The 72,089-nt window shown below is 41.9% G+C and overlaps 1 protein-coding gene and 1 non-coding gene across 2 annotated transcripts; both read left to right on the forward strand.

Moving 5' to 3' along the window:
* Positions 1-29,237: 29,237 nt before the first annotated feature.
* LOC131232072 (small nucleolar RNA R71) lies at positions 29,238-29,344 on the forward strand. The gene has a single exon (XR_009164676.1). It is a non-coding gene; the product is annotated as a small nucleolar RNA R71 (small nucleolar RNA).
* Positions 29,345-41,523: 12,179 nt separating this feature from the next.
* Positions 41,524-47,507, forward strand: LOC131231113 (probable leucine-rich repeat receptor-like protein kinase At1g35710). Its single transcript, XM_058227205.1, has 2 exons — positions 41,524-45,436; positions 46,939-47,507. The coding sequence occupies exons 1-2, from the start codon at positions 41,623-41,625 to the stop codon at positions 47,295-47,297; spliced, it is 4,173 nt and encodes a 1,390-aa protein (XP_058083188.1). The 5' UTR covers positions 41,524-41,622; the 3' UTR covers positions 47,298-47,507.
* Positions 47,508-72,089: the final 24,582 nt, after the last annotated feature.

The following is a 72,089-nucleotide window of genomic DNA, read 5'->3' on the forward strand; positions in this document are numbered from 1 at the left end:
CGGCCCGCTCCACGCCTCCACAGCTACTCACGTCCTTGGATGATGCTCTCTCTCTCTCTCTCTCTCTCTCTCTCTCTCTCTCTCTCTCTCTTCTCTTCTCCTTTTATAGGAGTGGGAGTTGGTCAGTTGCTAGGCTAGAGTCAGTGGATGGAGTTTACGCAACCAGCAAGTTACGCAGCAGTGTGCGCAGGCGTGAAACGCAAAAAGCCTTGCGTTTGGAGTGAGTTTTGATGGCTAGCCGTCCTCACCTTCTATTTAGCCTTCATGGATGGGGTTGGTCCTACCTTTTTCAGCTTGTGGATGGTTCATATCGTAGGTCCAATCACCATCATGGACGCACAATGGCCCACAGCATGCAACAGCGTCCGAACGCATGTCCGTGTGTAAAGCCTGTGAAAATTTGATTTTGCGGCGTTAGTGGAGCCATAATCGATGTTATCAGAGAAATCCATCCCGTTCATTGGATTCGTAGCGAAATTTCAGTCAGGAATGAGCGATTTTTCTTGAGTTTGATACGGCCCACTATATCAAATCATGCTGCCATTCATCCTGTGTTTGACGATGATTTGCATGTATACACGTGCATGAGACCAAAATGACTCTATGGCTAGGGTCGTGGCCACCCCTTGGACAAAATGAATGGTCTGAATCGACCATCGGGACGATGGTGGTGGCCCACTACACATCATAGCGTCCGAACGTGCGAACGTTGAGCGATAGTCGGGCGTGGTGGGTTGGGTAAAAGGACCTTTGACTGGATCCACGGTCCAGTGTGGTGCCTGTGCAGGTGTGTTGTGCACACACACACCCTTAAGGTGAGGTCCTCAGTGATGTTTTGATTAATCCATTCCGTCCATCATCTTTCTAATCTAATTGAAGGGTTGAGACCAAAATTGAAGCATATCCAGGTATCAAGTGGGCCTCAAATCAGTGATTTATGGATGGTTTTGTCCATTGGGCCACTTTCACAATGATCTAAGGTCTGAATTTCGATATGTACGGTTAATTTATGGTACTTATACCAGATATAAAGTTTTGAATCAAATAGATGGTGGAAACCCTGTGATCTTACATTCAGGACAATTTTCAGGCCTCTTTAACTTCAATCACTGAGTTTTCTCGGATTCTTTCATTTTGGTTACCTAAGATTCGTCCCTTACCTTGTTGATTCTTAGGCGTTAAATCTATGCTTTTAATACATTTTTTCAACCCGAGCTCTTAAATTTGCCTTACAACACAAACATGATTAAAATAAGATGTTAAGCATTATAATGTGTATAAAACCATGTAATACTGGGTCTAATATACAATATTTGACTCTTAATATACAATATTTGACTCTCAACACATAATGAGGAAGAGTCGTAGTTATTAAGTGTCTTTTTGGAAAGGGGGCCAGTGGCTTAGGTGGGGTCTACCTTGGTTTTGATCTTATATCCACTTCGACCATAAGGTGTATCGCAGTATGCCAGGCCTGTGTCCCAAACATCAGCCCCAGCTTTGTTTAAGTTGGACCACATGTTTACAAACAGCGTACACAAGATTCTCATCCTCCAAATTATTTCCCTTCATCTGACCCACCCGATTAATCAACGAGCCTGATGTTGGGACCAAGGCAAAAGTTTGTGTATGGTATCTAATGGTTGGAATGGATTTTATATAGTCAACATGGTAGGCCCTGTAAATATCAAGTGCAAACATCTCTTTCCCACTTTTCCCTAGGTATGACTCACGTTTTTTTTTTTAGCATGGCACACTTGAATCACTGGCCAGTCTGATTTTTTGGCCATGGATTTAACCTATCATCAAATATCTAATAGTCAGAGTTGATCTCACATACACATCACGTTAGACTCTTAAAAAATAAAGCGTGCATTCTAAGGATACTTATTTTACGTACACAGTACGGTGCCTACGATCAAGTCTCCAATCTCTGGACGTCTTTCCCCCAAGTACAGATCATCTTTGGTGAATTGTATGTCGTTGCTGATCGCAGATGACACCAGCTCACAAACTCACTAACTTTCTCTCCTACTGCCCAACATAACTTTTAACACATGAACTTCTCTCACCCTACCATGATTTACTTGTTAAATCCACACTGTCCATCAAATTTTCCAAATCATTCTAATATCATGAGTCCAAAAAATGAAGCACATCCGAAGCTAAAGTGGACCACACTGCAGAAAGCAATGGGAATTGAATGACTACATTGAAACCTTCTTTATGTCCACCGATGAGTTTTTTTTTTTTTGGCCATATATAACCGGTTCATAAGGTCACAAAGACCTTAATGTAGTAAAAACACAAATATATGCTTAATTAGAGACTTCTATGACCCCATAAAGCTTTTACAAGTAGTTATCCAATTCCCTTTTTTTTTTTTTTTTTAGCCCAGCCTTAAATGTACTTATTTTTTGTCTTATGCTCTAAAATGATATGAAAAACTACTTATTTTTTGTCTTATGCTCTAAAATGATATGAAAAAAATAGATGAATCGGGTGAATCTGTCACATACATCATGATAGGGCCCACTGAAGTTCCACATGTCAACACTTCTATTTTCTTCTCATGCCCCAGAGTGTGTTGTAGCACATAGCCGGCAATGAAATTTCTTAACCTATGAAATTGACATGGCCCCTATAATGATGTATTTCTTTCAGATCATTCAAGGATACGAGTCCAGAAATAGGCCAAATTCAAAGCTCGTGTAGACCACCACAGGAAACAGTTGGAATTGACGCCTACTATTGAAAACTTCACAAATGGATACAAAGGATACTCGTGTGTTGGAGCCATACCCATAATCATCATCAGGGTACATTTGAATTGGGAGGTATTTGGATGGTTGTATATATATTGTTTTTAAATGTGTGGTTCTCGTAATGAATTATATAAGCCTAATTTTGTGGCATTCCATCATTATGGTGGGGCTCACTTAATACATGCTTCAGATGAAATATTAACGATGTTGTAGGCCACACCATAGAAAACAGTGGGCAACCATTCAAAATCCCTCCACACATTCATGTGGTGGGCCACGTGATAATGGTTGCTTCAATAGACGGGCATCAAGTTTTGAAGATGAGGTGACCTTTTGGACAAGTTGGGGCCTTGCACATTACTATATTTTTTTAACTTTGATATTCTGGTAGACTGGGATGGACGGTGAGAAAGCACTTAGAAATTGTTCACGTGGCATGAAGCAATTTCAAAATAAACTGTCCAAATTATGGGTCCAGCTTGGATGCATCATAAACCAAAAATTCCAGTTATTTAACTGGCTAACAAAAACCTACATCGGTTAACTGACTATAGAATTGGGGGACATCTGCTAGACAGTCAAAATAAAAATATCAATTTGCTTCTACTAGTTCAACAAATAAGTGTCCGCAAATCAGAGGTTAGGATTGCTAAACCAGTCTGATTTTATTTCTGAGTGCTTGCATATCCAGTGTTATGCCTAGCCAGAGCATTAAATAATTCAGAATCCCAGAACCAGATCTTTTAATAATTCTACCATCTCATTCAAGGAAGTGGATTAGGTATTGCCTGGGTAACACCTTAGCGGCAGTTACTCTTGTTGTGCGGAGCCCACCTTAATGAATTTGTTGTACATTCACGCCATCAATCTATTTTTTTCAGCTCATTTTGGTACATTACCAAAAATTAAGCAGATCCAAATTTCTGATGGACTAGACCATCAGAAGAGGTGGTGAATGACCATTAAAAAAAAAAAAAAATTGCAGGCGACGAAGGTTTTGGATCAAGCTGATCTTTGTATTTTCTTTTCATCCAGGTTTGTTTCATCCTCACATGTCTGTGCCCTAAAATGAGCTGCGAAAGCATGGACCAAGTGGATATAAAATAAAAACCAGGTTACGCCCTGCAACTTGGGTATTACAAGATAACTTGGGTTAAGTCAAGTCTGTTCCCAAAGCTCGCGGTGGCATTTCCTGCTCATCTTAATAGACAGGTGATAACAGCATTAGGAAGGCATGCAATCTCAGCATTAAATTGAAGATAAAAAAAAAATCAGAAAATAAGAACACTGTTAAATGTTGATCCTCCGTGCTAGTGCACACAATCATCATGTATGCGGGCCAATCTAGCCCATTAAAATAATGTTAGAAACTATGGATGGTCCAAAAACCTAAAATGGCACGGAAAAAATTACTCTAACTATCATATCAGCTTCTTGTTCATCTATATTGTCACCAATATTTATTAGAACCAATCAGAATGGGTTACGTGTAATCAAGAAGGATTTGTGTAGTATATTTTGAAGATCTTCAGGAATATACAGAGAAGATTTTGCAGTAATATAATTGGAGTGTATGAGCAAAGGTCCATTTTCAGAGGATGAATCCTACCCTCTAAATCATTTTAACACATTGCGTAAGTGGCTGAATATGCGATCAATCTTATTTGATCTTGATCACATACTATAGATATATCTATATTGGCACTTTGGGTAATAGTTTGGTTTAAATTGAGCTGCACATTCAATTCTAGCTTGCCTGCATTCATCATGTGATCGAATCTGAAGTCAAACCCACTAACAACAACCAACACTTCTAAATATGGATGGTAAAAATTCAAAAGAGCCGAGGACTTGCGTTTAACAAACAAGTGCCCTTCATTTGAGATAGTTCCAACAGGCCTAATTTCAGCTATTTTTCACTGAGATAAGGTCCACAAATTGGGGCAGTTCAGATCGTGCAAGTGCGTCTGTACAAGCTTTCCTACTTTTCAGAATATTTATCAACCAAATTTCTCTGTTTTTTCTTTTTGATTTCTTGTAAGAGTAAGATGAGGTGCACGCGATGAAACTTTTATGAGTTAGCCATAGCCTGCCTTACTTTTAAAAGAATTGTTTTTAGATTGAAGCCCAAACGCAACCAAGTACATGCACATGTGCTGTGTTAGAAGCGGAAGTGGACTAGCTGGTGACCACACACCACTGGTGTGTGTATGTGTCGCTCAAAGAGAAGTGCGTCAGTTCCTTGAGCCCCAAATATACAAATGGTTTAATCATTTTATTGGATGATACAAAAATAAGAAATAAAAAATGAGTCATATTCAAAGCTCAAGTAGACCACACCACAAATAGCAGTGAGAACAATGATTCCCAACGTTAAAACATATGTAGGGCCCATCATAATGTTTATTTTCTATTCAATCTGTTCATAAGGTCACAAAAACCTGAATGAGGAGGAAAAACAACTATGAGATTGATCTAAAATTTTGTGAGCCCAAGAAGTTTTCAATGGCAGAGGGTCAATCCCCCACTACTTTATAGAGTGTGGTCCACTTAATCTTTGGATTTGTCTTATTTTTGGACTAAGTCTTACAAACGGGCGTACCAGATAGACAAACAAATTTGGTAAAACACATACCTCATGTGGGCCCACAGAACTTGGAGATGTAATATACTTTCATTAGTGAAGTGGATTGGCTGGTGTACCACACACCATAGATATGTAGCTGATGTGCATGATGTCACCAAGTTATGTGGATCCCATCATGAGGTATGAGTTATATCCAAACTGTCTGTCCACTTGGTGAGCTCGTCGTAGGACTTGAGCTGAAAAATAAGACAGATCCAAAAACCAAGTGGACCACACCGTAAAAAGCAGTGGAGGATTGACTGCTATATATTGAAACTCTTTTTGGGCTCACAAAAATTTTGGATCAATATGATGTTTGTTTCTTCTCTTTATCTAGGTCTGTGTGACCTTATGAACAGATTAGATGGAAAATAAATATTACGGTGGGCCCTATGTGCCCTACGAATGTTTTAATGGTGAGAATCATTGTCCGCACTGCTATTTGGGTGTGGTCATCTTAAGCTTTGTAAATTAATCATTTTTTGGATCAAGATATAAAATAATCATGCCAAATGGATGAATGGTGTAGATATGATAAATACATCATTGTGGGGCCATGTAACTTTGTTCTACTTTGAGCCATTAGTCTGCGCTGGTCTTCACATGACACGTACCCACACCAGGTACGTTGCAGGTGTGTGGTACACATCGGCTTCCTAAGGGAGAGCAGATCAGCTATCACCTGGTAGCAGCTTAGTGGATGTTACCTCAACTATTTGAGGCTTACCTTAATGTATTTTTTGTATATCCACACCGTACATTCGTTTGTATATCCTATTTTAATAAGCATTATAAGAATATCCAAATCTAAGGTAGACCATACCAATAGAAAAAATGATGAATAATCATTAAAAACTTTTATGAGCCACAAAAGTTTTGGATGAATCAGATCTTTCTATTTTCCATTCATCCAAATTTTCTTAACATTATTAATAGGTTGGATTGCAAATAAACGTTATACAAACCTTCCATGAGCCCTTCGAATTTTTTAATGATATGACTAGGGGTGTACATCGAGTTGAATGGGACCTCAGCTCGACTCGGCTCGGCCACTAGCTCACCTCAGCTCGAACTCGACTCGGCTCGGTCCTTGAGCCTGACTGGTCAGCTCGGCTCGGTTTTGTCAGCAGCTTGGGCCAGTTCGAGCCAAGATCGAGCTGAGCTTGCCATTGTAGCATTTCCACAAACATCTGGATTGCACCTTCAAAATCCCTCTGTACATGAAACAGAAGCAATGGTTTTATAAGTATTTTATCAAACACCTTCTAAGCAACATAAAAACTAAGAAAAACCAAGAAAAAAAAAAAAGGATATTTGTTTCACCTACATACCTTCCTTGCCAACAGCCACACTTCGTTGAGTCAAACACTTGGTGAGCAACATCAATGGCAAAGTAACCGAGTCACCGAACTGGTTCGATTCGAGCTGGATTTGATCCGAGTCGAGTCGAGCCGGGGCCTACTCGAACTCATTTTCGAGCTCAAAAGATCAACTCGACTCGACTCGAACTCAGCTTCAAACCGGGTCGAATCGAGCTTTTTCGAGTTGAGTTAAGCGAGCTAACTGAGCTAGCTCGGTTCGTGTACACCTCTAGGTAAGACACTCAAACATCTATTTCTCACGGTGTAGTCCACCTGATATTTGAATCTGCATGATTTTTGGTAATCCATCCTACAATAGGCTAGAAAACAAAGGTTGGACAGCATTGATAACACATCATCAGGGTGGGCCCTCCAGTAGAGGTAACACCTGGTAAGTTGTCACCGGCGAAACACCTAATTTGCTATTGTTAAAAGGGAAATTGACCATACTCATCTCGAAGTTTGGGCAAATTACCTAGAATGCTACGACACTCCATGTATTCCCAGAAGGGCCTTCTGACAGCTTTTGGAGTTTGTTTTGGATGAAAATGCCCTTGACCTTGGTTCAGTAGTTGCACGGTTTTTTAGGGACTAAGAAGTTATGTAGTATTTAATGCTAGTAAAGTGATGTGTACGGAACCTTTTTTTGCGCGAGGGCAAGGACCAAACTCGCGGGGCCCACATTGATGTATGCCGCCCATCCTTTTTGCCATGTCATTTTAGGGCTAGGGCCCAAATATCAGCCTAATCCAGAGCTCATGTGGGTCACATAATAAAAAATAATGGTGACAATGGAACTCGCTGTTAAAACTTTCCAGTCTCACCGTGATGTTTGTTATAAGTGGACACTACCCAAGTTAGGACTTTTTGGGCCCACGCCAAGCTGACCGACAAGGTGGATGAAACGGATCTCCCCATTATGGGCCTTAGGCTATTGTACTAATGACTATCCTTTCATTTGGTAGTAAAGAAAGTAAACATGTAACAACCGCGACCCATATCACATGAGAACCATGACCCATATAACATGATAACTACGACCCACACAACCACGACCCATATAACATGACAACCACGACCCATAACAACTATGACTCTTACCACATTACAACCACGACCCATATAACATAACAACCACGACCCATATAATATGACAACCACGACCCATATAACATGATAACTACTATTCATGACAACTACGACCCATGACAACCATGATCCATGACGACTACGACCCATGACCAATTGATGCAAAGATGAACATGATGAGGTCGAGCACCATCTCCCTCAAGAGGATAACTGTTCTGAATCCACGAAACTTCTCTAGACTCCTCACAGAGGCTTCTCGAATCCACGAGAAAGAAAGCAAGAAAAATAGAAAATAAATTCTATAAAATTCAAAATTGATTAATGAATGAAATAAACAAGTTCACAACCCTTTAAATAGGGATACCAAGCAATGGGAGAGAAATCAAAAGCAAACTACAACTAAAACTCCTAGAATTCACAACTTACTATTTATAGACAGTCGTGATGTCTACTAGTGCATAAGGTTTTCGGCCAAAAATAGTAAGTGTCCTATTTGGCTTCACCAAACTATTCTCCTAATTATTCTAAGCTCTTTTCACGTTGGGCACAACTCTTAAAGCCCAATGGATGAATAGTTATAATGAAACTAAAACTTACTATTTATAGAAAAAAAAATAATTAAATAGGGAAACGACCGTCGATCCAAGGGTATTTCGCAAATCCAGCTTGTGGAACCCGACATAGTGGGGTTGGGTGGCTAAAGTAGCTCGTTCTACCCCAAAATCATATATTTTACGCCCAATAACTCATTCTGGATTGTGAGATACGCCCAATCTAAGGTCTGACGGTCCGGATCACTTCTGTCATTGACCGGGCCTTTTTGATCCATCTTGGCCATGAAACTGTCCACGACCTGCTCTACATCACTATCCATATAAGAAACTTCCAGAGTTCACGGCCCTACAGTATAGTCTTCTCATTCTTTCTTTCCAAATCTCTAAAGCACTGATTATCAACTGTTTTGGGAGTTTGGCGTTGTTTCCGTAGATGGGGACCTATACACGGTCAGGAAAGTGGCTAGTTTCCTAGCCCGAAACTTGCTCTTCTCCCGGCTCCCCATTGCTCTCTTCTCGGAATGTCCTCTATCTTTCCCTCTCTTGTCCCTGGTAGTCGAACTAGATTCATGGCCTGTTTCTGGAGAAGGCTTCTTAGCAGTCTCAAAGCCCAAATCCCCTTCTAGGGTTGGGTGTTCTGCAGCAAAATATGGAGACAGGTCTACATGAAGCTGGAAAGCTTCCTTATGAGCACCTCCCCCCTCTGATGTGAGAATCTTGGAGCTAGACTCAACCCCACCCTTGGATTCGGGAAGGGGGGTTCTTGAAGAGAAGCTGGGGTCCTGATTGGTGGACATTTAATGGACAGTTAAAATGAAAAATAGCTAGTGTCTCCAAATCAAAGGCTAGGATTGTTCAAACAATTTGATTCTTGGAGTCATGACCTATCTATAGCGGTCCCACAATTTGAAAGTTTTAATTTGAGTTGATGTATGACATGCACAACTTTTGAGTGCTCGAGTATCAACCATCACGCTTTACTCGAGTATTAATTGACTCCCATGCTTTGTTTTTGGATATATTTTTTTAATGCACGGAGCTTCCTAATTTTTTCTTTGAACTGCATAAGGTTAGGATTAGAATAAAATGAAAATGGACAATCTTATATATAAAAAAAATAACTTTCCTTCAAAAGAAAAAAATTCTCATTAAAAAAAACCTAAGCCCTTCGCAAAACGGTCCCTTCTTTATTGCCAGCTGGATGTACATCCCCAGGTCTGTGAGCATGTGCATGCATTCATGTATTTAAACAAGAATACCATTGTGAAAATTATTTAATGTTTACGAATCTGATGAACTTTGACTCATTATTGTGATCATTATTGCGAAATATTCATTATGGATTGTCCCCTGATAAACTATGCTTAATTATCTTGATGCTTCGATAAATCTTTGGGGTTATACCTAACTAGGATAGCCATTGACACTATCAAACCATATTCGGTATGCAGGAGACAGAGATGATGCGCATACTGGTATTCGTGTGGAATATGAGGATAATGAGTCAAATGACTTTACAACTCTAGATTGTATATTTCTTTTATGCTGAATTTTGTATTTCATTAATTGTAAAGACTTAAGATATTAGTTTGTATAAGTTTTCAGGCATCCACTCAAATATTTTGTTATGTATATTTGGACTCCCTCTTATACTTGATTTGTTTCTATTCCGCTAAATTGTTAACTTTGATAAAGAAAAGAAAAAAAGAAATTTTTTTTTTAAAAGGTAAAATTTGGACTATCTTTAAAAGTTAATACTCGAGTTTTTAAAAAACGAGTAGTATACTTGGGTTTCGAGAACCGGAGTGTTACAGACCCACCAACCATCAATTGCTTTATATAGGTTTTATTTGTACTGAAATGGCCCAATTGAAATAAATTTAATGGTCGGAATCATCATCTTGGACAATGGTCCCAATTCCAAAGTGGGCCCCTAAAGGTTCAAAAGAAGCAATGAGTCAGTATTATCTAAAATAGGCCCAAGAGGAAAATTCAATTAGGCCCTAGAAATTGGGTTGTTATTCAACATGTCATGGGCCCATGACTAATTTTTTAAAATCACCCTATGTTGGGCCTTATGCCAATATAAAAGTGGTATCTAAGGAGGGCTTTATCCAGGCCCAAGATAATCTACCATTTGAGCTTAAAATAGGTCCTGAGATCTGGCCAAACGAGCCCAAAAATGGACCCAAAGGCTGCGGGAGATGGGCCCGTATTAAAAAAAAAAAAATCATGTGTTGCCCCATGCCTGCCAAAACCGCATCCCCATGTTCAACACCCAAAACTTCAGCTGCCTCTCTTCTCTAGCAGGGTTTGAAAAAAACCCTAGTCGTCATCCTATCACCATCATCGCAAAACCCTCAACCCCTTGTATCTTGCGGCTGAACTCACAACCACCAACGATCGGTAACCGGAATCCATGGTTTCCTTCTCAATGCCGCTAATTACAGACTATAATGGTTGACGCGACAGGGATTTAAATGGAAGAGGATGATGGTGTTGGCGCTAGCACTGAAGAAGATGAAGGAAGAGAATGATGGGGGGTCTGCCACTGGGTTCCAATGGCCACACGGCCTTGTAGCAGCGGCGACAACGGTTGATGATTGCCAGTTTCAATGGCTGAAACACAGCTGCACCAATAGACGCCGGAGAAGATGACGACGCTGAAGCTGCTGTTGTTCCCTTTGAAACGCAACGGTCGAACCCTAATCGCAGCCGCTGCCTTAGCAGTGCCGACGATCAGTGATCCTGCCTCCACAGATGTCGGCACATGAAACAGGAATTTTTTTTTTTTTTTTTTTGAATCTGTAAGTCCAGAAGTTCGCCGTGGTTTTCACTCCGAGCTTATTGGGTACATTGCCAGTGATCATGGTTGCCAACGAAAGTGGTAGGTTGCCATTCATGGTGGCAGCTGCCATGATTGCTGGAGATGAATGCTCACAGTACTACTGAATCCAGGGAAAAGAATCCTGATGAGGCCCAATGTTCTACCTCCGATGGCTATGGATTTTTAATCTGTAATGCTTGGATAGCAAGGTATGGCAGCCGCTTATTATTCGGCAAAATCCCCTTTCTATAACTGGATGCTAGCAGCAATAGCTGCCATGGCCACCATCTCTCATGGATGGGCATGAATGTCAGGATACAGGCAGAATCCCTGTTGCAATGTTAGCAGCAATAGCTGCCATGGCCACCATCTCTCATGGATGGGCATGAATGCCAGGATACAGGAAGAATCCCTGTTGCAATGTTCGATTACATCTGATGGGCGAGCGGATCAGACGCAAAATCCCCAGATTATGAACGGTGAGGGATTGAAGGAAGGTGTCGGTTTCCGTGGCAGCAACTTGTGATCCGTGAAAGGTTTGCCAAAAGCCCAAGCCGATTACGAATCCCTAATGCGCAGAGACGAAGAAAAACTTAAAGCCCGAATCTACCACATTCATTCATTCATGTATAAATGTTCTGATACCAACTGTTAGATCTGTATTATGGAATTGACGTATACGTTAATAATGGAGATTCAGTATCATAACCTAAAAGCATACCCTACTGGGAAGATATTCGATTCCTTGATATCACACCTCACACCCTTTAGAAAAACCTCTCGATGAGACTAGGATTTTGTCACTTGTGTTGGTGAGGGGACTATAACATTTATGTATAGGAAAAAGGGCTAAAAGCGGACCAATGGCCACACGGCCTTATAGCAGCGGCGGCAACGGTTGATGACCGCCAGTTTCAATGGCTGAAACACAGCTGCACCAATAGACGCCGGAGAAGATGACGACGCTGATGCTGCTGTTGTTCCCTTTGAAACGCAGCGGTCGAACCCTAATCGCAGCCGCTGCCTTAGCAGTGCTGACGATCAGTGATCCTGCCTCCACAGATGTCGGCACATGAAACAGGAATTTTATTTTATTTTTTTGAATCTGTTAGTCCAGAAGTTCGCCGTGGTTTTCACTCCAAGCTTATTGGGTACATGCCAGTGATCATGGTTGCCAACGAAAGTGGTAGGTTGCCATTCATGGTGGCAGCTGCCATGATTGCTGGATATGAATGCTCACAGTACTACATGAATCCAGGGAAAAGAATCCTGATGAGGCCCAATGTTCTACCTCCGATAGCTATGGATTTTTAGTCTGTAATGCTTGGATAGCAAGGTATGGCAGCCGCTTATTATTCGGCAAAATCCCCTTTCTATAACTGGATGCTAGCAGCAATAGCTGCCATGGCCACCATCTCTCATGGATGGGCATGAATGCCAGGATACTGGAAGAATCCTTGTTGCAATGTTCGATTACATCTGATGGGTGAGCGGATCAGACGCAAAATCCCCAGATTATGAACGGTGAGGGATTGAAGGAAGGTGTCGGTTTCCGTGGAAGCAACTTGTGATCCGTGAAAGGTTTGCCATAAGCCAAGCCGATTACAAATCCCTAATGCGCAGAGATGAAGAAAAACTTAAAGCCCGAATCTACCACATTCATTCATTCATGTATAAATGCTCTGATACCAACTGTTAGATCTGTATTATGGAATTGACGTATACGTTAATAATGGAGATCCAGTATCATAACCTAAAAGCATACCCTACTGGGAAGATATTCGATTCCTTGATATCACCGACAGGAATCTTGATCTTCTGCACCTCACACCCTTTAGAAAACCTCTCTATGAGACTAGGGTTTTCTCACTTGTGTTGGTGAGGGGACCATAATATTTATGTATAGGAAAAAGGGCTAAAAGCTTACCCATCACACTTCTCACCTCTAGAGTCCCTACACCTTAGGTTTCTATATCCACTTAATAACCGTGTATAGGGATCATGGTTTAAGCATCTCACCCCAAAAATATTTATAATGATGACAACGGTAATGGGGCCCACTGAATTGCTCAATTTGAATAATCCAACGGTCAAATTTAAACTGATGATCATGTGTGGCCCACCTGATGAAGTCTTACAATGTGTGCATGCATATGAGAAGTAATTCTTGTCAGCATGTGTGTCGAATAACTCTAGGGTATGGGCGGTGCAAAATGAAAACTTGTAAGTAGACTTTGTCCGGACCAGACCTCTGGTCATTTGGATACCACCAAATAAGTTACTTTAATTTACTACTCAAAGTAGTAGATAATTAACTTATTTGAGATAAGTAAGTTTCAATTATAAATAACTTTTTTTACTTAAAGTTACTTAATCACTTCAGCTTAATAAGTAAAAAATCAAAATAAATTACTTAGGCATAACTTATCTTAAGTAACTTACAATCCACCCCCAAAAGTATGTGACATTATCAGTGGGTGTGAAAGTGTCCCTCTCATTTAGGCTGTCAATGGGCCCGTGGTGGGCTGTGCAGAGTCTGTCCGAGCCCGGCTCGTAAAGTAGAATCTAAGCCTGAGCCCTGCCTGCGATGATTATGCATGGCCCAAGCCTAGAATGGACCATGATGGAGCCAAAACAAGATTTGGGCTATGTTTTTAAGGATGCTCCATCATTGAATAATGTATGACAAAAATGCCCTTGAAATCCTAACCAGGCCTGACTCAGACCGGCTGATGACTCCTAAATGAAGCCCAAATCCAGCCCAATTATGAAAAGTGGTACAGTGTTTGGTCTGCCGAAGCCCTCCGCCCCTAGTGTCCCCACTCAAGCCCGCAGGAAGAGGGCAGGCTCAAAAGCCCTCAGGGCATTTTAGCCCATTGACAGCCCTGCATGTATTCTCTTCTCAGATTTTGACTAAATTGCTTCTACCTGAAAATTGATGAATTTCTTGCAAAAGAAGATTACTAAATTCTGGCTGCATGATTTCACTAGCTTCTATTTTCTTTCATCATTGATGACTTGTTCTTCTTCACACGTGGATGCAAAGGATACTCATGTGTTGGAGCCATACCCATAATCATCATCAGGCTGGGGCCATGTGAATTGGGAGGTAATTGGATGGTTGTATATGGTTTGTAAATGTGTGGCTCTCGTAATGAATTATATAAGCCTAACTTTGTGGCATTCCATCATCATAGTGGGACTCACTTAATACTTTAGATGAAATATAAGCGATGCGGTGTGCTACACTAGAAAACAGTGGGCAACCATTCAAAATCCCTCCATACATTCTTGTGGTGGGCCACGTGATAATGGCTGCTTCCATAGATGGGCATCAAGTTTTGAAGATGAGGTGACCTTTTGGACAAGTTGGGGCCTTGCACATTACTAGATTTTTTAACTTTGATATTCTGGTAGACTGGGATGGACGGTGAGAAAGCACTTAGAAATTGTTCACGTGGCATGAAGCAATTTCAAAATAAACTGTCCAAATTATGGGTCCAGCTTGTATCCATCATAAACCAAAAATTCCAGTTATTTAACTGGCTAACGAAAACCTACATCGGTTAACTGACTATAGGATTGGGGGACATCTGCTAGACAGTCAAAATGAAAAATATCAATTTGCTTCTACTGATTCAACAAACAAGTGTCCGCAAATCAGAGGTTAGGATTGCTAAACCAGTCTGATTTTATTTCTGAGTGCTTGCATATCCAGTGTTATGCCTAGCCAGAGCATTAAATAATTCAGAATCCCAGAACCAGATCTTTTAATAATTCTACCATCTCATTCAAGGAAGTGGATTAGGTATCACCTGGGTAACACCTTAGCGGCAGTTACTCTTGTTGTGCGGAGCCCACCTTGATGAATTTGTTGTACATTCACGCCATCAATCTATTTTTTCAGCTCATTTTGGTACATTATCAAAAATCTGATGGACTAGACCATCAGAAGAGGTGGTGAATGACCATTAAAAAAAAAAATTTGCAGGCGACGAAGGTTTTGGATCAAGCTGATCTTTGTATTTTCTTTTCATCCAGGTTTGTTTCATTCTCACATGTCTGTTCCCTAAAATGAGCTGCGAAAGCATGGACCAAGTGTATATAAAATAAAAACTAGGTTACGCCCCTGCAACTTGGGTATTACAAGATAACTTGGGTTAAGTCAAGTCCGTTCCCAAAGCTCGCGGTGGCATTTCCTGCTCATCTTTGTTGATAGACAGGTGATAACAGCATTAGGAAGGCATGCAATCTCAGCATTAAATTGAAGATAAAAAATATCAGAAAATAAGAACACTGTTATATGTTGATCCTCCGTGCTAGTGCACACAATCATCATGTATGCGGGCCAATCTAGCCCATTAAAATAATGTTAAAAACTATGGATGGTCCAAAAACCTAAAATGGCACTGAAAAAATTACTCTTAACCATCATATCAGCTTCTTGTTCATCCATATTGTCACCAATATTTATTAGAACCAATCGGAATGGGTTACGTGTAATCAAGAAGGATTTGTGTGGTATATTTTGAATATCTTCAGGAATATACGGAGAGGATTTTGCAGTTATATAACTGGAGTGTATAAGCAAAGGTCCATTTTCAGAGGACGAATCCTACTCGCTAAATATTATCAAATCATTTTAACACATTGTGTGAGTGGCCGAATATGCGACCAATGTTATTCGATCTTGGTCACATACTACAGATATACTTATCTTGGCACTTTGGGTCATAGTTGTTTGGTTTGAATTGAGCCACACATACAATTCTAGCTTGTCTGCATTCATCACGTGACCGAATCTAAAGTTAAACCCACTAACAACAAGCAACACTTCTAAATCTGGATGGTAAAAATTCTAAAGAGCTGATGACTTGCGTTTAACAAACAAGTGCCCATCATTTGAGATAGTTCCAACAGAACTAAATTCGTCTATTTTTCGTTGAGTTAAGGTCCATAAATTGGGGCGGTCCAGATCGTGTGAATGCGTTTGTACAAGCTGTCCTACTTTTTAGCATATTTATCAATCAAAATTTTCTCTTTTTCTTTTTAAATTTCTTGTAAGAGTAAGATGTGATGGGGTTTTCCTCCTCAGTTCAGAGGAGAGATAGTGCAACTGGTTGAAAATCGAAGTGTTTCACCACTTTATTTAACCAGTCGAGTGGACTACTCAACCGGTCGAGTGAACAGTGCTCGACCCGTCGAGGGTCACTCGACTCAAAGTCCAACGAATTCAATGAACAGTGCTCGACTAATCAAGGGCTTGACTCGACAAGTCGAGTGAACAGTCTCGACCAGTCGAGCTGCCTGCTTAATCAGTCGAGGCTACGCAGATTTGAGTCTAGATCTTGCACGAACTGCGAAAATCTGAGGCCCTTTCGCAAAGGGTGTGAAAGGGAGTTTCCTAAACTATAAATAGGGGTGCCTAGGGCCTTTCTAGACAATGTAAAAGGATTTCCTAAAGTTTTGCAAGGGTTTGGTAAAGGGTTTAAGGCTATCAAAGGTGCGAGAGAGAGAAAGAGATAGAGAGAGAGAGAGAAAGAGCGAGAGAGGAAGCTTGTGGAAGAGAAGTTATGCTCGTAGAGGTGTCTACTATATCTTAGCGCTTCCACGTCCTGGTAATCGGTGAGATCTCTCTATTTTTCTTTTATTCTCTTATTATTTATCCACTCCTGCGTGAGTGAAGAAGGTTGTAACGTTCTACTTCATAGTGAATTGTTGATCTGGACGAGGTCCCGTGGTTTTTACCTCTTTGAGGGTTTTCCATGTAAAAATCTCTTGTGTAGTATGATTTATGTTTTGATTTATTTCATTGCTTTATTATCTCATAATTCTGGTTTGTTTTGGGATGTTAAATCCTAAGGTTTTGTGCAAGGCCCCCAATAAGATGAGGTGCACACAGTCAAACTTTTATGAGTTAGCCCTAGCCTGCCTTATTTTTAAAAGAATTGTTTTAGACTGAAGCCCAAACACAACTAAGTACATGAACATGTGCTGTGTTAGAAGCTGAAGTGGACTAGCTGGTGTACCACACACCACTGGTGTGTATGTGTCGCTCAAAGAGGAGTGCGTCAGTTCCTTGAGCCCCAAATGTACAAATGGTTCAATCATTTTATTGGATGATTAAAAAAAATAAATAATAATAATAATCATATTCAAAGCTCAAGTGGACCACACCACAAATAGCAGTGAAGACAATGATTCCCAGCGTTAAAACATGTGTAGAGCCCACCATAATGTTTATTTTCTATCCAATCTGTTCATAAGGTCACACAAACCTAGATGAGGAGGAAAAACAAATATGAGATTAATCTAAAATTTTGTGACCCCAATAGGTTTTCAATGGTAGAGGTTCAATCCCCCATTACTTTATAGAGTGTGGTCCACTTAATCTTTGGATTTGTCTTATTTTTGGACTAAGTCTTACAAACGAGCGTGCCAAATGTACAAACAAATTTGATAAAACACATACCTCATGTGTGCCAATAGAACTTGGAGATGTAATATACTTTCGTTAGGGAAGTGGATTGGCTGGTGTACCACACACCATAGATACGTGGCTGGTATGCATGACGTCACCAAGTTAGGTGGACCCCATTATGAGGTCTGAGTTATATCCAAACTGTACGTCCACTTGCTGACCTCGTGGTAGGACTTGAGCTGAAAATTAGGACAAATCTAAAAATCAAGTGGACCACACTGTAAAAAGCAGGGGAGGATTGAATGCCTGCCATTGAAACTCTTTTTGGGCTCACAAAAATTTTGGATCAATACGGTATTTGTTTTTTCTCTTTATCCAGGTCTGTGTGACCTCATGAACAGATTGTATGGAAAATAAATGTTACAGTGGGCCCTATGAATGTTTTAATGGTAAGAATCATTGTCCCCACTACTATTTATGGTGTGGTCCTATCAAGCTTTGGAAATTAATCGTTTTTTAAATAAAGATATAAAATAATCATGCCAAATGGATGAATGGTGTAGATATGATAAATACATCATTGTGGGGCCATGTAACTTTGTTCTACTTTGAGCTGCTAGTCAGCGCTTGTCTTCACATGACACGTACCCACACCAGGTACGTTGCAGGTGTTTGGTACACATCGGCTTCCTACGGGAGAGTGGATCAGCTATTAACTGGTAGCAGCTTAGTGGATGTTACTTCAACTATTTGAGGCGTACCTTGATGTATTTTTTGTATATCCACACCGTACATCTGTTTGTATATCCTATTTTAAGAAGCATCATATGATTATCCAAATCTAAGGTGGACCATACTAATACAAAAAATGATGAATAATCATTAAAAACTTTTATGAGCCACAAAAGTTTTGGATGAATCAGATCTTTCTATTTTCCATTCATCCAGAATTTCTTGACATTATTAATAAGTTGGATTGCAAATATACGTTATACAAACCTTCCATGAGCCCTTTGAATTTTTTAATGGTATGACTAGGGTTGTACATCGAGTCGAACGGGGCCTCAACTCGACTCGGCTCGGCCACTAGCTGACCTCAGCTCGAACTCGGCTCTGCTCGGTCCTTGAGCCTGACTGGTCAGCTCGGGTCGATTCTGTCAGCAGCTCGAGCCGAGTTCGCTATTGCAACATTTCTACAAACACCTGGATTTAGGGCTGTACATCGAGCCGAGTCGAGTGGAGGTGGGCCAAGCTTGGCTTGGCTTGTCCATGCTCTTCTCGAGTTTGAGCTCGAGCTCGAGCTTTGCCTCGAGCTTACTATTGAAGCTTGGCTTGTTTGCCAAAACTTTCGAGTCAAGCTCAAGGCTAGCTAATGGATCGAGTCGAGTCGAGCTTGCTCCCAACCTAATCCAACCCGCAAGCCGCACCTAACTTAACCCAACTAACCCAACCCCCAAATCAAATATTTAATTAATAATACACACACACACACATAGGATTGTACACGAACTGGGCTAGTCCGGTTAACTCGCTCGACTCGGCCCGAAAAAGCTCGACTCGACCTGACCTGGAAATGAGTTCAGTCCAGGGCGGGCCATTTTCTTCAGCTCAAAACTAAGTTCGGGCCGAGTTCGAACAGGTCCCAGTTCGGCTCAACTCGGTCCGAAACCCGACTCGACCTAGCCCGACCCATGAACTTGTTGTAAGGTCTGAAATTGGCCTGAACTCGGCGCAAACTCGCCCGATTGCTGCCGGGCCGAGTTCGGGCTGGGTTTGGCTGGTGGCCAGGTCGGGCCGATTGAGCCCAATTCAACTCGGTTCGGCCTGATGTACACCTAGGGCTGTTCATGAGTCGAGCTAGCTCGAAAAGCTTGCTCGACTCGACTTGAGTCAGCTCAGATTGACTTGGCTTGAATGGCCGATTCGAGCCAAGCTGAGCTAATTATTTGAAGCTCAAGTTGAGTTCAAGCCAAGTTCGACTGGGGGTCATTTCAACTCGACTCGACCCGAACTCGACTCGACTCAAAGCTCCAACTCGAGCTCAACTCGACTCGATTAATTAATATTATATATATATATATATATATATATATATTAATATAAGTTTTAAGTTTAAACTTAAAAATAAAAAAATAAAAAACAAACCATAGAGTCTCTACTCGACCACACGCACCCCCTTTCCTTTCCCTTTCTTCTCTTTCTCTACTCACTGCCAGCCGCATGCCCTCCCCGACCACCACCATCAGTTTTCATTTCAGCTCCATAATAGTATAATTTCAATCTCTTGAGATCTACTTCTTAGGCGAGAAACCCAAGAAATTCAAGATGGGTTCTTCTCAGATTTGTTATAGCTTCAAGGAAATCCAATGATTTGATTGGCTAGAGCTCTTTACTTGGATTTCTAATCTGTGTTCTGCTCTGTCTCTTTTCTAATACTTGAATTTCTGCTGGTGGAAGAAGATCAAGAACAGATCGATTCTTACAGGTTTCCTCATCCGATTTGAAGCTTTGTTTGGTTTTTTCATCGGGTTTTACTTTGATTCTCTTAAGATTTTTGAATTTTTCATCAATAGAGGAGGATCAAGAACAGAATCCATTACTCTCTCACCCAACAAGCTCGAGCTCGACTCGAGGTAAACTCGACTCACTCGTACCACTAGCTCGACTCGAACTCGACTCGACAGCTTTGGCAAACAAGCCAATCTTCAATGTTGAGCTCGAGGCCAAGCTCAAGCTCGAACTCGAGTACATCATGGACAAGCCAAGCCAAGCTTGGCCCACCTCGACTCGACTCGACTCGATGCCCACCTCTATGTACACCCCTATATATATATATATATATAATTAGATAAAACCATAGATGGTACTTTATTGTTGATACTGAGAGAGAGAGAGAGAGTGCTCAGGTGAGTGTAGGCCATACGGCTGAGACGAGCCAGGTAGACGTTGAGTCAAGCTCAGGCGAGTGGCCAAGTGGATAGAGAGTGTAATGTCTTGGAAAATTCCGTAAAAAGACCCGAGTATCACCTCAGGAAGAAATTACTAAGGATCGAATTCTGTAGAAATTAGACGAAAATTGATTAAGTATTAAACTAAATAATAAGTGGAATTGGCTTGGACCACTATCTATACGAACTGCAAGACCCAAAACCATTAAAATCGCTAGTTCAACATTACTTAAAAACTTCGGAGAAATCCCCGAACCCAGTTGCTCTCGGAAGCACATTAAAACTCCATATCGGACCTAGACCGCGCATCAAAAGTCCGATTACCGCGAAACTATAAGATTATGTGTTCACTCCCTAAGTATAGGGTTGTGATGTAGTAATAAACTCGGTGAGACCGATGTCGAATCCCAAGGGACTAATACCTGTACGTTATCTGAAACTAAGTAGAACTAGAACTAGACTAAGATAAAATCTAAATCGAATATAATTTGATGAATAATGATGAAATAATTATCTAAATTTTAAAGAATTCAGGGAAAGGAAACTAGGGATTCAGAGGATCCACTCGTAGAGATCAGGGAGATCTTATGCCTGTATCAAAAACTAAACTGGACTTAGAGTGCATCTTCATCTAGTTGAAGGGTGTAACCATGAAGATCAAAACTGAACTTCCTTTGATCTAATTTTCAAGGGATGAAAGGTATATGAATTAGAATGGATTCTATCACCAAACCATGCCCAAGAGACAAAGTAAACAATAGAATTAAACTAATTACCAACCAATCAACAATATATGAAGGTTAGGAAGGGTACCGTCATCCGACCATGCCCAGGAGACGATGGTGAACAATAAGGCTTCCTGATGTCATACACATAAAAGGAAAGGAACATGCTTAAAGTTATCACAGACCCATTGTAATTTCAGTCACAATAGACCATTAAAGGCTAAAAACATTCCCTTAATAATCAAACTAAAATCAAATTCAGTTCATAAATTAAAATTAAATTAAAAGCATAAAAATAGAGTCTCCCATCTCACTACAAGCTTCACCTCTTAGCCCTAGTTAAGAGGTTTAGCCCAATATGATTGGACCAGATCTCAGAAAAATCATAAAAAGACTGTAAATAAAACAAATAAACAATTCTAAAAACCAATCTCTCTCTCTCTCTTACTGACGTTCCCAGCCACTGATTTGGCTCCACGGTTGCCCATCCAAGATTGGGTGATGCCCCTCTCTCTCGTTTCCTTTTCTTTTATAGTAATAGGGAGGTCGGTGGTTGGAGTCGAGCACCGACCTCTCTTTCGCAGTTCGTTTGCAACAGAGCCGGACTCCCTGTTTCATGTAGAAAAAATTGCAAAAACAGCTTGTGTTTGAAGGATTACCTCGGACGGCCGATCGTCCATCCTTTTTGCCTAACTCCATGGCTGGGATAATCCCAGACCTGAGCATCCTCTGGACTGTCCGGATTGGCCGACCGATCACATCCATGACCGTGCTCTAGCCCGCAATTTTCGGACGTGCATAAGCAGCGCCATCGGACTGACGCTGGACGTTGGTGGGGCCCATTTCTTGGTTTTGGTCGCAAGATCCAATCCGTTCATTGGATGAAGAACGAAAAATCAGTTAGAAATGACGTGGTATGGCTTGCATTCGATGTGACCCATAGAGATTTTTCTTGCACCGTTCGTCTTCTTTTAGACGGTTTGAAAACTGATCTTCATTGTCTTCTGCAATTCGGTCACCTAGGCTTGGATGAGAGGGCACGTAGGCTCCTGATGGACGGTCCAGATTAGATCATTGGTGTACGGTGGTGGCCCACAAAGGAAAACTGCAACCCATGTTGCAAAACAGAGGCTACACCGCGTCTTGCGCTGAGGTTGGTTGGACCCGTTATTGAATTTAACAAAGAAATCCACTCGTTCATTGGAAACGTGGCGAAAAACCCATCGAGAATGGATGGTTCTTGACTACTTTCAGTGTGGCCCATAGACTCTTTCATTCCGCCGTCCATCCTGCATTTGATCGCTATTTACACGTGTGTGCACGCATGGGAATAGAAGGACACCTAGGCGGGGGTCCAGCCTCCCCTCTGAACGCAATGGAGGTCCAGATCTTGTAAAAGGATGATGAGTGGGGCCCACTGGTGAAAACCGATGGACGAACGCCCGTCCGCTGAAGCTGTTTACGCAAAGAAGACGGGTCAGCGCACGCTGACCTGGTTTTTTGGTTTTTATGCATGGCCAGTGCCGTGCACATGGTGTACACGTACTGGCCATGTGGGATCCATCGTGATGTATAAGTACAATCCGTTCCGTCTATCTCTTTTCTTATATCTTTTTAACAGTTGGGACTAAATTTGAGGCATATCCAGATTGCAGGTGGGCCCATAATCTGAATTTTAGGGGCTAATTTGTCCGTTAGGCCACTTTCAGAAGGATCCAAGGGATGAAATTCGACATGAACGGTTAATTTATGGTCTTGAGGCCATCTATGAAGTTTTCAGTTGAATGGATGGTGAGAACCTTATGATCTTGCATTCTAGACGTCTTTCAGGCCACCTGAGCTTCGGTTTCTCAATTTTCTCAGATATCTAGCGTGTAGGTCTGTCCATCTTAGTCCCCTGGAGTCCGTCCCTTGCCTTGGTGAATTCTGAGCGCTAAATCCATACCTTTAGCATCATTTTTCAATCCAAGCTCGTAAATACACCTTGCATAACAAATACGATTAAATCGGGCCATTAAACAGTACCACGTTCATAAATCCAGCCAATAACTGGGGTCTGATATGCAATATTTAACCTTCAACACAACCCCCAACCAGCATCTTGCTAGTCCCGAGCAAGGTATGCGGAAAATAAGTTGAGAACTACAGGATAATTTCTATGTACTCGATTGATTTTCAAAAAACTATCCAGATCCTAGAATTGTAAGATTCATGAATGTTGGGCATTACTTTCTCCTAAACTCAAGTGCACGGTAAATTTCATAGTCAAGTTCAAAGTATTAATCCATCAATTAGCAAAAAGTTTAAACATTAAGATCCATGAGTGTATAGTGTAATCTCGGCTTATCATTAAGGTTCACTTCTTTATTTCATGATATCATTGGTGACCAACAAGAGAATTCATGATAACCAAAACTTGCCTCACAGATCATCTTTTCATTCTTCTAGCTTTTAATTTTTCCATTAAAAGTAACGCCAAGAAGGGGAATCAAATCCTCACCTATAGGGAGCAAACCTATGGTGAAGACTATACACCCAATCCTTTTCACATATCATGCATGGGGAATTAAATCTATACCTATAGGGAGCAAACCTATGGTGAAGATTATTCGCCCAACCCTTTTCAAAGGTTTTTTTTTTTTTTTAAGCTAGGTATTTTCTTTTTCTTCAATTGATCATGACGGGCAAATTTTCTAGGCTAGTTCCTTCCATGCTTAATGATTACCAAGTTAACCCTTCAATATTGAACCGAAACCTCAATGTGTAAGCGAGATGTGACATGTAAAATTATGATTCAATCAATGTTTAAAACTTCTAATCGTGGATTGATAAGTCGCTCTCAACTGTGAAATCTCTCAGACAACTAAATCCAAGAGACATAAATCACCAACATCATGTATCTTGTAAGTCTAAATTAATTTTCACAATTTTTGCTCAAGACTAAGAAAACACTGATTAGGTAACCTAATCTCCCACCCCCAACTAAAAATCTACATTGTCCTCAATGTAAAGGAAATAAGCATGCTATGCACATGGGACAGTGAAAGTAAAAGAGGAGTGATGGAAAGATAGTACCTGGATGAAAGAATCACGAGGCTTTCCAAAGATATCAGCGCAGGGTAGCATAAGAGAGAAACCAACAAAAGCAAACTATTCTAAAATAATGTATAAAGCAAACTATCCTAGTCCTATGAAAGCGATAAACCTACCTATACCTCCATCAGACTAGGAGATCAATCCTGGTAAGCAGGAGCAGTTAGAGGCATGGACATGTCCTCTGAATCAAATTTCTCGACAAATGGTTTTAATCGATGTCCATTTACTTTAAACTCTTTGCCATTGTCAGGATCTCTTATCTCAACGGCCCCATGAGGATATGTAATGACCACAATGTAAGGGCCAGTCCAACGAGATCGAAGCTTACTTGGAAAGAGATGTAATCGAGAATTATACAAAAGGACTTTCTGATCAGGTGTGAATGATTTTCGTAGAATACGTTGGTCATGAAACGCCTTTATTCTGTCCTTATAAATTCTCGAGTTCTCATATGTATCGTTCCGGATTTCTTCAAGTTCATTCAACTGAAGTTTGCGTAGCGAGCCGGCATTGTCCAGATTGAAATTCAATTTTTTGATTGCCCAGAAGGTTCTATGTTCCAACTCCATAGGCAAGTGCCCATAGACAAGTCTAAAGGGAGACATTCCAATAGGGGTTTTAAATGCAGTACGGTAAGCCAATAAGGCATCAGTCAATCAGATTAACCAATCCTTACGATCAGGGTTAACCGTTTTCTCCAAAATGTGTTTGATCACCCTATTGAAAATCTCAACTTGCCTACTTGTCTATGGGTGATATAGAGTGCTCACCTTATGAGAGATATCGTATTTCTTCATTAAACTCTCGAATGGCCCATTACAGATGTGTGAGCCCTCATCACTAATGATAGCTCGAGGCGTTCCGAATCGGGAAAGGATGTTCTCTTCTAGGAATTTAATGATCGTGCGATGGTCATTATTCCGACACAGAATCGCTTCAACCCATTTAGTGACATAGTCTACAGCGAGCAAAATATATAGATTTTCAAAAGATTGGGGGAATGGTCCCATGAAATCAATGCCCCAGCAATCAAATGCCTCGATGATAAGAATGGGATTCAAAGGCATCATATTTCGACGGGACAACGCTCCCAATTTCTGACAACGCTCACAAGCTTTGCAAAACTCATGAGTGTCCCTGAACATAGTGGGCCAGTAAAAGCCACACTGCAAAATCATGGTTGTGGTCTTTTTGGCAGAAAAGTGACCACCACAGACCTGTGAATGACAGAAAGAGATGACACTCTGATGCTCAACGTCTGGCACACATCTCCTTAAGATTTGGTCTGTGCAATATTTAAATAAATATGGATCATCCCAAAAAAAGTTACGCACTTCAGTGAAAAATTTCTTCTTATCTTGCGTAGTCCACTGTGTCGGTATGGAACCTGTGGCAAGATAATTAGCAATATCAGCGACCTAAGGTGAATGGGAGACTCTGAACAATTGTTCATCAGGGAACATGTCATTGATATATGTCGTTTCAAGGGAATCAGAGGGATTAAGGTGAGAAAGATGGTCAGCCACTACGTTCTCTACTCCCTTTTTATCTTTTATTTCTAGGTCAAATTCCTGGAGTAGGAGGATCCATCGTATCAGGCGGGGTTTCGCATCATTCTTAGACAGAAGATACTTGAGCGACGCGTGATCAGTGTAAACAATGATCTTAGATCCGATCAAGTAGGACCGAAATTTGTCCAGAGCCAGCACTACAGCCAAGAGTTTCTTTTCCGTAGTCGAGTAGTTCACTTGGGTAGGATTTAGAGTCTTACTCGCATAATGAATAATGTAGGGTTTCTTATCTTTTCTCTGGCCTAGAACCACCCCAAGAGCATAATCAGACGCGTCGCACATAAGTTCAAAAGGAATGCCCCAGTCGGGTGGTTGTATGATGGGTGCACTAGTTAACATGCCCTTAAGCTTAGTGAAAGCTTCCTGACATGGCTCAGTCTACTCGTATGGTGCATCCTTTTGAAGTAGATTACATAAAGGGCTAGAGATGAGACTAAAGTCCTTTATGAATCTTTTGTAAAACCCAGCGTGTCTTAAGAAGAATCGCACATCCCGTATGTTATTGGGTGGAGGTAGGTTAGAGATAAGATCCATTTTTGCCTTATCCACCTCGATTCCTTTGGATGAGATAATATGTTCAAGAATAATTTCCTTATGAACCATGAAATGACACTTCTCCCAATTAAGTACCAAGTTCTTTTCTTCACATCTTTTCAGCACACATTTAAGACTCTCTAAGCACTCGCTGAAAGATGAACCGAAAACAGAGAAATCGTCCATGAAGACCTCTAGATATTTCCCCACCATGTCAGAAAAGATACTTATCATACATCGTTGAAAGGTGACAAGGGCATTACATAATCCGAATGACATCCTTCTGTAGGCAAAGGTGCCATAGTTTCTTTTTTCTTTTTATAATCTTCAAGGGTTATCTCTATCTAATTATAGCCGAAATACCCGTCAAGGAAACAGTAATAGGAATGACCAGCTAGCCTTTCCAAAATTTGATCAATGAAGGGCAAAGGAAAGTGGTCCTTTCTTGTGACAGTATTCAGCTTCCTGTAGTCAATGCACATTCTCCAACCAGTGGTAACTCTAGTTGGCACGAGTTCATTATTGGCATTGGCTACGATGGTGATCTTGAACTTCTTAGGAACCACCTAAGTTGGACTCACCCATTGACTATCGAATATGGGGTATATGATACCCACATTCAATAGTTTAAGAACCTCGGCCTTAACCACTTCCCTCATGTTTGGATTTAGTCTATGTTGTGATTGCCGAGCAGTATTCGCATTATCCTCAAGATATATGCGGTGAGTACAATCGAGGGGTTGATTCCTCTGAGGTCTACTATCGTCCATCCAAGGGCTCCCTTATGCTCAATGAGAGTAGATATAAGCATACTCTCCTGTTCTTTTTCCAGATGGGCGGAGATCACCACCGGGTATGTCTCATCTTGACCTAAATATACGTATTTCAAATCAGAGGGCAAAGGTTTTAGGTCAAGCTTCGGTGGCTTGAGGTTAGACGGTAGAGGCACTACATCGGTTTGTGGCAATTCTTCAAATTGTGGCCTCCACTGGTTAACTTCAAGTACCGGTGCAGTATCAAGCAAGGCACATGTCTCCCTAATCATGTCATCATCAAAATCATGGGAGTGGGCCAGACACATCTCTAGAGGATCAGAAGATAAGGTCAGAGGTGTCGTATCTTCTACTAAAGAGTCAATCATGTTAATGTCGTGAAAATCGTCATCATCCTCTAAGTTTCTACCGTTATTGAAAAAGATGTTTGACTCCAATGTCATATTCTCAAAAGACATAGTCATGACACCATTCCTGCAATTGATAATTACGTTTGAAGTGGCAAGGAATGGGCGACCAAGAATGACAGGAATCTGAGTGCTCATGTTATTGATAGGTTCGGTGTCCAGGATGATAAAATCTATAGGGTAGTAAAATCTATCAACTTGGACCAACACATCCTCAATTATCTCTCTTGGTACACGAACAGAGCGATCAGCAAGTTGTAGTGTAGTTAGGGTGGGTTTTAATTCACCCAAACCTAACTGTTTGTATACCGAGTAGGGAATCAGATTGACGCTCGCTCCTAAGTCAAAATGTGCGTGATCAATTCGATGGTCCTCGATTACACATGATATGGTTGGGCTACCAGGATCTTTAAATTTCTATGGCACATCTTGCTTTAGGATGACACTCACTTTCTCGGTCAAGAAGATCTTCTTTTGAATACTCTACTGTCGTTTGGTCGTGCATAAGTCTTTCAGGAATTTGGTATATGAAGGTATCTGTTTTATGACATCAAGTAAAGAAATGTTGACTTTCACTTGTTTCAACACCTTTAGGATATCCTGAGAGTTAGAGAGAGGTTTTGGTGTGACCAACCGTTGGGGAAATGGAGCAACTGGCTTTTCTAGAAGTTCCGGTTCTATTTTTTGTGGGGCCTCACTAAATCCATCATTGTTGTCCTCTTCCGGTTCTTGAGGCTTTTCGGGCCTAACCGAAAGGGTTTTATCAATGATCTTCCCACTCCTAACAGTGGTGATGGATTTAGCGTGCTCCATTTGATTTGAAGAGCTGGGATTACTTATTTCGTATTGCGGTTTAGGATTGGGGAGCGGTTGTGCAGGAAGCATCCCCTTTTCTATAACTGTCATACGTGAATCCATCTTTTACATAAAATCTCGCATTGCCAAGGTCAGTTCTTGCATGGAATTTTGAACCGGTTCTTCTTGAGGTTTCCCCTGATTTGGATTTTGATTGAAGAAACTTTGAGGGGTAGCAGTTTGTCCATTTCTCCAACTAAAGTTTGGATGATTTTTTCAATCAGGATTGTACATATTAGAGGTCGGTCAATTGAAAGGTCTTTAATAAGTATTTACGGCATTGGATTGTTCATTCAATACTTCTCGAAAGGCGGGTATCGTAGGACAATTTTTAGTTGTATGAATATTGCAATCACAGATGCCGCAAACACTTTCATTAACCTTATCCTTCTTTCCTTCCATGGCCTCAAATTTTCTTATGAGCGTAGTCACTTTATACTTGAGATCATCCTCTTCTTTTAAGAGATACAATCCACCTTTCTCCTTAGATTGAGTTGGCCTAGACGTGGTGTTCGATTTTGGGTAATAGTCCCATGATTGTGTTTTTTCAGCAAGACTATCGAGGTAATCCCATACCTCGTCAACATTTTTATTAATGAATTCTCCATTACACATTGTCTCGACCATTTGGCACAAGGAAGATGTCAGTCCATCATAGAAAAAATTTGTAATACGCCACATTTCAAAGCCGTGTTGTAGGCATGAACTGACCAAATCCTTGAACCTTTCCCAACATTGGTAAAATGTTTCATCTTCCTTTTGGGTGAAGTTCATGATTGCTTTTCTAAGGGTAATCGTTTTATGATGTGAAAAAAATTTCTTTATAAATTCCCTTTGCATATCATTCCATGTGTCAATGGATCTAGGACGCAGTGAATGTAACCACGTTTTAGCCTTCTCCTTCAAGGAAAAAGGAAAGAGTTTCAGCCTGACTATGTCCTCAGACACATTTTGAAAATATAAAGTGGCTATGATCTCATCAAACTCTTTCGAATGTAGATATGGTTCTTCAGATTCAAGCCCATGGAACTTATGAAGGAGTTGGATAACCCCTGGCTTGATGTCCATATATCCTGTATTTTCAGAAAAAATCATGCATGAGGGCGTACTCACCCCCGCTGGTTGTAAATAATCTCGTAAAGTACGAGGCGGGGGTGCTTGATGCACCTCATTCTCATCCTGAATGTCCTCCACCCTGGGTTGAGGTAGAAGAGGTTGGTTCTCAGCCATCACTTCAATTAACTCAGGGAATTTCGAGTGGTGTTTAGTCCTGCGATGGATAGTTAACCCCTCAACCAATCCTCCTTCAGTCAAGAGACGTCGAGTGTTGTCACGGGCCCACTTGGGCATGAAACACTCGCAGCCCTCAATCAAATTCGAAACCTAATCCTAAGAAAGGAAAAGAAAATCTAGAAAGAAAGAGAGGGTTGGAAAGAAGTTACCAAATTGGAGTCCCTAAGTTAAAAACCTGCAAAAGAAAACAAAACAAGTCAGTTTCTAAAGAGAATGTCTAAAATTAGAAAATCCTTAAAAAGAAAGATAGAAGTAAACTAGTTTCTAAAAGAAGAAATTCCTAAAAGAAAGTGGAAATTTCTAAAATAAATTAGGAAAGTCCTAAACTAGAAAGTAAGTTACTAAAAGAGATCTAAAAAATAGAAAGTAGAGAAAGAGCTAACCGAATTAGAAATTTCTATCTTAAAAGCCTATAAAATAGGAAGGTTAGTTTCTAAACAAAAAGTCTATAAGTAGAAAATTTCTTAAAAAAAAAATTAACAAACAAAGTTAGATTCTAACAGAGTTAGAATTAGAAACTTGCTAAAAAAAAAATAAATCCTAATTTAGAAATAGCAAGGAAGAAATTAAGAAAGAAATTACCAACTTAGAAACCTATCTCAAAATCCTACAAAACGGAAAAAATAAGTTAGTTTCTAAAAATCAGGAAAAACAAAAAATCTAAGGTTAGAAAAATCCTAATCTTAAACTAATCCCAAAACTAATTAATTTCAAAAAGCGTAACCGTCAATCCCCGGCAACGGCGCCAAAAACTTGTTCACTCCCCAAGTATAGGGTTGTGATGTAGTAATAAACTCGGTGAGACCGAGGTCGAATCCCAAGAGACTGATACATGTACGTTATCTGAAACTAAGTAGAACTAGAATTAGACTAAGATAAAATCTAAATCGAATGTAATTTGATGAATAATGATGAAATAATTATCTAAATTTTAAAGAATTCAGGGAAAGGAAACTAGGGATTCAGAGGATCCACTTATAGAGATCAGGGAGATCTTATGCCTGCATCAAAAACTCAACTGGACTTAGAGTGCATCTTCATCTAGTTGAAGGGTGTAACCACGAAGATCAAAACTGAACTTCCTTTGATCTAATTTTCAAGGGATGAAAGGTATATGAATTAGAATGGATTCTATCACCAAACCATGCCCAAGAGACAAAGTAAACAACAGAATTAAACTAATTACCAACCAATCAACAATATATGAAGGTTAGGAAGGGTACCGTCATCCGACCATGCCCAGGAGACGATAGTGAACAATAAGGCTTCCTGACGTCATACACATAAAAGGAAAGGAACATGCTCAAAGCTATCGCAGACCCATTGTAATTTCAGTCACAACAGACCATTAAAGGCTAAAAACATTCCCTTAATAATCAAACTAAAATTAAATTTAGTTCATAAATTAAAATTAAATTAAAAGCATAAAAATAGAGTCTCCCATCTCACTACAAGCTTCACCTCTTAGCCCTAGTTAAGAGGTTTAGCCCAACATGATTGGACCAGATCTCAGAGAAATCATAAAAAGACTGTAAATAAAACAAATAAACAATTCTAAAAACCACTCTCTCTCTCTCTCTCTCTCTCTCTCTCTCTCTCTCTCTCTCTCTCTCTAACTGACGTTCCCAGCCACTGATTTTGCCTCCACGGTTGCCCGTCCAAGATTGGGTGATGCCCCTCTCTCTCGTTTCCTTTTCTTTTATAGCAATAGGGAGGTCGGTGGTTGGAGTCGAGCACTGACGTCTCTTTCGCAGTTCGTTTGCAATAGAGCTGGACTCCCTATTTCACGTAGAAAAAATCGCAAAAACAGCTTGCGTTTGAAGGATTACCTCGGACGGCCGATCGTCCATCCTTTCTGCCTAACTCCATGGCTGGGATAATCCCAGACCTGAGCATCCTCTGGACTGTCTGGATTTGCCGACCAACCACATCCATGATCGTGCTCTAGCCCGCAATTTCCGAACGTGCATAAGCAGCACCATCGGACTGACGCTGGACGTTGGTGGGGCCCATTTCTTGGTTTTGGTCGCAAGATCCAATCCGTTCATTGGATGAAGAACGAAAAATCAGTTAGAAATGACGTGGTATGGCTTGCATTCGGTGTGGCCCACAGAGATTTTTCTTGCACCGTTCGTTTCTTTTAGACGGTTTGAAAACTGATCTTCATTGTCTTCTGCAATTCGGTCACCTAGGCTTGGATGAGAGGGCACGTAGGCTCCTGATGGACAGTCCAGATTAGATCGTTGGTGTATGGTGGTGGCCCACAAAGGACAACTGCAACCCATGTTGCGAAACAGAGGCTACGTCGCGTCTTGCGCTGAGGTTGGTTGGACCCATTATTGAATTTAACAAAGAAATCCACTCGTTCATTGGAAACGTGGCGAAAAACCCATCGAGAATGGATGGTTCTTGACTGCTTTCGGTGTGGCCCACAGACTCTTTCATTCCGCCGTCCATCTTGTGTTTGATCGCTATTTACACATGTGTGCACGCATGGGAATAGAAGGACACCTAAGCGGGGGTCCAGCCTCCCCTCTGGACGCAATGGATGGTCCAGATCTTGTAAAAGGATGATGAGTGGGGCCCACTGGTGAAAAATGATGAGCGAACGCCCGTCCGCTGAAGCTGTTTACGCAAAGAAGACGGGTCAGTGCACACTGACTCGTTTTTTTAGTTTTTATGGTGTACACGCACTGGCCATGTGGGATCCATCGTGATGTATATGTACAATCCGTTCTGTCTATCTCTTTTCTTATATCTTTTTAACAGTTGGGAATAAATTTGAGGCATATCCAGATTGCAGGTGGGCCTATAATCTAGATTTTAGGGGCTAATTTGTCCGTTAGGCCACTTTCAAAAGGATCCAAGGGATGAATTTCGACGTGAACGGTTAATTTATGGTCTTGAGGCCATCTATGAAGTTTCCAATTGAATAGATGGTGAGAACCTTATGATCTTGCATTCTAGACGTCTTTCAGGCCACCTGTGCTTTAGTTTCTCAATTTTCTCAGATCTCTAGCGTGTAAGTCTGTGCATCTTGGTCCCCTGGAGTCCGTCCCTTGCCTTGGTGAATTCTGAGCGCTAAATCCATACCTTTAGCATCATTTTTCAATCCAAGCTCGTAAATACACCTTCCATCACAAATACGATTAAATCAAGCCGTTAAACAGTACCACGTTCATAAATCCAGGCAATAACTAGGGTCTGATATGTAATATTTAACCTTCAACATTATGACCGCCTTATTGGGCTTGACAACCATCGCAGGAACCGAGCCCAAATAGTATCCAGAAACGTACAACTTGAGCCCTGAGCAAAGTGTGTTAGAAACGCAAATATCTTTAGAAAATGAACCAGAACTTAAGTGAATTGGACCATTCGCTTACGAGCAAAATTGAAGACTTCAAACCGTCAGTTTCTAACCAACTTTTATCCGTGAATCAGGAAAATTTCCCTACACATGTTAGTATACTTGTGGCCCTGATCGAGTGACGATGACCGTTGAACTAATACAGGTCCTCCACGGTCGATCCACAAATCCGATCGAACCAAAAGTATAACCTGGCTTAGATCCATAGTCAAGGAACTTACTCCATGACGCAGGTGAGTAATGGGCCTCCAAATGAGTCCCGTTTGCTCAAAACAGACACCCTTTGGTTATAACCTAAGTATACCATGGCCTTGGGGCCATTTGAACCAATTCTGGACCTATTTAAGGACCTTAAACCCCCACATTCCCATTCCATACGAATTTTCTCTAAACCCTAGGAGAGAGAGGAGAGAAAAGAAGAGAAAAGAATGAGGACAAGAGAGAGAGTTTGGAAGATCGAGGCGGTGTTTCTCTCTTACGACTACACGCAGTAGATTGTCTTTACATCTAGCAACACAAGCCATTCCAACTCCGATTTGGGTAAGAAACCCTAACCCTACTCTTGTTTTAGGAATCCAAACAGAGGAATTGACGAAATAGCTAACCTATTTCATGATTTAGGTAGCCGCTGTTCTGTAGACGGGGATGTAGTGTATGAACCGAGTTCGTAATGGGCGTATCGACGAAAGGTACATATTATAAATGTTTAGGTTATGGTTTTCAAGGCTTTAAATGTCAGCAATGATTTATGTCTGACTTGATTGCTGCCATATGATCTTAGTTACGATGTATTTGATAAACTATACATGTGTGTGCACTATGTGAATATAAAATGCATTTTATGTGTTTGTTGAAATGTTTGAATGAAAGTGAAATTATGATTTATACTGGCCATGACTATTAATCTAGAATATATGTTTGTTGTGTGTATGACAACTCCTTTATGAAAGGATTTGTCATAATATATGCTATAACTAATTTAGTTTGTGTATATAGTATTATGTAGTGTAAGTGTTTGATAAAATGTCTAAATGAGAAATTGTTTGATAAATCGCTTCCAACAAGGGTGTTGAGATGGGAATCTCAACTACCTTATCCATATTTGTAGTTTCCTTCATATGATGTAACTTTCTGCTATGTGATTTATGGATAAAATGTATATGTATAACAACATGTTCAATGTATTTAATAAAATGCTCAAATGAAAATTATGTTTAAATTATTTGTTAAATGTTGTTATGATTAACATATGTGACTACCTATTGCATTTGAGTATGATTGGGACTACTACGTAGTCCAGGCAATCGGTAATGGTTCTCGACTGAGTGGCCGAACTAGTTTCGCCACATTAGATACGTTCGATGAATCCGAGCCGTACGGTGATTGTCGACAGTGGTTAGGCCACGCGGAGTGCTTACGCGATCTATGTCGATCAATTCAACGTGCGCTTATACCAATCGCACATGTCAAATAACCCGATTGGCCTATTGCGTGTTTTCCATGTATGGACACTACTGCTTGAATCTAAGGTACTACTTACCAATGTAAAGCCTATTTCAACCATGGTACCAAGATCTGCTAAGACTCATGCGCCGGACATGGTAGTGTATGGGACACCATGGTCGAGCTGTCGGCCTATGCTGGGGTGACGAGCCTCCCCGTAGTGACCAGTGAGTAACCCAAACTCGTGAGTCGAATATGGTAGTGTATGGGACACTGTATTCGAGCTGTCGGCTTACGTTCAGGTGACAAGCCTTCTGTAGTTACCTCGAGTATAAGTTAGGCCTACGCTGAGGTGACGAGCCTCCCCATAATGACCTCGAGTACAAACTCATGAACTTACCTATCCACTGCTTTTCATCATGGGTGATGCCCTACAACTTGCCTATCGTATGTGATTAACTAGGATTGACGACCCTAGATGGATCATTGTTTGGATAAGTGATATAAAGAGAGGTACCTTAGCTTTTCGACCCTGTTGTATAAATACGCCTAATAAATTACTTGTCTAATATATTCATGCACCGTATTACATGTGCTTTGGTAAGGAAGCACATGTTTAGGGAGTTTGTCATGTGCGATCGTGAGATGATGTCGCTGAGGAAGTGCATACGAGAGCATGCATCATTACGCATATCATTCATGCATTAATAAGAGTAGTTAGGAAATGTTTGTTATATTATTTTATCATTACTGCTTGACTGAATTGATAATATGTTAACCTTTGCCTTATATTACTACTGAGTTGATCACTCACTCCCACTCTGGCACAGTGTTTTAAAATACCAACCAGACTTTGATTTAGATGCAAGTTGTGATGAGGCTTACGTGATGGAGCCGGACTTTTTTGACTAGGAGGAGGAGTTCTCCTACGTTTAGCTCTCAGGGGGGTCTGTGTAGACCTAGAGTTGCGTCGTCCGGATTACAGGGATATTAGATTGTGGAACATTTACATTTTGATATATTATATATTTTGAAACAGATTATGTATATATTCAGCTTAGTAGCACATTCATACTCTAGAGATTATGAAACACGTATATACTTTATATACTTATCTAAGTCTTCCGTTTGCTTAATTACATTAACTCTGGAGTATGATATATTGTTTTAGTGTAATCTCACTCATGTTTAATGCACTAATATGGACAACATTTAAACATCATTATCTATGTTGCATAAGTGATGCGTTGGAACTCGGGAGTTGAGCTTTGCTCGACCCTTGAATTTCGGGGCGTTACAGAGAGAGATAGAGAGAGAGAGAGAGAAAGAGAGAGAGAAGCTTGAGCGCGGCGGGTTAAGGAAGGGAAATGGTATGAGAGGAACGGACGGATACGATAGGGTTTCTATTTTAATTTTTTTTAATTTTTAAATATAATATAATATACATTAATATATAATAATAATAATAATAATATATTCAAGTCGAGCCAAGCTCGAGCTTCCAGCCAAGCCGAGTTCGAGTCGAGTCGAGTCAAACTTCACTATGTTTGAACTTGGCTTGTTTTCAAAACGAGCTGGGTCATATAAAGCTAGGCTTGCCTTAATTCATCATTCGAGTCGAGTGAAGTCGAGCTAGATCGAGCCAAGCCGAGCTTTTCGAGCTAGCTTGGCTCGTGTACAGCCCTACCTGGATTGCACTTTCAAAATTTTTCTATATGTGAAACAGAAGTAATGGTTTTACAGGTATTTTATCAAACACCTTCTAAGCAACATAAAAACCGAGAAAAACCAAGAAAAAAAAAAGGATATTTGTTTCACCTACACCTTCCTTGCCAACAGCCACACTTCTTTGAGTCAGGCACTTGGTGAGCAACATCAATGGCAAAGTAACTGAGTCACTGAGCTGGTTTAATCCGAGTTCGATTCGAGCTGGATTCAATCCGAGTCAAGTCAAGCTGGGGCCTGCTCGAACTCGGCTCGAACTCATTTTTGAGCTCAAAAAATCAGCTCGATTGGGCTCAAACTCAGCTTTGAATCGAGCTTTTTTGAGTCGAGTTGAGTGAGCTAACCGAGCTAGCTCGGTTGGTGTACACCCCTAGGTAAAACACTCAAACATCTATATCTCAGGATGTTGTCCACCTGATATTTGAATCTGCATGATTTTTGGTAATCCATCGTAAAATAGGCTGGAAAACAAAGGTTGGACAGCATTGATAACACATCATCAGGGTGGGCCCTCCAGTAGGGGTAACACCTGGTAAGTTGTCACCCGCGAAACACCTAAATCGCTATTGTTAAAAGCAGGCCTGGCCAGTTGGTCAAAGTCACTGGGGAAGCGGACTGCGTCCTGCTCACGCTGGACGGACTCAGTCCAGGGGCTCTGTGGGGCCACCATGATGTGATGTATGAGTTTTTTTTTTTTTTTTCCACACGGTTTATCTATTTTCTATATCATTTTAGGGCTATGCACAAAGTTAAAGCAAATGTAAGGATTAAGTTGACCACACTGTTGGGATTGAACGCACACAATTAAAAACTTAATGAATGCTACAGAATTTTTTATCGAACTTGAAAAAATTTCCCCTCATCCAGGTTTATGTGACCTTATGAACATGTTCGATGACAAATAAACATCACGTGGGGTCATATGAAGGTTTCAACTGTGGGTGTTATTATCACTTATGTTTCTTTTAGTGTGGTCCACTTGAGCTTTATATCTGCCTTGTTTTGGGCTTCAACCCTAGAATAATATGAAAAAAAATGGATGAACAGTGTGGATCAAACCGATAAATCACAGTGGCCCCATAAATCTCCTGCTGGGAATTTCCATCCAGGAAGGCAGCACTGTGCAAAAGAAAAACTTGCGGTAGACTTGGTCCTACAAACCAATTACAAACCAAATAAAGCAATAAAAGAGCCGGGCCCATTTTCAATCCCATGCATAACTCTTTGGAATCCAGCAGCACCCCACAAAAACATGAGACTTGAGACTCTAAAGATAGGGAAGACTTGATTCACACGGACAATAACCAGTGACAGCCGTCGCAGGAAGTTTTTGCATTTGGAAGCTAGCTAGGGCCCCTTTAAGACAATTCCACCCCATTCATCGGTTTTTTCATATCATTTTAGAACATGATACAAAAGAGAAACAGACAGATCTAAAAATTAAATGTGCCACATGAGAGGAAAATTGGGGATAATTGGGGATTGATTGACCGCCATTGAAACATTCATATGACCACATGAGTTTTTTTTTTATTTTATTTTAAAGATCATTCCAATGGAAATGACCTTATGAACGAATCCGATAGCATATAAACATCAATTAGCATCCGAAATTCAGAGTAGCCATGAAAAAATGGATTTTGTACCCCACGGTGATTGCATACATAATATTAGCGTGCTGAGTAGATTCTATGAGGCCATCATAATGTATATGTCTTATCCACGCCCATCCTTTTTAGCAGTCCATTTTAGGGCGTAAGCTCAAAGTTAATGGATATCCAAAGCTCACGTGGATCACATGGGTATAATGCCGTCCACTATTTAAAGCTTCCTAAGGCCCATAGTACTGTTTATTTGTCATCCAACCTGATCATGATGAAGGGAAAATACAAATATCAGCTTGATCCAAAACTTCTTTGGCTCTCAAGAAGCTTTCAACCATAAGTGTTTAAATCCCGCTATTTCCGGTGGTGTGGTTCACTTGAGCTTTGGATATGCTTCAATTTAGAGCTCAAGCCTTAAAATGAGCTAGCAAAACAGATAAATGGCATGATAAGACACATACATATGGTGGTGTGGCCCACTTCATTCTAGAGCATCTAACATCTTTGCATCAAATAATATTTAATTTAGTTTCATCCGCGACGTTGGAGACCCCCAAATCCCTAAGTCTCAGTAATTGTTTTGACCATAACTTGTTGGTTAAATCATGGCCATCTAGGTTTAGATGATAATCTCATGACCATTCAACTCTAGAAGACTATTAACCATCTACAGCTGCTTTGCCCTCTCAAACTATCGTCGGTAATTTCATCTGCTTTATTTACATTTTGTACATTGTATTTATACCGCATCATGTTCAGTTTAATAAAATCAACATTTGGCCTTATATTTCCTGTTTCATCTTTTAGTGTGTACTTCATTTCTAGTCCTTATTTTATAATCATTGTGATAAAAGTTTTGTTTTCAAGGTAAAATTAAAAAATTCATCCGAAGGACTAACCCTTATTTTCATAAATTGTATTATTCGTTATCGATCAATGACCGAGTAGTTAGTTAGGCTAGTCTTCATAGATCTGGTTCTAATCCGACACCTAGGGTCACCCAGTGTTTGGTTTCATTTGAGATCATTACGGCATGCTTCACACACACACACACACAATTAAAATCGAACAATTCACTACACATGTGGCCGCATGTCCAAAGAAACCCAACAACCCACTAGAGCATACTAGGTGCCACATGTTCGAGAGAACAGATCGATGATTTCTAACCATGGATTTTAAAATTTCATTTCACAAGGTATTCAGCAATCGAAGTGAAATTGTCCAACACATCCTAGAATCCAGATTTAAAGATACATTTTTAAGCAAGTTTGGTCCAGCACCTGTGGACTTTGTTGGCCATGTTATTATAACAATCTACTTTTCTTATGTCTATGGCCCCACCTTGTGAGTTAAGGGTCCTATTTTTGGGCCAATGAATCTTCATATCGGTCCTTAATGTTACATATATGACATAGGTGTCAGGAATCATCTCTAAAACCTCTTTTTGTACAAATTGACTGACATTCTCTTCTTTATTTCATCAAATGTTTAAGCTTGGATTCATCACCGCTGCCATGTTTAAGTTTGGATTCATCACCGCTCCAAAGAACAAAAAACCTCCACAATTTAGGCAGTGTGGCAAAGGGTGGGACTAGTTTGGAGTGAGTGGTCCGCTGTAAGATAGACTACTCAAATCCTCACCCGAGTCATAGCCGATGGACCCATGGCCCGAGCTTAACCCATTAGGCCCGAGAATCACTCCTTAGGCCCATTTATTTACGGGCTCTTATTTCAGGCCCCTTAGTCACTTTTATGAGATTTAGGAATTGAAACCTTCTGTTAATACTTGTGTCTACTTTAACAAGCTCCGAAACACTTCCCAGTAAGCACACCTAAGCCTAGCTTAGTTAGAATCAGGCCAAGCTAACTAGCAACTTGATTCAAAAGTATGGGAGACTTGACTCTAAAAGTAGAATATGAATCTAAACTCATCCCATCATGGGCCCATCTCATTAGAATCTGGCAGCACCCAACAAAAAAAGAAAGACTTAGGCTATAAAAAAGAGGAGAAACTTGACTCTAAACATAGAATCAGAGCCCAAATCTAACCCCTTGAGGGCCCCACTCGAAATCTTGATGCTCTTTGTAAAAGACTTGAATAAAAATATAGAATTTTTACCCAAAACCATCCAGTTACATGCTCAATTCCTGGAAATCTGGCAGCACCTAATAAAGAAAAAGAAAAGGAAAGAGAGAGACAGAGAGAGACTACTCTAAACGTAGAAGACAAGTCCAACCAATACCATCCAATCATGGGCCCCACTCCTTGAAATATCGCAGATGCAACTTGCCTGTAAGCCAGGGTTACATGAATCCCTTGTGACCTTAAGCTCTATGGGGGCAGTTGTGATGTCTTTGTTGCTCCATTAATTGTGCCAGCCCATGTTAGGAGGTGATGTTGATAATCAGAAAGATTTAGAAACTAAAGTGAGCCACAGCACATAAAATAGTGGGGATAGAAACAGGCCACCGTTAAAACTTTCCAAAGGCTGCTCACCTGATGTTTATATGGCATCCAAAACAGTTCATAAGTTGATTTCCAAGCAGATGAAGGGAAAGACCAACATCAGCCTGGTCCAAAACTTTTTTGGCCCATAGGAAGTTTTTTATGGTGCTTGTCCATTCACCACTGTTTCTAGTTGTGTGGCCCATTTGAGATTTTGCTTTATTTTTCAAACGAGGTCCTAAAATGGACGAACACAATGGATAGATGGAGTGGATATAACACAAGCATCACAGTGGGCCTCATAAAGCCTAGGATAAGGGTAGATTCATATAAGCTTATATTACCGGCAATTCGCATTAGATGCCACTTTCCCATGCCCCACCATAGAAGTAGCCTCAGACAGAAGCTTAAGACATGAGCGCAATCATAAGGCAGATTTAAAACTCAAGTGAGCCACATGATAGGAAGTAGTCCTACTTGAACACCCTGTGTGCAGGGGCGCAGGCAATTCACATCCATTCATATGCCAAATTCAAAGCAGCCAATTTCTTGGGGGTATGGAAGTTTTGTATGAAACTAATATTTGTATTTTCCCTTCATGCATGTTAAGAACCACCTTATGAACATATTAGGTGGTATATAAGCATCAAGGTGCTGTAGGAAGGAATCAATGATCCGCATTTGTATCTCCACTATTTCTTGTTATGTGGCCCACGAGCATTTTGGATCTCTCTCATGTTTGGTCTCATCTCCAAGAATGAACTGGTGAAACAGATGGACTGAGTGAATATAAAATAAACATCATGGTGCACCCCACATGGCCTGGGGATTACTGAATAACCCGGGTCAAGGCAGGTCACTTCCATCCCGAGTGTAGCGTTGGCATTTTTCACTCTGTTTTTACTGATAGGAAATATCAGCGTTGCGGTTTCACTCTGTTTTTCTGTTTTTACTGATAGAAAGGAAATATCAGCGTTGCGTTAGGAACACGTTACATCAGAACTAATGTGATGATAGAAAATCAGAAAACAAGAATTCTCTGTTACATGCCTTCAAAAAAAAAAAAAAAAAAAATCTCTCTATCATAAGAGTAACATGAGCTGTGCTTGACCTGAGTACCAACAACCTTCTACCTATAAATACCCACCCATTGTAAGTTCGTAACATACCATAAGCAACAGCAGCCATGGCTATACAGAAATCTCTCCCACTTGCTTTTCTACTCATTTTGCTAGCCTTTCTTTTGTCGCATGCAACATCATTTGCAACAGCAGCACCAACTCCTGCACTCTCGGAAGCAGAGGCTCTCATGAAATGGAAAGCCAGTCTCTCTCCAGCACAAGCTCTCCATTCATGGTCGCTTCCTGCTACTAATGCTACCACCAACTCAATATCTCCATGCAAATGGTTTGGGATCTCATGCAACGACCCTGGAAACATAACAGCGATAAGCTTATCGAGTGTGGGCTTGCAAGGTAAGCTTGATAACTTGAACTTCCCGTCATTTCCAAACCTCCTCCGTCTCAATCTCAGTGGCAACAACCTCACTGGAACCATCCCAGACCATATTGGCACTCTTTCCAGACTCATCTCCCTTCAGTTCCAGAACAATCGACTCACTGGGAAAATTCCATCTCAAATTGGACTGCTTAAACATCTCCAGATCCTACGCCTGTGGGGAAATAAAATCAGCGGTTCAATGCCTCTTCAAATAGGGAATCTGCATAATCTGACTCAGTTAAATTTACACTCAAACCACCTCAATGGGCTAATCCCTCCAACTATAGGTAACTTGACAAAGCTGAAAATCCTCTACCTCTTTAATAACCAAGTTTCTGGTTCAATTCCACCAGAAATAGGGAATCTGGTTAATCTCATGGAGCTTAGCATGTCTTTTAACCTTCTGACAGGTTCTATCCCTTCCACTTTAGGGAAATTGACAAAGCTCACAATTTTGTATTTACACACAAACCAGATTTCAAGCACAATTCCTGCAGAGTTAGGGAATCTCAAGAACTTGGTTGACCTACAATTGAACCGAAACAATCTGACTGGTTCGATCCCTCCATCTTTAGGTAACTTGAAAAAGCTGAAAATCCTCTACCTCTATGACAACCAAGTTTCTGGTTCAATTCCACCAGAAATAGGGAATCTGGTTAATCTTAATGAGCTTGACATGTCCAGTAACCTTCTAACAGGTTCTATCCCTTCCACTTTAGGAAACTTGGCAAAACTGACACTCCTCCAGCTCTTTGACAATCAAATTTCTGGTTCTATTCCTCCACAAGCAGGGAATCTGGTTAATCTCAAAAAGCTTGATTTGTCCATTAACCTTCTAACAGCTTCTATCCCTACCACTTTAGGAAATCTGACAAAGCTTTCCATCTTGTACCTGGACCAAAATCGAATCTCTGGCTCCATTCCTTCACAAATTGGGAATCTACAAGATCTGGTTCAGTTGACGTTGTTCCAAAACAATATTACTGGTCCCATCCCTCCCTCTTTAGGTAATTCGAGGAACCTTACAATTTTGTATCTCTATGACAACCAAGTTTCTGGTTCAATTCCCCCAGAAATAGGGAATCTTGTTAATCTCAATGAGCTTGACATGTCCAGTAACCTTCTAACAGGTTCTATCCCTTCCACTTTAGGCAACTTGTCAAAACTGACACTCCTCCAGCTCTTTGACAATCAAATTTCTGGTTCTATTCCTCCACAGGTAGGGAATCTGGTTAATCTCAAAAATCTTGACTTGTCCATTAACCTTCTAACAGGTTCTATCCCTATCACTTTAGGAAATCTGATCAAGCTTTCCATCTTGCACCTGGACCAAAATCGAATCTCTGGCTTCATTCCTTCGGAAATCGGGAATCTTCAAGATCTTCTTGAGTTGACGTTGTTCCTAAACAATCTGACTGGTCCTATCCCTCTTGCTTTGGGTAATTTGTCCATGCTCACAATTTTGTATTTATCCAGAAATCAGATTTCAGGCACTATTCCTGCAGAATTAGGGAATCTCAAGAATTTGGTTGAGCTGACGTTGTACCAAAACAATCTGGTTGGTCCGATCCCCCCCGCTTTAGGTCATTTGAGCAACCTTGCATTTTTGTCTCTCCACACCAACCAAGTTTCTGGTTCAATTCCACCAGAAATAGGGAATCTTGTTAATCTAAAGGATCTTGAGATGTCCAGTAACCTTCTAACAGGTTCTCTCCCTTCCACTTTAGGAAACTTGACCAAGCTTACTTCCTTGGCCCTTGTTCACTGTCAATTATCTGGGTCCTTGCCTCAAGAAATGACAAACATGACAAATCTTTCTAAACTCTACTTGGATGGCAACAACCTCGCTGGCTATTTACCTCAGTTATGTCATGATGGATCTCTTCAAGTCTTCACTGCATTTGACAACCATTTCACTGGGGAGATCCCGAGAAGCTTCAGAAACTGCACTAGCTTAACAAGAGTGCAACTCAACAGAAACCGACTTGCTGCAAATGTATCGGAAGCCTTTGGTGTATACCCGCATCTCACGTTCATGGATGTCAGTGACAACATGTTGTTTGGTGAACTCTCACCGAACTGGGGGGAATGCAGAAACTTGACAATGCTGCGACTCTCCGGGAACAGGATCACCGGTAGAATTCCTCCCGAGATTGGGCAGCTGCTGCAGCTAAGAGTGCTTGGTCTTTCTTCGAACCAACTCACAGGCGAGATTCCAAAGGAATTTGAGGCACTGACTTCTTTGTTCAACTTGACTTTAAATGATAACAGGCTTTCTGGTCACGTACCCCAAGAGATTGGAAAACTATCCAATTTGGAGGTTCTTGACTTGTCAATGAATGACCTAAGTGGTCCAATACCACCTCAATTAGGAGATTGCTCCAAACTCCAGTATTTGAAATCGAGCGAAAATTATTTGAATGGAAGCATTCCTTTTCAGATCAGTAACCTCGTGTACCTACAGGGCTTACTAGATCTAAGTCATAACTCCCTCAATGGAGAGATACCACCACAACTCGCAAAATTGGTTCGTCTGGAAAAGTTAAACCTCTCCCACAACTTGCTGTCAGGCACCATTCCTCCTCCTTTTGAAGGGATGTTCAGCTTGCAATCCATTGATTTTTCATATAATGCTTTGGAAGGTCCTCTTCCCAACAGCAAAAGCTTTCAAAAGGCTCCTGCGGAGGCATTTATAAATAATAGAGGCTTGTGTGGTGAAGTGCAAGGTTTGCGACCTTGCAATGCCTCTTCAATAAGTCATGGAAATGCAAAGAAAGACCATAGAGTTGTGATCCTCATTATTCTTCCGCTCTCGGTGGCCTTGTTTCTTTTATTTGCAATCATTGGCATTTCTTCCATTTATTATCAAAGAAGAAATATAGAGAAAGGAGTTCTTGAGAGCAGTAGTGGAAATCCATTTTCAATATGGAATTATGATGGAATTGTTGTGTTCAAAGATATCTTGGAGGCAACAGAGGGTTTTGATGATAAATATTACATCGGAACTGGAGGGTATGGGAAAGTTTACAAAGCAAATCTACCAACGGGCCAGGTAGTAGCTGTGAAGAAACTTCACCCACTCGAAAGTGGGGTTCAATCCAATCAAAGAAGTTTTAAAAATGAGATACGAGCATTAACTGAAATCCGTCATCACAACATTGTGAAGCTTCATGGCTTTTGTTCCCATGCTCAATGCTCGTTTCTAGTCTATGAGTACATGGAAAGGGGAAGCTTGGCAAGCATCCTACGCAATGACGAAGGAGCTGCACAGTTGGACTGGACTCTAAGAGTGAAGGTTATTAAAGGTGTGGCCCATGCTTTATCTTATATGCACCATGATTGCATACCGCCGATTGTCCATCGAGACCTAACATGCAACAACGTTCTATTGAATTCAAAACTTGAGGCTAGTGTCTCTGATTATGGCACTGCCCGATTGCTGATACCTGATTCGTCCAATTGGACTACACTCGCAGGCACTTATGGATACATTGCTCCAGGTTAGTCATTAATACCTTCTCAATGCTTTATTAGTTTTATTATAAATTGACCTTTAGTTTTCTTAAGCTTTCATAATTTTTGTTGGCAACCATGTAGTATAAAGTTTGTGCATTAGTTACCACACTATTGTTAGGCGTGGCAATCTACAGTGACTGGAATATGAGAAATTTCATATTTGAAAAGTTTCCCTTTTCTCTCTAAGATTCCTTAATCCAATGACTATAAGAAGCCTTGCAAAGATAATATGGTTGTATGGTAAGTCAAAGCTATTAAATTCATGGCACTGACCATATTTTTAACTGTACTTTTATTGGCTACCAATTGGTTGGATAGAATCATTCCACATTTATGGGACCTTCCCATCTACAATATGGGTCAGTTTTCATATGGTCTGGATTGATTTACATACATATACCAAGTTTAGATGGATGAGTTATGGCTATTTAAGAAATAATTGAAAATGCTCATGGCTTGTAGCCCTTACAAGTAAATTCCAAAATGATGCATCAGGAAATGTGGCATCGTTCAATGCTCTACCAAGAGATCCCAGAGCATGGTTGGGTTTTCTCCATCATACAAGGGTTCCACAGCTTTAAGATTGAAACTGTCCATGTTATGTCCCACACAATGAATGCCCCACGCAACAAAAGAAGTTTCGAAATGGGAAAATCCTAGCCATTGAATCTATGGTCTTTCTTTGTTGAATGTGCACAATTGCCTTTTTTTTTCTTGATTATCTATCTGATGGCCCACTAAAATGGTTAGGATAGAGAATTGCTAATGCATGACCCATCCAAATTGGGGCCCACTATGTCAATGGTTTGGATCTTGGAACTATGGCCCCACCAATACAGACTTAAAAACTTGGTAGAATCTCATAAATACTCTTGGGTGGAGCATATATTTTGGTTGTTTCCTTTACTTTCAAATATATACTTTTAGAGAGAGATTTAACTTGTCTGTCCAGAATATTGATACAAGTAATTATGCTAAAGCCATTTTAATATTAGGAACACTGCCTGTATCACCCAATCCATGATTGCTATGCACAGCATTACACTCTAGTTCACACATACCAAATTCTCAAGCATCTGGGACATCTGTGGCATACTTAAAACTAGGCCCAACCATGCCAGATGACCCAACACAATGATTAGGGTAGTCCCCTTATCAGGCACACCACCACCACGTCAGAATAATGGATAGTTTTGAGAGAGAGAAAAACAAAAAAACAAAAGCCAACGGCATGCACTCAATTTATATATGCATCATGCCTTGCAAGATCATTTGAAAGTTTGGTCCATCTAATTCACCCCCTAGATATACCAAACACATCTCTTGGCGCATGCTCAGTTGGTAGAGATGCCTTGGGTTAGCAAACCCAAAATCCTAAAAAATATGAAACCTATATTAAGAAACCTAGGTTCGTTTATATGTGAATAAGAGTTTAAATGATTAGCAAAGATTAAAGAACATCATTGAACTACCTTTATTCTTGCAGAGCTTGCATATACAATGAAGGTTACTGAAAAATGCGACGTATATAGCTTTGGTGTTGTGGCACTTGAAGTGATGATGGGAAGGCATCCTGGGGAGCTCATCTCCTCTTTGTCATCACCAAATAGAGATGATAAACTACTAAAGGATATGTTGGACCAACGTCTCTCCAATCCGATGGCGGACATTGCACAAGAAGTCATATTTGCGGTGTCCATAGCACTTGCATGTATTCGGTCAGATCCGGACTCTCGGCCAACCATGCACCATGTGGCTCAAGAGCTATCTGTTGGTGGGCCTTCTTTCTCTCAAGAGCCATTTGATGCACTTACATTTCATCAACTGATTGATCTCAGGGTATAATTGGGTGTATGAAAATCATTGAGCTTGTGGTATTATTGTATATGTCTATTGTATGAAAATAATAAAGCACACGTCTTTTTTTTATTATGATATGTACACAATTCAGTGTGTGGAATCAATGTTTATCTAGAATGTAGATTTCTTGGATCCGTGATAAAAATCCAAATGTAAAAATAAATGTAGGTTCAAAGAATAAAGATATTTCTTGCATGATGGTTATCTTCTAACCTAAGGTTTGTATACTAAAGAATTTAGCTTCTAGCAATTGTAATTATTTTCTTGATATCAGTACTGATGTGTTAGCGAAAGTAGAAGAATGAGTTTATTTATTTGTTTGAAGAAGGCATAAATTGTTGGCGTGAGCTATAAACAACCAATAGAGTTGTTGGCATGAGCTAAACAACCAAGAGAGATTTTAGCATTGTAAACAACCAAGAGAGTTGTTGGCGTGAGCTAAACAACCAAGAGAGATTTAAGATATTTGAAATTTGTAACATCCTGTAGCATGAGTGTAGGAGACGGAATTGTATAGCAAAGAGGTTTTATTTATTTATTTTTATTTTTTATTTTGTATATAACCTACGATTGAATGAAAAAGATGGAAGACAGAATTTTTTGATATGGCATTAAAGCCAAACGAGTTCTGACTTCCTGTTTTACAACCCTAACTATACCTCCATTCATGGCAGACTCTAATGATCCGAACTCCTCTGGCGGTATGTCCAATCTCTCTGACTCTATCCTTGAATTGACTACAAGGATGACCGAGGTTTTGAACAGCACTCGGACCCCGACCATCACCACTGAAACATCCGCTACTTCGATCGGCATTAAGTTGGATAGTTCCAACTATGCACTGTGGTCCCAGGTTGTCGAGATGTATATCTCTGGCAAGGACAAACTGGGGTACATTAACGACGACTTTCCCCAGCCGCTACCAACTGATCCTTCCTTTCGCAAGTGGCGTACCGATAACGCCATTGTTAAAGGTTGGTTAATTTCTTTCATGGAATCGTCCTTAATTGGCAATTTTATTTGGTTTCCTACGGCAAAAGCGGTTTGGGATTCCATTGCAACTACCTTCTTTGATGGTAGTGATACCTCACAATGTATGATCTTCGACGGCGTGTGACACGACTGAAGCAAGCTGCTGGCTCGCTGGAAAAATATTACATTGAGTTCCAGGGTTTATGGCGTGAAATTGATTTCCGCCGGCCAAATCCTATGGAATGCTTTGTTGATATTCAGCACTATAATCGGATCATCCAGGAAGACCATGTTTATGTGTTTCTGGATGGTCTTGACGATCGGCTAGACAAAATACGGGCTGATGTTCTACAGATGAAACCGTTTCCTACTGTCGAACAAGCGTATGCGCATGTTAGACGGGAAGCTATTCGACAGCAAGTTATGACTTCCCATGACACCGATGGGCTCCAGGGAGCTGTCTTGGCCTCCAAAGCCCTTACGTTAAGCACTTCTGCCCCTGGTAAATCTTCTATGGCCCGAAATTCTACTGATGCGAAAAAATGTTCTCATTGTGGAAACCAGAAACACACACGTGAAAACTGTTTTAAGTTGCATGGGTACCCTGATTGGTGGCATGATCTTCAAGCCCGTAAACGTCCTGATGGAACCGGAACCAATGGAAGTTCAGGCACAGTTGTTGTTGCTGCTGCAGAGCCCCATCTTTCTCTTATACAACCAGCTGCAACGTCCACGGATACTCCTCCCAACTTAAACTCAGGTATCCCTAGTCTTGCTCTTCTTACCTCCCATAGAGATACGGACTGTAGTGCATGGCTTCTCGACTCGGGGGCCACTGACCATATGACATTTGCTATCTCGGACTTCTCTCAAACCTCTCTTCCGCGACGTACCAGCATAGCCAATGCAAATGGTGTTATCTCACCAATCACTGGAGCTGGCTCTGTGACCTTATCTCCATCCTTGCATTTATCTAATACTTTACTTGTTCCATCTCTATCCCATAAATTGTTGTCTGTAAGTCAGCTTACTACAGACCATAGGTGTGTTGTACTTATTTATCCAAATTTCTGTCTTATTCAGGATATTGTCACCAAGGAGATAATTGGACGTGGTACTGAGAGGAGGGGATTATTTTATGTGGAAGACATCAGTATTGGCCAGGCCAATAACATGAACCATCCACATGCTGATAAAGAGACACTACTTTAGTTGTGGCATCAACGCTTGGGACACCCGTCTTTTCCTTATTTGAAGCATGTTTTTCCTGATCTGTTTAAGCATTTACAGGCCTCTGATTTGAAATGTGACACTTGTATTTTGGCTAAGAGCCATCGCGCTACTTATCCATTAAGCATGACTAAAAGTGACACTCCATTTGCGTTAATTCACTCTGATGTATGGGGGCCCTCACCTGTTACTAATATGTCTGGCTTTCGTTGGTTTGTTATTTTTGTGGATGATTGTACCTGTATGACATGACTCTACTTGATGAAACACAAAGATGAGGTTCTCAGTGCCTTTGAAACATTCCATGCTATGGTTAGTACTCAGTACAGTGCCACCATGAAGGTTCTCCGCTCTGATAATGGTGGAGAATATGTCAATCAGCACCTTAAAGCGTACTTTACTCAACATGGTTTAATTCATGAAACGTCATGCTCACAAACACCTCAACAGAACGGTGTCGCCGAGAGGAAGAATAGACATGTTCTTGAGACTGCTCGTGCTTTGCTTCTCGGTGCTCATATGCCCAAACGTTTTGGACCAATGCCATCTCAACTGCTGTCCATCTTCTCAACCGAATGCCTTCCAAGGTTTTATCCTTTAAGACACCACTCCAATGTCTTTCTACTTATGTGTCACTACCTACCGCACTGATGCTTCCTTCTCGCGTCTTTGGGTGTGTCATCTATGTGTATCTTCACAAGAACCAACATACTAAACTTGATCCGTGTGCACGTTGGTGTTTTTTTTGGGCTATGACGTCCATCAAAAAGGGTACCGGTGCTATGATCCTACCACTTGTAGACTCTATGTGACTATGGATGTCCAATTCTTGGAGACTGATATGTTCTTTTCCTCTCCGGCACCTACTTCTACTCTTCAGGGGGAGATACATAATGAAGAGTTGAATTGGTTCCAACATGAGATGTCGAATGATAACTCAGGCGTTGTGAACTATGAAGCCGAGCCGCAGGAGCATGGTGGGCCGAATGATTACTCAGGCGTTGTGAACTGTGAAGCCAATTGTGAAGCCGAGCCACAGGAGCATGTGAGCCGAATGATAACTCAGGCATTGTGAACTGTGAAGCCGAGATATATCCTAATGTAGAGCATGCAACATTTGAGACCGAACCTATATCCCCTCCCTCTGAAGTGTCAGCCAAATCATCTCCTGAGAATACTCCTGAGGTAAGTACTGTTATTACACCCTTACATACCGATGATATAGATGCATCTGCAGGATATGTCTTACCTCACAGGTACAATCGTGGCAAGCCACCTAACAGATACTCTCTAGAAATTGAAGAACGAAGGTCGAGGTATGCAATTGCTAACTATGTATCCCCCAAAGAACTCTTTGAACCTCTCAAGAAATTTGCACAGGAACTCTCCATATGTCAGATTCCTACTAGTGTTCATGAGGCATTGGCAAATCCAAGATGGACCCGCGCTATAGAGGAAGAAATGGAGGCACTACTTAAAATTGATACTGTACTCTTGTTCCATTACCTGAAGGAAAACAAACCGTGGAGTGCAAATGGGTATTCTCCATTAAACATAAAGTAGATGGATCTATTGAACGGTACAAAGCATAACTGGTAGCCAAGAGATATACGCAGACGTATGGTGTCGATTATCATGAGACTTTCTCACCTGTAGCCAATTTGAATACAGTTAGGGTGTTATTGTCTCTTGCAGCAAATCTTGATTGGACTTTGCATTAATTTGATGTAAAAAATGCTTTTCTCAATGGTAATCTCCAAGAAAAGGTTTATATGGATGTTCCTTCAGGTTATATAGCATCTTCAAAGAATGAAGTGGTGTGTAAATTGCAGCGAATGTTGTATGGACTGAAGCAATCACCATGAGCATGGTTTGGAAGGTTTAGCTTGGCAATGAAGAAATATAACTTCCAACAAAGTAACTCTGACCATACTTTGTTCTTAAAGTATTAGTTGGGCAAGGTAACTGCTTTGATAGTCTATGTAGATGACATGATTATTACAGGAGATGATGAAGAAGAAATCTCTCTGCTTCAAAAGCAATTAGCAACTAAATTCGAGATGAAAAATCTGGGAGGACTCAAGTATTTCTTGGGAATTGAAGTTGCCAGGTCTAACTCTAAGCAAGGTATATTTCTCTCCCAATGGAAATACATATTAGACTTACTAACCGAAGTAGGGATGTTGGAATGTAAACCTGCAGACACCCCCATGGTTCAGAATCACAAGCTTGGAGAATACCCAGACCAAGTACCAACAGATAAAGGAAGATATCAAAGGTTAGTTAGTAAACTCATTTATCTCTCCCATACTCATCCAGATATTGCATACGTTGTAAGTGTTATAAGTTAATTTATGCATAATCCAAGTAAAAGTCATATAGAAGCAGTGATTCAAATACTTCGATACTTGAAGTCATCCCCGGGCAAGGGGCCTATGTTCTCAAAACATAACAGTCAGTCGATGGTTTATGGATACACGGATGCGGATTGGGCAGATAATATCACTGACAAAAAGTCCACCTTAGGATATTTTACATTTGTTAGGGGAAATCTTGTAACCTGGAGAAGCAAGAAACAAAAAGTGATAGCTTTGTCAAGTGCTGAAGCTGAGTTTAGGGGAATGGCTAAGGGTCTTTGTGAACTCCTTTGGCTAAGAAAGCTACTCACTAAAATCGGGTTTGCCCCCACTTTCGAGATGGATCTCTTATGTGACAATAAAGTTGCAATTGCCATTTCTCACAATCCTATTCAACATGATTGTACTCAACATGTGGAGGTAGATCGAATTTCATCAAAGAGAATCTTGAAGCAAAAATAATTAGGTTTCCGTTTGTGAAATCCGAAGATCAGTTGGCGGACATCCTTACAAAAGTTGTATCTAGCAAGGACTTCTACAACTCACTTGACAAGTTGGGCATGCGAGACCTCTATGCATCAACTTGAGGGGGAGTGTTGGCGTGAGCTGTAAACAATCAATAGAGTTGTTAGCGTGAGCTAAACAATCAAGAGATATTTTAGCATTGTAAACAACCAAGAGAGTTGTTGGCGTGAGCTAAACAACCAAGAGAGTTGTTGGCGTGAGCTAAACAACCAAGAGAGATTTTAGGCATTTGAAATTTGTAACATCCCGTAGCATGAGTATAGGAGACGGAATTGTACAGCAAAGAAGTTTTATTTATTTATTTTTATTTTATATTTTATATATAACCTATGATTGAATGAAAAAGATGGAAGACAAAATTTTTTGACATAAATTATAGTTTCTTTAAAAAGAAGAGAAAAGAAAGTTGGCTTTGTTGTAACTGGAAATCACCTTCTTTCTCCCTCTTTGAAAGTCCTTCGATAAAAAATAATTTTATTTTTATTAATTTTTTTATTTGTTCATCTATTTTTTAGAAAGGTGGGAGCACATCACTTACAAATTTTATTGATAAGAGACAAAAATACACCTGGGATCCTCGACTAACACACGTCATTTTTGAGCCCTAGTATTTACACACGTCAACAGTGTATGCACGTGTGGAACTTTCATGGCACCTACCATGATGTAGGTGTTGATCCACACCGTTCATTTTTTTTTCCCTAAATCATTCCAGGAAATACCAAAAACAAGGTAGATCAAAAGCTAAAGTGGACCACCCGATTTAGGGAAAAAAAAATGGATGGAGAGTGTTGATCTAACACATACGCATTTTTGGTCCCACAGTAGTAGTCAACACTGCATGCATGGTGTGGAACTTTCACAAGCCCACTATAATGTATGTGTTAGATCCACACCATCCAAACATTTGTTTCATATCATTTTAGGACACAATATCTAAAATAAGACAGATGAAAATCTCAAGTGGACCACACCACAGGAAAATTTCAGATCGAGCTGATATTTGTGTTTTACCTTCATCTGGGTCGATGTGACCCTGTGAACAAGTTAGATGCCTAAAAAGGTTATGGTGAGTTCTAGGAAGTTTTCAACCGTAGGTATCCAATTCCTACTGTTTCATGTGGTGTGTTCCACTTTATCTTTAGATCTGCTTCGTCTTTTGGATCATGCCTTAAAATGATCTAGAAAAATGGATGGACAGTGTGGATCTAACGCATACATCATGATTGGGCCCACAGAAGTTCCGCACGTCAAAACTTCCTTTGCTGTGTTGTATGACACCGGGGATAGAAAATCGGTGTGTGCGGAATTAACTGTTAAAAATACTTATGAATCTCATTTAAAAAATAAAAATAAAAAATTCTATCCCATGTCATCGGCGCTGATGTAGACCAATGACAAACGATGACACAGAAATAGCCTGGGCCTTCAACACAGACGATCCACATTTCATAGGATACGATGCAAACATGGTACACTTTTACAATTCAGTACATTGATTCAGACCGTTCATTATATTCAATCCACATTTCATAAGATAAGATGCAAGTACTAACCATTTGATCAATGGCCTTTATTTTGGACGGTCAAGATTGTTTATGCAAAAAAAGTCCAATCAACCATTTGATCTGTCAATTTGTTAGTGTCCAATCAACCGTTAGATCTATCATAGATTGCATATAATTCTAAAAAAACTATTTTCTAATATATAATAACCATCCCATCCATGGCTTAGGAAAGTAAGGGATAGAGAGAGAGAGAGAGAGAGAGAGAGAGAGAGAGAGAAACAAAAAGCACATTATTTGAATTCGATAATCTCATCAGTATTCTGTTTGCGTTTTAGACCATAAAATGTTTTAGAGTTTATAAATGGTTCAGATTGGTCGATTGAACTATAAAGATTATACTTTATAGTGCTCTGAGAGCCCCGGAGCATCTCTTTAACATATAGATAGGGCTTTGCTAAGGCCACACGCCTGGGCAAGTCAACTAATGCAAGAGCCTCCACATTTGCCAGAGTGACACATATAAAACATCCAAACCGTCCATCATGTGGATCTCACCATTTCAATGATATTGCGGAAGCATAAAAGGCAGCTTGGTAGGTGTTCTGTGATATTAGTAATAGGTGATCAGGTTAGAAAACTCAGACTAATGTTTTTATAACCATACATTTGTTCTATTAACGGGGCCCACTTAACTAGTGTATTGATTCTTCGCGTAGGTAATCTACTTGTGATGAATAGCATGGATATTCATCATGTTTGTCGTGCTGTGGCATATGTGATGGCCTGTGCTTTGGCCGGCTTGCACACGTTTGTACAAATAACATTACTAGAAAAATAAACTAGACCACACCCAAACTCTATTTTTAATTGGAACCAGAACAGTTGACTGCACCGAAATTCGAATAAACCCAATTTTTTAAGCCTAGAATGACAAATAAAATCCCTTCCAATTTTAAGTTGTCATAGAAAAAGGACTTGTGTTCAGATTCACGGAAACATACATGGTGGAATCTAACAAGATAATCACAATTGTACAAACAAATCCAAGCACAAAGTAATCTAAAATTGCGTGGAAAAACCCTTTTAAGAAAAAACTACAAAACAAAGTGATAATGCATTACGAAAAATAAAGTTATAAGAGATGAAATCTTACCAATCAAAGCACGAAGAAGAAAAGCCCAATCCTTTACCATTTAAACCCTCCTCAAACCCTTAAGCACATTTAGAGAACCCTAATTCGTACACCAATCCCGATTACGCCCAATATTTATACTACCACAACCAAAATAAGAAATAAATTATACACTGATACAATTCTGCACATGCCTTTGATGGGACCTTTGATGGCATCGACAACCATCAAAATCGGTCGATGGCATTGAAGAACCTTCGATGCCATTGAGTAGCAACCTCCAAAACTTTTTGGCAATTAATATGAATTTTTCTGAATTTTCCTGGATCGAGCATCTGTCAATGGAATCGACATATGCTTAATGAAATTGACATCTGCTCGATGGAATCGAGTGGTCTATTAATGATATCGACTAACTCTATTACAGGTAGATTTAAGACATTAGAGAACAATATCCACCATGTCTTCGGTTATGGGTAAAAATAGATCGACCAAAGAAAAGAGGTCGGCTCGGACCTCTGCACTTATCGCGAGATCAGCCAATGCTAGTCACGACCAACGAGCTCCTCAACGGCTAGAAAGTAATAAATACACTACCAAGGAAACGACCAACTCCTTGAGCTCTGCTATCAGAAGATGAAGTATCTCCACTTCTATCAGATGTCAAGCCCTTCCACAGTCTCATCCATTTTTGAGATGTTGCTTGGAACATCTCTTGGTAAGGGCCCTCGAGGTATAACCCTGCACAAAGCAAGACCTCCAAGTCACTACACTCAAGGAAACCTCACCCCGTACGACAAGATGAAGAGAATGGTCATTTCCGATTTCCTCTATATTCTACTAAGGAAAGAGCCCAGTCTCAGTTCTCAGACACAACTCCCAAGGACAGGTCGGCAAATCAGTAATTTGCTCAATGCCGAGGGAAAACTCGACCATGGCTCACTAAAGAATCCAGGTCGAAAAATTACTTTTCAGAACAACTATGTAAGTCACCTCGGTCTCCTACTACATGTTTCTACTGGTTCTGACTGTCCAGACCTTATCAAAGATACCGATCCGAGATCTTAGCCGAGGATCTTGGAAGACAACTGCAACCGAGTCTGTCCGAGATATCAGCTGAAGATCTCGAAAGATCACTGTGATATGCTTGAGATACGATTCCCTCTACAACACGTTCCTACTAAACAAGGAATTGCCCTCTACACCACTGCCCCCATTCAACTATGAATAGGAGCGTCTCTAATGGTGAAAGGTAGATACAATTCTACGCTTAAAAACTATATTCTTTACTAGACCCAGATTCCCTATCTGACTTAGGCATCGGAGGTTCCCCTACTGTAGCCAGGGTTTCCTTTGTCTTTTTCTTGTGCAGGTACTCGAAGATCCAAGAAGGGTTAACCAGATTTCTGCATTAACAGTTTGGTATCGTCTGTGAGAATGACATTGAAGGTCGTTCTCGTCACCTACAGTGACTTAACAATGGCGAAGGGGAGAAAGAAAGCCTAGACCACCGCTGCTGCACCCAGTCCTACGCTGGCAGAACAGTCCATGGACCATTGGAACTCAACCTCCCAACTTCAGGCTAATTCTGCCCCCGCAGGCCTAGTGCAGCGGTCCTAGAATACGGGAGGTCAGCTTGTCTCCCTGGAGTATCAGGTTGGATCACTGACCAACAACATTGATCAGATAAGGCAAATGCTAGAACGACAAAATCTTCCTCCCAACCAGGGGTCTAGGGAGGTTGTTGCTCAGGCAGCCACTGAAGTTTCTACACCATCTTAAGCGTCCATCGACTCCTAAAGGAACAAGCAGGCTTGCGAAGCCTTGAAATGTGTACCCTCCCATGCTTCGAGAACCGCTGCGCTGGCTACCTCCAAGTTACGTCATGAGTTAGAGAAGAAGAGGCGTGGTGAGGCTATCAAGATAGAGGTCGCTCTCGAAACGGTGGCCAAGAATGTGGATCCCTAGGAGGTCGAACTCAACGAGTTATGAGGTCAAATCGGTGACATACGACGGGCCTATCGCGCACACGCTCCGACCTCGATAGAAGCCATGATGGAGGAGACTGAGCCACCGTTCACTGATGATACCATGCAAGCTCAACTCCCGTCTAGATTCAGGATGCCGCAAATTTCTACCTATTCTGGGCCCACTAACCTGGCCAAGCATCTAGAATCTTTTAGGGCGTGGATGGAGCTCCATAGTTCTTCGACTGCGGTAATGTGCTGAACATTCTCCTTAACTCTGTCAGAAGCATCTCGAAAATGGTTCCAACAGCTGAAGCCAAAGTCAATCAATTTGTTCACTTAACTCAGTAAATCCTTCATTACCAAATTCATTGGAGGAAAAGAAAGGCTGAAACTAACAACTCACCTCCTCACCATCACTCAGAAGGAAAACGAGTTATTGAAAGACTACATCAAATGCTTCAACCTAGAAGCAATACAAGTGGAGGGCTACTCAGACCAGATTGCCCTAACCGCTATGATAGTCGGCCTGAAGGAGAGGGGATTCCTCTTCTGCTCGGCAAGAATCCCCCAATGAATTTGGCCAATCTCCTCAACCAAGCTCAGAAGTACTCCAATGCCGAGGTACTTTTTAACTCTCGAAAAGCCACCATGAATGGAGGAAGCCCGACCAAGGAGAAACAACCGAAGGAGGAGCAGGGATCCACTCACGGGCAACAAGCGTAGTAGGGACAATGATCCGACCAGGGGTCAACATCCCAGCAAACAACCTGAGAGCCGATCCGCTCCTATACTCTCCTTAATAATACACCTGAGCAGGTCCTCATGGAAGTTTGGGACAAACGACTCTTGAAACGGTCAAACCGGATGAAGATGACGCCGACAAGCGGGATAAACGAAAGCACTACTACTTCCACAATAACCATGACCATTCTATTAGCGATTGTTTCGACCTTAAAGAAGAGATCGAGGCCCTCATCTGCAGCAGACATCTGCAGGAGTATGTCAGTAGGAGGGAAGAACGGTCAGATCGGAAGAACGAGTAACCTAGTAATAGTAAGAACAACGAGGCTACAGGAGAAATTCGCATAATCTTTGGCGAGCATGTAAGCGGAGGAGACTCGAACCGAGCACGCATGGCTCATGCTCGGACCACAACAACTCGGAACATTAGGTCTACCACACCTACAAACCTCCAAAGGAGCAAAAACTAGCCTCCTGCAAACTGACCTTCACCGAAAAGGACAATTGAGGTGTCCACCACCCCCATGATAATGCATTAGTAGTGGCCATGACCATTGCTAACCGCAAAGTGTTTCGATTTTTGGTGGACACCGGTAGCTCGATCGACATCCTCTTTACCTACACCTTCGATAAAATGGGAGTCGGAAGGTCACGACTCCAACCTATCAAAACTCCTTTACTTGGGTTCATAGGGGACAAAATCACCTCCGAGGGATCCATACAGCTTTCAGTCACAGTGGGAGAAGGATAAAATCAGACGACAATGATGATCAACTTTCTTGTGGCCAACTGCCCTTCCGTCTATAATGTCATCCTCGGACGACCATCCCTCAACGCCCTACAAGCAGTGGTATTGACTTACCACCTCGCGATGAAGTTCCCCACCTAGCATGGTGTTAAGCAGGTTAGGGGAGATCAGCAAGAAGCTCATCAATGCTACTCTATGGCATTAAGGATGCAACATCACGTGATGGCCATCACCTCCCTCTATCCCCAGGAAGAATTAGTCAAGAGAGGATCTCCAGTAAAAGACCTTGTAGGTATCCCCCTTAGCAAGGCTGATTCGACTCATACCGTACAGATCAGCTCATCGGTAGCTCCAGGTTTAATGGACAAGATCATGGACCTCCTCTGAAGTCACTCCGACGTATTCGCCTAGTCCCATTGGGACACGCCTGGCATCAGTCCTGAAGTGATGGTCCACAAACTAAATGTTGACCTCGACCACCAACCAGTGAGGTAGAAGCGACAGACGTTCAAACCAGAATGATACGCTATCATCGGTGAAGAGGTCAACAAGCTCCTCAAAGTGAGTTTAATTGAAGAGATCTACTATCTTGACTGGCTAACTAACATCGTCTTGGTGAAAAAGTCTAATGGGAAGTGGCGGTCTATGTTGATTACACCGACCTGAAAAAAACCTGTTTCCCCTTCCATGGATCGACCAGCTGGTTGACAATACGGCCAGGCATGAGCTCTTAAGTTTTATGGATGCGTAATCGGGCTATAACTAAATCGTCATGCATCCCCACGACAAGCAGAAGATGACCCAACAAAGGACTCTATTGCTACAAAGTAATGACTTTCGAGCTGCAGAACGCTGGAGTTACGTACCAACGACTCATCAATAAGATGTTTGCTTAGCAAATTGGATGCTTTATAGAGGTTTACGTTGACGACATACTCATCAAGAGTATCAAAGTTACAGGCCACACCTCATACCTTAAGGAGATGTTTACAATCCTGCGAAAATATCAGATGAAGCTGAATCTAAGCAAGTGCGCCTTCAGCATCAGCTCAAAAAAATTCCTTGGTTTTCTGTCAACCAAAAGGGGGTCGAGGCGAACCCCGACAAGATCCGATCTCTACTGGACATGAGCTCACCCATGATGACGAAAGAAATTCAATACCTCACTGGGGGAGTTGTCACCCTCAATCGCTTCGTCTCCCAAGCCACTGACAAGTGTCTCCATTTTTTCAAACAGTTGAAAGGAAAACAGATGGTAGAATGGACTGAGGACTATGAGTTGGCCTTCCAACAACTCAAACTATATTTAGGATCACCTCCGCTACTTTCCAAGCCCGAGTAAGGAGAGCCACTACTGCTTTACGTGGCAGTCTTGGCCGCAGCAGTTAGCTCAGCCCTGATCCAGGAATAAGGGGGGAAGCAACTTCCAGTGTACTATGTTAGCAAAGCCTTTGTCCCAACCGAGATCAGGTATCCAGACATCGAGAAGCTTTCCATGGCCTTGGTTGTGTTATCTCGTCATCTCCGTCCTTACTTCCAGGCCCATACAATCGTAGTCCCAACCAACCAACCTCTCCGTCAAGTGCTCCAGAAGCCCGAGGTGTCGAAAAGACTCACCAAATGGGCAATCGAACTCAGCGAATTTAACATCAAATATCAGCCTCGAACCGCCATCAAAGGTCAAGCAGTGGTCAATTTCATTGTCGAGCTCGCCGGCGGCCAGAATCTAGAAGATATTCTGAACAAAAAAACTGACCACCCGGCCGTGGCTAACCAAATGGTTGAGCCCGATCCACCAACCTGGACATTGTACGTCAACGGCTCTTCCTGTTCTAAAGGTAGTGGGGCCAAGGTAGTCCTTGAGGCTCCCGACCAGACCTGCACGCAATATGCCTTAAGATTTGGATTTCAAAAATCGAACAACGTGGCAGAATACGAAGCATTGCTCATTGGACTTAGGCTGGTGGCAGCAATGGGAGCTCAGAACCTAAAAGTCCACAGTGATTAACAACTCATCATCAACTAGGTAGCCAGCGAGTACCAGGCCAAGGAAGAAAGCATGATCACCTACTTACAAAAGGTGTGGGAACTAATGAGCAAATTTCCCAAGTGCGACGTCGGCCTGGTCCCTGGGTCAGAAAACTCCAAAGCAGATGCATTAGCAAAGTTGGCCACGATGGCCAAAGATGACATCTCAAGATCAATCCTGATCGAATTCCTAGCCGAGCTGAGTATCAACGAGTCCGACCTAGATGCAGTTCTACCAATGAATACGCTCCCAAACTGGATGGACCCAATAGTCAGATATCTTTAGGAAGGCAAGCTACTCGAAGATCAACTTGAGGCATGCAGACTCCGATCCAGGTCAGCTCGATACACCATGGTCGGGGACACCTTATATAAAAAGAATTCTTTCTACCCTATCTCAGGTGTCTCCGACCTGAAGAGGCTGAGTATGTTTTGAGATAAATAGGTGTAGGGATTTGCGACAACCACTTTGGCAGTCGTGCTCTTGCCCATAAAGTCATCCGACAAGGGTACTTTTGGCTGACCATCCAAAAAGATGTCAAGCAATACACCCAGAGGTGCGACAAATGTTAAAGATTCGCAGTAATACCTCATTAGTCACCTGAACAGCTAACCCCCATGTCCGAGCCATGGCCGTTTGTGCAATGGGGGATAGACATTATCGGCCCCCTACCAACTAGTAAAGGTCAGACTAAGTTTGCAGTCGTCGCAGTCAACTACTTCACCGAATGGGACGAGGCCAAGCCATTAGCCAAGATCACTAAGTAAAAAATCAACAACTTTGTCTGGAAAAATATCATATGTCGGTTTAGAATCCCGCATATGATTGTCTCGGACAACAGGAAGTAGTTTGATAATTATCGGTTCCGAGGCATGTGTGAGAACCTTGAAATTCGAAACGCTTATTTATCACCTTGGCACCCTTAAGCTAACGGCCAAGTAAAGGCAATCAACAAGATCATCAAGAACCACCTACGAACCAAGATAGAGAAAGAAAAGGGGGCCTGGGCCGAAGAACTCCCCTATGTCCTCTTGGTATATCGGATTATCACCCAAATAACTATAAGAGAAACTCCTTTCTCCATAGCCTTTGGAGTAGAGGTCGTTATCCCAGTCGAAATAGGGCTCCCTACTGCATGGATTCAATCCTATCATGTAAACTAAAATACCGAGTAGATGGCTCGGGACCTTAATCTGCTCGAAGAGAAGAGGGAGCAAGCTCAACTTAAGGTTGCGAACCGGTAACAGCAGGTTACCCGATTCTACAACTCCCGAGTAGAAATGAGAAGGTTCCGAGCTAGAGATTTGATCCTTCGCAGAACCTTCCAAAATACTAAGGAGCCCGGTTCGGGGACTCTGGGGCCAAACTGGGAAGGACTTTATAGAATAACAGGCACTACCTGACCTGGGACCTATCATCTCGAAGATATGAAAGGACGACCTCTGACGCATCCATGGAATGCCAAACATCTGAAGATCTACTACATGTGAAGACTGACCAAATCTCAGGTCAGAATCTACATGTCTATAGCTCGGAATCTACAAAAATTAACCTACTGGGTCGAAATCTATATCTCTTATTCAGAATCTGCAATAAAAATCCTAAGGCCGGGAAATTTTAAATTATACTCGGTGTCTACAATGTTCGGTCTACATAGTCCTCCACTGCCGCTACTTGGGCTGCTGAAATGGATGCCTCGGCCTCTGCCAACTTCGCCACAAAGCTGACCCTCGTCTCGGATAGATCAACCTTCCATTTAGCAGCGCTCGTCTAAGCCCCCTTCAAAAGTGATTGTGTTGTGTCCAACTCAACCCTCATCTGATCATTCTCCTTCTTAGCCCCCTTAGCCTGAGCCTTGAGAGCCGTGTGCACCTCCTCAAACTTCTGTAAGGCAAAGCGAAGCTGCTCGGCCTCAATAGCTTTGCTTGCGGGCTTGCCTCTGCCTCTTTGTACTCCTTCCTGACTCATATTATTGCATGACGAGCGTTCAAAAGAGTAAGGCTGAACTGAAAAAGATATTCACATCAGATAAAATTCAAGTATGAAAGCAACCACTGGGAGAGAATAGAGTCATACCTTATAGAAAAGAGCGGCCACTTGGCCCATGGCTTGAGCTGGGTCGACAGTCATGGCCTCAGCAATCTCGGCATCAGAAGTATGTTGAGCTATCCACGGCAAGAGACCTGCCATGTAAGCAGAACCAGCCCCCCTAGGCTTCACCTCTCTGCCGACCAGATGAAGTCCCCACCTGGATCTCAGAGGATGGTTCCGCCTGAGCCTCGAAGGGTTGGGAGTCAGAATACAGGGGCGATCTCTCTCATAGAGACAACCTCCTACTGACCCGCATCGATTGTCTCTGAGGCTGACAGAGGGTTTGTGATGGTGGTGTCGAGAGCATCTAAGGCACTCCCTTGGCTAGCAGTCGAGCTCGACTACCTCTTCACAGGCTTGTCGGAGCCCGATCTCGACTTAAGACAATTGCCTCCTCTTTGAAGGCTTCTTCTGAGCCAACTCAACACTAAAGGGAACTCGAGCTTGTTTGGTGGAAGGAGTTTTGTCAGGCCCATATCCTAACTCGTACTGTTCTGTAGACTCCACGGTCTGCCTAGTCGAATTCCCGCGACCTGCGACACATAGATAGCATTTACGCGACTCTAAGTCGTATCCTGTATTCCAGAGTCGACTCGACCCTAGACTTGTAACCTAACGACTACGCCGTCACCATGGTTCCAATGTCGCATCTCGTGCACCGAGGTGATACCCGAGCTAGGAGATGTGGGCTCACGTTCAGTTCGAAGAAAGCGCCGTGTAATTACAAAACCCAAGAGAAATCACATCAATCATGTCAAGTACATATCTCATCAATCACCTCAAGCAAGTACAACCACCCCTCCCCTAAAGTCAACTCTCTCTCTCTCTCTCCACCCATCAAGTACAACTATCACTCACTCACCCATCACACCCCATCCCTCTCTTTCTTACAACCTCTCTCTCTCTCTCATTCTCACAAGTAACCCCATGAGCACCCAACCGTCCAAGCATTTCTATGGGAGAGAGGAGAAGCTAGTGTGGCCCACCTCCCTACCACCCAATCCAACCATCCAATCTCCATCATCCTCCATCAAAGTCGAAGCCAAGGAGTCTGGCATTCCATCAAACCAAGAAGATCGAATGGTGGGTGATTTTTTTATTTTCAACCGTTGATTGAGGGCCCACTTGTGGTGGGACCCATCTTGATATTGCATTATATAGAGGGGCCCATAGTGGCGGGGTCCCTCCACCATCTGACGTCTCTCTCTCTCTCTCTCTCTCTCTCTCTCTCTCTCTCTCTCTCTTTCTCTTTCTCTCCCTCTTGTGATGTCGTGTGGCCCACCTAATTTATGCGTTTCATCCAGCCATCCAACTGGACGGTGGACCCCACCCACATGGGACCTACCTAAAAGTATTTTTTGTATATCCAAACAGTCCGTCCATCTGGACGTGACCCACCGTGATGTGGATTTCATCCACGCCGTGCATCTATTTTTGCTGCTGACATCAACAGTTTATGGGACCCACCTCTCTAGTGTGTGAGATCCACACCGTCCACTACTGTGTGGGACCACCATGATGTATGGGTCTTACCTGCACCACCCAGCCGGTCTGGACGGTGGGTACCCACCTTGTTTGGAAACAGATTGGCTGGTGTGTGCTGATAGCAGCTATATTGTTGTTGTCATGATGTCAGCAAGTTTTGTGGGTCCCACCTATATTGACGTCAACAGGTTCTATGGGACCCCACCATGATGTATTTATTTCATCCACATCATCCAGTTTGTGTTGGACGGTGCTGGACTATGTTTGGACGATGCTGATTTACATGGATAATGTCTGGACGGTGTTGATTTACATGGACAACGTCTAGACGGTGCTGATTCACATGGACATTGTTTGGACGGTGCTGGATAATGGATCTCACTACCATGATGTATGTGCTTATATCACACCATCCATATGTTTGGACGTGGGCCCATCCCACACGTGTGGCACGTGCGGGAGTGGGACCCACATGAAATATGTGTCATATCTTACACCGTCTATCCAACATCTATCTGGCTCCTTTAAAAATAATAATAATAATAATAATAAAATAATATAATATTATATCATATACATATGATATATATGTATATGCTTGTGGTGAGCCCCATGTGGGGCCCACCTGTTGAATGGATTGGCTAGGAACATCACACCAACTATATAGCTACTGATGTGGCGTCACCAGTTCTGTGGTCCCACACCATCCATCTGTTTTGGCAGATGAGGGGCCACACATGATGTATGGGTCTTATCACACTGTCCATCCATCTGTGAGGACCCTACCATGATATATGCTGCATAGAAGCCGTGGGATCCACACACGTGTGGACTCCACATGATGCATGTGTTATCAACTCCGTCCATCTGTGGATGAGCAGCGCCTCGGCTGCCATTGTAACGCCCTGAAAATCGGAGGTCGAGTAAGTACCCAACTCCCGAGTTCCAACGCATCACTTATGCAACATAGATAATGATGATTTGATGTTGTCCATGTAAGTGCATAAAACATGAATGAGATTAAGCTAAATCAGCAAATCATACTCCAGAGATAGTTGAATTTACACAAGCAAAAGACTGTGATCAGTGTATAAAATATATAAATCATTGTAGGTCCCCAAAGTATAAGCGCATTGCCAGGTCAAATAGTTATAAGTATTGTTTCAAAATACAAAATATCAAAACTAATGGTCCACTACAAGTATAACCCCTGAAGCCCTGCCGATCAGAACGGTCTATAGAAACCCGCCTGAATACTGCATATATGAGAGTGCCTCCTCATCATCCTCAAAGTCTGGCTCCGCCTAGTAGGCTACGCCATCATCTGAAACTACAACAGGGTCTGGTTGGTGTTTAAAACACTGCCCCGTAACGTGGGAGTAAGTGATCAACTCAGTGGAACAATAAAGCAAAGGTTAACATGTTATCAATTCAGTCAAGCAGTAATGATAACGCAATATAATAATCAGGTCCTAAGTACTCTTGTTAATGTAAGGATGATATGAAATAATAATGTATGCCCTCGCCTGCGCTCCCTCAGCGACTTCATCTCACGATCGCAGCATGAAACACTTCCTCAGTACTTGACCTGCTACGTCAAATGCACACGTAATGTGGTGCATAAGCGTGATTACCAAGTTCTTATTAGTCTTTTTCATACAGCAGGATTGAGAAGCTAAGGTACCTTCCTTATATCATTTCTCAAACGATGATCCATTCTAGGGTCGTCAGTCCTATCCACTCTCATACGATGTTGCGGTTCTAAGTCACTATAAAGGACTCATCACCTGATCAGTGTAGGCTTAGTTTATACTCTAGTTGCTACAGAAAGACTCGTCGCCTCTGCACAGTCTTAGAGTATGCTCGAGGTCATTACGAATGGCTCGTCACCTAGACGTAGGCCGACAGCTCGAATACAATGTCTCATACCACCGTATTCGGCTCACGAGTCTGGGTTGCTCACTGGACACTATGGGGAGGCTCGTCACCCCAGCGTAGGCTGACAGCTCGACCACGGTGTCCTATACCACCATGCCCGGCTCATGAGCTTAGCGGATCGAGATACCAAGGTTAAAGGGGTTTCCACTGCTGAGTTTGGTACCTTAGATTCAAGCAGTAATGTCCATACATGGTGAACATACATTGGGTCAATCGGGTTACTTGACAAGCTCAACTGGTACGAGCACATGTTGACTTGATCGACATGGAGTGCGTAAGCATTCCGCCTGGCCAAACCACTGTCAACAACCTAAGTACGACTCAGATTCATCGAACACGTCCGGTGTGGCAAAACAACCTCAGCCACCAACCCAAGATCTGTTACCGATTGCCTGAACTATATAATAGTCCCAATCACACTCAATTCCAACAAGTAACCACATGAGATAGTCAAAACAGTAATGAATAAATAATTCAAGTGCTACAATCATTTGAGCATTTTATAAGGACACATATTGAACATGATATCCTAGGCATGTATTTCATACATAAATCACGCAGTTAGATTTTTGTCACATGAAGGAATTTATACATATAACCATGGTAGTTGAGAATCTCATCTCAACACCCTTAAAAAATACAATTCAACAAACACTTACTCCTTCAGACATTTTATCGAACACTTAGACTACACCTTTCAACATACATGATGTATGTCGGTTACAACATATATTAGGACAAATCCTTTCACCAAGGAGTTGTCTAATACACATCAATCATGTTCTTACATTCCATACACGTGGCAGGCACAAATCATGAATCCATATTCATTCAGTCATTTCAACAAACACTTAGAATGCATTACAATCAACATAGTTTACATATATATGTAATATACGGGAAACACCGTATCTAAGCATATGAGATTGTAATCAAGTCAATCATAAATCATTACTGACATTGAAAGCCTTGAAAACCATAACCTAAACATTTATAATCCGCACCTTACGCCAGCAAACAAGTATCCAACTCAGTTTGTATACCAAGTCTTTGTCTATGGTACAACTGCAACCTACAGTACGAAATAGGTTAGGTATTTCATCACTTACACGATTTGAAACCCTAAAACATGTTAGGGTTAGGTTTTTCTTACCTAAGAACGGCGTCGGAATCACTAGAATAGCGATATAGAAATCGTGGTTAAGCACGTGGAGTGTCAAGAAAAGATCCCGACAACTAACTCCCACTCTCACTCATTTCTCCTCACTTTCTCCTTCTCTTTTCTCTCTATTTTCTTCCTAGGGTTTGGAAATTCGTATGCGGTGAGAGAGAAGTGGGTTTAGGCCTTTATATAGGCCCAGGTCTAATGGAAATGGCCCCAAGGCCAAGGTATACTTAGGTTATATCCAAAGGGCGTCTGTTTCAGTCCAACGACACACTTCTGGAGGTCCCTTTTCTACGTGCTGTCGGGCTTAAGCTCCCTGACATTGGATCTAGGTCAAGCTGAGTTTTCAGTCCGATCGGATTTACAGATCGATCGAGGCGGTCCGGTTTCAGTTCGACGGTCACCGGTACTCGATCAGAGTCACCAGTGCACTGACTTGTGTTGGACATTTTTCCTGATCCGAGGGTGTAATTGGGTCAGATTCTGACGGTTTAAATCCTTATATTTGGACCTGCAAGTGAACGACTCAGTTTACTTAAGTTTGGATTTATTTCTTAAAGGTATTCGTGTTTCTCACACACTTCGCTCTGGGCTCAAGTTGTGCGTTTCTAGGTATAATTAGGACTTGATTTCCGAGATGGTTATCGAGTCCAATGAGGGGGTCATATTTGGTATAGTTTCGCAGTCATCGGACTTTCGACGTGTGGTCCAGGTCTGATACGGAGTTTCAAAGCACTCCCGAAAGCATTTTGAGTCAATGATTCTACGAGTTTTGGGTCTTGCAGATCGTATTAAAAGTGATTAGTGCTAATTTCACAGATAATCTAGTTTAGCACTAGTTATTTTCCGCATAATTTCTAAAGGTTTTGGTCCTGTGTGATTTCTGCCTGAGGTGGTACTCGGGTCTTTGTACGGATTTTTTTGAGACGTTACAATCTACCCCCCTTAAGAAAAAATTTCGTCCTCGAAATTAGTACCTTTTCGTACTCCTCGAGAATCTGAGGGTAGTTCTTTCGGACCTCGGCTTCTGTTTCCCAAGTAGCCTCTTCTTCGGTGTGGTGCGTCCACAGCACTTTCACAAGTGGGATAACCTTGCTACACAGCACCTGTTCCTTCCTGTCCAGGACACGCGCCAATCGCAGTACATAAGTAGCATCTTCATTCAACTGTACCTGCTTCCATCTGATAATGTGGGAAGGATCGGGAACGTGTTTCTTCAGCATAGAGACATGAAATACGTTATGAACACCCGTAAGTGGTGTGAGCAAGGTAAGGCGGTATGCCACCACACCCACTCGATCAAGTATCTAAAACGGGCCGATGAATAGTGGTGTAAGCTTCCCCTTCTTGCCAAACCAAAGGACTCCCTTCATGGGGGAAACTTTAAGGAATACATGGTCCCCAATCTCAAACTCTCGTTACCACCGCATCGTATCGGCGTAGCTCTTCTGTCTACTCTGTGCCGCTAGAAGTCGACGCCTGATAATGTCGATCTTCCCTGAGGTCGCCTGAACTAACTCTGGGCCAATCAAGCTCTTCTTGCCAACCTCTGCATAGCAATGTGGCGCTCTACACAGGCTCCCATACAGGGCCTCATAGGGAGCCATGCCAATGCTGGCTTGAAAACTGTTGTTATAGGCAAACTCTGCATAAGGGAGACAGTCATCCCAACTGTCCTTAAAATCCAGTATGCAAGCTCGCAACATATTTTTTAGAATCTGATTCACCCGTTCCGTTTGCTCATCAGTCTGTGGGTGGAACGCGATGCTGAATTTCAATTTCACACCCATTATTTCCTGAATGCGAGTCCAGAAGATAGATGTGAATCACGTGTCTCGGTCCAATATGATCTCTAAGGGAACTCCATGCAAACGCACAATCTCCCTGATGCACAGTCTAGCCAACTCGTCTGTTGAGTTTGAAACTTTAATCGCGAGGAAGTAAGCCGACTTCATCAACCGATCCACGATCACCCATATGGAATCATAACCCTTCCTCGTCTTTGGTAGTCCCGAGATAAAGTCCATAGAGATGAAATCCCACTTCCATTCAGCTATGGGCATGGGCTGAAGAAGTCCAGGAGGTCGACGATACTCTGCCTTGACCTGCTGGCATATGAGACAATGGGACACGTAATCTGTTATGTGAGCCTTCATATTGTCTTACCAGTACGATCTCTTCATATCACGTTACATCTTCGTACTTCCAGGGTGCATCACCATCTTCGAATTATGCGCAGCCTCGAGAACTTCCCACCTCATATCGTGAAGATTTCGGACGCATAGGCGGCCACGGTAACATAAGCCCCCATCTGTACCAACTCTCTACTCGGCATCCTTATCGCCGCTAGCCTACTCTCTAAGCTCAGACAATCGTCCATCGCCCTCCTGGGCCTCAATGATCCTATCATCAATAAGTGGCCGCACATAAACATGCGTGACGCTCTGGAACAACTCCTCCATGGTGAGCTTCTGCTTGAAGTCTCGCACGAACTCTACCATACCCCATTCTGCCACCATTAGCGGAGCCATAAACTCTATGGTCTTCTTACGGCTCAACGCGTCAGCCACAAGGTTAGCCTTGCTCGGATGGTAGGAAACCTTGAACGTGAAGTCCTTTAAGGTTTTCATCCGTCGTCGCTGCCTCATATTCAGGTCCCGCTGAGTGAATATGTATCTGAGGCTCTTGTGGTCGCAAAAGAGTTCGAACTCCTCTCCGTAGAGGTAATGTCTCCAGATCTTCAAAGCAAAGATGACGGCCGCTAACTCTAGGTCATGCGTAGGGTGGTTTTCCTCGTGTTTCCTCAACCGTCGAGATAAGTAGGCAATAACCTTGTCCTTCTGCATCAAAACACCGCCCAAACCGATGCGAGACGCGTCCGTGTATATCGTATACTTGACCCCTTGCTCTGTCAATACTAGCACAGGGGCGGACGTCAACCTGTCTTTCAACTCCTGAAAAGTTACCTCTGTCTTTTCATTCCAGGCGAACTTAAGATCCTTCCGAGTCAACCGAGACAAAGGTCTGGCTATCTTGGAGAAGTCCCGAATGAATCGTTGATAATAACCTGCCATCCTAAGAAAACTCCTCACCTCAGTAACCGAACTGGGCTGTTCCTAGTCCTGAACTGCTACCTTGGCAAGGTCCACGACTATCCCTTCCTTGGACACCATATGTCCCAGGAACTTGACTTCCTCTTTTCAAAAGTCACACTTTTTGTACTGTGCGAACAACTAGTTCTTCTTCAGAGTATCCAAGACTGCTCGCAGGTGTTCCTCATGCTCTTCCCGACTCTTAGAGTATATCAGGATGTCATCAATAAATAAGATGACGAATCGGAATAGAAACGGCCGAAATACCCTATTCATTAGGTCCATGAATACAACTGGTGCATTCGTAAGGCCAAACAACATTACGAGAAATCATAGTGTCCAAAACTGGTCTTAAAGGCCGTCTTCTACACGTCCTCATCCCTGACGCGCAACTGGTGATACCCCGACTACAAGTCAATCTTCGAGAAATACTTTGCCCCCTTCAACTGATCAAATAGATCATCTATCCTGGGCAAAGGATACTTGTTCTTTACCGTCACTTGGTTCAATCTGCGATGATCAATATATAATCGCAGAGATCTATCCTTCTTCTTTACGAACAACACGGGTGCTCCCCATAGAGACACACTAGGTCGTATAAAGCCTGCATCCAACAGATCATCGATCTGTTTCCTCAGCTCCTTCATCTCACACGGGGTCATGCGATAGGTCGGAAGAGATACAGGTGTCGTACTAGGCACTAGATCGATGGTAAAATCAATTTCGCGCTGAGGGGGTAGTCCAGGTATCTTCCTGAACACATCTGAGAATTCTTGGACCACAGGAATGTCCTCAAGTGTTGGATCATGAACATCCTCTAGCATGGAAGCATAACAACCAATGCGATAGGGCCAACTGACCTGCACTGGAAATGTAAAGGTCGTGCCCTCTGGTCCACAGGCTGTCACCACTCTAGTTCGCGGTCGATCTCTGCCTTCATCTCTGTGAGTCAATCCATACCGAGAATGACATCATAATGATGTAATGGGGTGATAATCAAGTCTATGAGCACTGTCCCGCTCCCTACATCTATCGAACAGCCCTTACAAATCCTGGTAACGTCCGAGAAAGTCCCTGTGGCGGTAAGGATTCTCACCCCAACCATAGGGCTAGTTTCTAACCCCAGTCGCTTGATTGTTGTGCATGATATGATAGAGACAGTGGACCCGGTGTCCACTAATAAGAAGACTGAAGTACCTTGGATATGTGCCATAACATTAAAAGTCATAGGTGTTGTAGGTGCTGCCTCTGATGCCTCAACTATAAGTGACTGCACACGAGCCTGCTGAAATGATTGGGCTGAGGTACCATAGGTCGTTGAGATGGCCTAGATCGAGGTGCGGGTAGCCGGAATGATGGATGAGCTGGTACCGACCGTGGAGGTGGTGCTGATATAACCTAGGGAAGCTGGCGGTTAATCCTCCGGGGCGGTGAGAAGCCCTATCTCTCATCCTGGTGAAGCAGTTCACCTCTGTGTGGCCAGGCCTCTTGCAGTAGGCACACCACATATCAGGTCGCCTCACTGGGGTAGGTGAAGCCATCAACCTCGGCGGTGAGTCTGCGCGTGGCCTCTTACCGAGGAACGGTCTGTTCGAAAGATTTGGTCGCGGCCTAGGAGCCATCGGTGCTCGCATACGGGACTGCCTGTCCCCGTCCTGCTCCGCTCGCATAGACATGCTCACTAGCTCGGCATAGCCAGGTATGCTAGCGCAGCACATTTTTGAGCGGATCTTGGGTCGCAGACCCTTAGAAAATCACCGCATGCGCATTGGCTCATCGGCCAATATCAACGGA

Source organism: Magnolia sinica, chromosome 17 (genome assembly GCF_029962835.1).
Source record: "Magnolia sinica isolate HGM2019 chromosome 17, MsV1, whole genome shotgun sequence".
NCBI classification, from domain to species: domain Eukaryota; kingdom Viridiplantae; phylum Streptophyta; class Magnoliopsida; order Magnoliales; family Magnoliaceae; genus Magnolia; species Magnolia sinica.

What these genes read in the sequence shown, in the direction of transcription:
- LOC131231113 (XM_058227205.1), top strand. Translation starts at nt 41,623, where the DNA reads ATGGCTATACAGAAATCTCTCCCACTTGCTTTTCTACTCATTTTGCTA. An exon ending in TTATGGATACATTGCTCCAG is followed by an intron (nt 45,437 to 46,938) that starts GTTAGTCATTAA and finishes TTATTCTTGCAG; the next exon opens with AGCTTGCATATACAATGAAG.